The 70371-nt window shown below is 51.7% G+C and overlaps 1 protein-coding gene across 1 annotated transcript; it reads left to right on the forward strand.

The window, feature by feature from the left end:
• The first annotated feature begins 6547 nt into the window (after positions 1-6547).
• Positions 6548-58616, forward strand: PTP4A3 (protein tyrosine phosphatase 4A3). The gene is made up of 6 exons (XM_075415488.1): positions 6548-6645; positions 44609-45392; positions 47380-47472; positions 51798-51928; positions 52697-52771; positions 53759-58616. Exons 2-6 carry the CDS (start codon positions 45288-45290, stop codon positions 53874-53876), a joined length of 522 nt encoding a protein of 173 aa, XP_075271603.1. The 5' UTR covers positions 6548-6645; positions 44609-45287; the 3' UTR covers positions 53877-58616.
• Positions 58617-70371: the final 11755 nt, after the last annotated feature.

Consider the following 70371-nt stretch of genomic DNA (forward strand, 5'->3'; position numbering starts at 1 on the left):
CCAGAAACCACATGTTTTTTGGTCATATTTAGGGTGTTCCAGGAAACATATTGTCGACAGATCTCAATTTTTCAGTAGGAAAAGCAACTAGAAGAAAGACTCTCCAGCCCTCCCCTTCTTTCCTCCACATAAAGACAGCTTTCAGGACTTCCTTACTAATGAACAATGACCACAACTGTTGTAAATCCATTTTCTTCTCACTTCTGATCTCTACAGCCTGGCCAGCTGAAGAAGCTGTGATGCCCTCAGAGTGACATTCCAGAAAGGGTTAAGGTATCTAAAACCACAGCCTCAATAAGCAGCTAGCAGAAGTGTCCTCTCCCCAGGGTAGGATCAGTGTATGAGAATTTGCTCAGATCATGTAATGTTTGTAACTCGATTTCCTGCCGGAAAGCTTCAGTGGGTGGAGTTTCTGCTGAACCAGACAGAACTAGAAGTATTTCCTTCTCCAGAATGCTTGTGCATGTCCAGTCAAGCTCAACTGAATTAACAGCAACCAGCTTCTTTCCCCCCCACACCCCTTCCCATTAACCTCTTGCAGTGGAGATACGGGAAGTATGTGATAATCTTGCTGCCAGGGCAAGTGTCTCAGGAGGAGGAATGATCCCACAACCTTGGGCAAGTCCCATTCTTTCTCTGCACCTCTGGTCCACCTCTTGTTATATTCTGGAGAAAGAATGTCTAATGACCAGCGTCCTGCCCTACCAATTTCCTAGATGACCTTGGGAAAGCCACTTAACCTTTGCCTGCCTCCACTTTCCGTGAAATGGAGATGAATGGAGCAGCAGGCTCTCTCACCCTGCTGTCACCACCAGCATTAAACCAGGGCCCATGAGAACTGAAAGTAGGAACTTCTCCAATTTAAGCTTAAAGACCAGTCACTATTGTCTCCTGGAACAGTGCAGACCTGTGGTGGATCGCCATAAGCACTTCTGCAAGGGAAAAAAAAGCCCTGTTGCCTCCCACACTTCCAACTGCAAACTGCTTCATTCATCCTCTGCCTTTGACACCCCAAGAACCACCAGTTTACTTCACATCCATCCACCACATGCAACCAAACCTCCTTAGAAAGGCCAGATTCTGCTTCAGGTGCTTACTTTTTTATGAAAATTCTAGGTTTCATCAAAGTGGTCTAAGCCAACACCAGCAAGATGCTTTCATCTATACTAAGAGCATGCACACAGGGATGAATGCATGCCTAGCCAAGCGAGACCCTATGGATCTCACAGGAGAACAAATCAGAGCTGAGGCCAGAGATCTACCCTGCGTACAGCTTCAGGACTCTGCTGGCTTTGAATGATGCCAGGTCAAGTTATTTGAGGTTCAGCTGGTAATCCAGACACTTCATTATCAAAGCTGAAGGTGGGCAAGCTCCCTTCCCTCAGTCAATTTTCAGCATCACCTTTCGAAAATCCTTCCCAGGGTAAACAGCAAACTCACCCCAAACAAAAGAAATGAAGCACTGTGGGGTTTTTTTTCTCATGCAACCGAGCAGGAAACTCCTCTGAGGCACAGAGACATTTCTGAGTTCCATGTTTCTCACCCTTTTCCAATTGCTCTCTCCACACCAGCCTGTCAGTCGAAGTGCTTGTCTTTGCTGGATGCCTGGGGCACACCCTCTCCCCCTCACACCGATAGTATCATGTCCTTAGGATGTGTCTACACTCCCAGGTAGAGCTGGTTACACAGAGTAGTCCTTTCCTTAGGGCTGGCTGAGTCTGGAAACCTGGGTGTGAGATAGAAGGCAGGCACTGCTCCTTATCATACAACAAAGATTATGCAAGTATGTCCTTTAATGAGGAAAATGAAGGCTCTTTGAATAGGTATGTGAGGTTGGCTGCAGGTAACTTCTGGCAGCGAGCAGGGTTCTTGCAGCCTGTAGCAGCCCAGGTTTCCAGTGCCAGATGAAGTGGAGCAACCAGTCATCCTCCACCAACCGACCTCCTTAAACCGAATGAACAATTTACCTTCTTTCATAACAAAGGACAAAACTTGAGGACCATAGCATCACTGAAAGAACTGCCACTGGGACCTAAAACTCAAAATGTTTATCTATAACTGTTACTTCACCTCCTTTCTGATTGCTGTCTTGCAGGCGTGGGAATGCAATGTGTATGGTTTTGGTGTTTTAATTACAATCATTTTGCAGGCCACCTTCAGGCCTGTTAGGGACCACCAGTAGTGCAGGGACTGCATGTGAAGAAGCTCTGCCCTAGGAGATCCATCCTGCCTTCCCTGATGTGGTTAAAATGTTACTTGTTGCGGTGCCTGCAAGGATTTAACCACGTTCTCAGTCCAGACGAAAGCCCTGGACTGTGCCATGTGCCTGAGACAGCAAGACTGAGCTTCAGCTGTGTTGCAGGGCAGCTGCAAGAAGCCAGGCTATCTGCAGCACTTGGTAGTGATTCCTTTATAGCCTCCCCCATCTCTCTTACATGCAAATGCAACCTCTTGGTCTCCTGGCCCAGCTCTTTCTGTTCTGAAGTCTTCGTTGGCTATTAATACATGGGGAATCTGTGAAGTAGGCAAACAAGGTTTTGATGAGTGTGGGAAAAAGAAAGGCGTTACCACATACGAGTGAACTTCAGTTTCACTCGTGCTGAATTAGTCAGAGCCTTCAAGTGAATTCCAAGTGCTAGTCCAGCTATTAAATGACTCTTCTTGAAGATGTAAGTGCTCCGTTCTGAGCCTCTCTTGGAGGAAAAGCTAACTTACAAAAAAAAAGAAAAATGAAATCAGAACTTTTGCATAAGTTTTCTTTTTTTAACTTTGTCATGTTTCCCAGAAAGAAAAAGTATCCACTAGTCACTGCACAGCAGCTTCTGAGACCTCTGCCAGCTGGAGAAACCCAGGCTGCTTGTAGTGCAGGTGAACACGATGTTTGTATCACAAGTGGTGACTGGAAATCTCATCTAGATGTTGAAGTCAGCAGCCCTGAGAAGTGATGTCTGCAGGTGGCAAAAAGGAGAGTATTTTTTTCCATCAGTTCAGTGTTAATGGTGTCCTAGCCTGAAGAAAGCTGCATATGGCAGAAATGGAAATGACAGAAAGGGTAGGGAAGGACCATGGTAAAAAAGATTACAGAAACTCAGACAAAGCAGGTGTATGGATTGCATTTCCACACTTGCCACAAACATGGAGGCTGCGTGGGCTTGATCCAGAAAGTGTCCAAGGTGTAATACAAGCACTTTGACAAGTACACATTAAAACATGGCCAGGCTTTCTACTAACACTAAGGCAAATACAGCTCTCTGGGATTAGTATTTGCGCAGAAGTTACAGTCCTTCCACATTGCTTTTCAGTGCATTATGCTGAAAAACATGCTCAAGAATGCTAACATGGACAGGAGATTGACAATATTTGTGCTGAAAATCCATTCAAATTCAGGAATTTACAGCTAACATGAAGCCTATTTGATCCTCTTATGGCAGTGACCTGATTGTGGAAACATTTCTCTCTGCCTGTTTCTCTACAATACAGAGAAGTGAGGCAGGGCTTGACTGAAGATGGATTCAGGCTTGCCAGGAGACCTGAAGGTGTTCCTCAGTTCTGTTGCATATCAATTTTTAATGCCTCCATTCTCCCTCCAGCTTACAATTGACAAAAGTTCCCCAACCAAAGAGCAGCAGCAAAACTGGTATGAATTTACACCCTCGGCCAAGAAGCAATGGTCTCAGGCACAGCAAGCCTTCAGCCTCACCCATGCAACAGGGATCAAGCTGGGTTTGACAGCACTTCTGAGGCGATGTGGTGGAGGCTCACGCTGTTGCCCCTTTTTCTTTTGCCAGGGCTGTCAAGCTGAGATTGTGCTCAAGCACTAGAATCTGCCATGTGACATGTAAAATGGTAAGCAAGGAGCAGCCTGCCAACCACCACTCTCAGGTTCTCAGCTAAACAAAAACAGATTACTGGCATTTGCTGCATCTGAAAGAAAGGCAGGTCTATCATATTCACAAACAGTAAAGGATACAGAAAAACAAAAGTATTCCCTCAGAGCCAAACACAGTTCCTCATCATGCCTGGGAATCCCCATGGAAGGAAAAGGGGTCATGCTGTTTTAACAAGAAAGGATTTGACCAAAAATACCCAACCAACTAGAGCAGCTGCAAAGTTGTTTTTCTTTGTGCTGGATTTTTTGTTTGTTTGTTTCAGTTTTCAATTTTCTGCTTTTAAAGAAAGCATTCGCAGGCGGGTTTCTCAGTTGGTTCTACCATCCCCAGCAATAGCAGGAGGACTTCTGCCCTCCAGAGCTTTCGCTAAGCTTTGCTGGGCTGGTTCTAGCACCACCGAAAGTCACGCTCTCAGTAGTTCATTAAAAACTTTCATGTGAATAACAGATAATTTTCTCACTTAGAAAAAGTAGCAGGGAGTCAAACAGCAAAACATAAATGTCAATAGCAAGGGAAGTAACAGTTTTCTTTCTGTTTTCAGCAGATGTCTATTGCAAGGTGGGAATTTGCTGATGTCTAATCAACGTTAAGCTTATGCTATGCCTCTCCCTCGAGAGGGGAAGGGGAGAGCTAGGCGTGCTGATGAATATCCCTTTTATCTAGCTGTCTGTTTCCAAGCTTGCAGAAATTGAATGTCTCTAATATCCTTTGAAATTGGTCAACAGATTCCAAAACTTTAGCAAAGGATCCATTTATAGACATACACTGCAGCTACGTAAGATTCGCTGCATTAAGACACCTTGGTAAAACTGACTTATTTCCTTTGCTGATTTTCTTTGCACGATGCATTAAGAAATTCTGAACCTTTTCTTTCCTTTTTCTCTATTCTTTTTACTGTTGGAAACACTCTGTATGCCACATTAGCCTTTCTCATGTTCTGCTGGAGCACTTGCTGTAGGTTGTGACAGGTCAGCCCTTAACCAAAGAGGAGGCCTCCTGGACCTCTTAACAAAGCAGGTTGTCAGAAACATAAAGCACTATCAGGTGGTTTTGGTTTAGAGGGCACTACTTTAGCACCTTGCAGGAAAGAGGAAGAAACATCCTTGAAATGAAAGCACATCTTAGGATCTCCTGATATTCAGCTGCTGCCCCTTCATCTCCATGTATTTTTGTATGACTCCTGAGGAATCACCTCATCCCTCCATGCCTGTTTGTCACGCCAAAAAGCCCTATCCTACTATTCCTTTAATGTCTGCAAAGCCCTTGGCTGCCTCCATGGTGACTTCTGCTAAAAGTCCTCAACAGATCAGAAATAAACGAAAAGAGGCAACTTGCACTGATGTCAGGTGCTCTGTTGCTATTCCTCTGAATTTATGGTAGTTCTTTACGCCACAGATCTAGACAGAGATTTGTAGCCACAAGTTGGCAACCTGAGGCCCTTGGCCAGAAAGGCTGAGCGATGGCAGCTCCTGAATCACCCCAGGCCCTGGGGCAGCGACCCGCTGGGTGACACCGCTGCACCTCGCACATACCCAGCACCGCTAATGGCAAGATGTTAAATGCATCCTTTATAGCACTTCAGGAATGAGCGGCCTCCTCCCCTCGCCCGGCCTGGCCGGTGGGGACCCTCGTGGACCTCCGCCTGGCCTGTGCTGCCTGGGGGATGAGGAGGCACCCCTTGCACCAAGCCCAGGTCTGTGCTGCCCACCCCTGCCTTCAGGCCTCCCTCCTCGCCTTCCTCTTTGTTTTAGAATCATGGAATGGTTTGGGCTGGAAGGGACCTTACAGATCATCTGGGTCCAACCCCCCTGCCATGGGCAGGGACAGCTTCCACCAGACCAGGCTGCTCAGAGCTCCATCCAACCTGGCCTTGAACACTGCCAGGGAGGGGGCAGCCACAGCTTCTCTGGGCAACCTGTGCCAGGGCCTCACCACCCTCATGGTGAAGAATTTCTTCCCAATATCTAAACTAAATCTGCCCTCTTTTAGTTTAGAGCCGTTCCCCCTTGTCCTATCACTACACACCCTTGTGAAAAGCCCCTCTCCATCCTTCCTGTCGGCCCCTTCAGGTACTGGCAGGCTGTTATGAGGACACCCTGGAGCCTTCTCTTCTCCAGGCTGAACAGTCCCAACTCCCTCAGCCTGTCCTTGTAGGAGAGGTGCTCCAGCCCTCGGATCATCTTTGTGGCCCTCATCTGGCCCCGCTCCAACACATCCGTGTCCTGCTTCTGTTGGGGGCCCCAAAGCTGGACGCAGGACTCCAGGTGAGGTCTCACGAGAGTGGAGTCTTCTTCATCTTCCTCTTTGTCTTCCTCCTTGCCCTCCTCACCATTGTCTTCTTCTTCGCGCTCCTCTTTTTCCTCCTCCTCCCGCCGCACTCACCTCACTCCCCGCGCCTCAACGCGCCCCCTCACCTGGCCCTGCCCCTTCCCTGACCACACCCACCGCATAGCTCCTCCCCTAAAACCCCGCCCCTTCCCTAGCCCCGCCCTCTCACCCGCCCCCGTCGTCCGTTCTCTCCCTTCCCCATTGGCTCCCCGGCGCCACGTGACACTGCGGCCGCGCGCAGCCGGAGCGGGGGGGCGGGTCCCGGTGTGGGCGGGGCCGGGGCGGGTGTGAGGGGGGGCGCGCGGGCGGGCGGGCCGGCAGCGGCAGCGGCGGCGGCTGCATGTGCGGGCGCGGGGCGGCGAGCGGGGCCGGGCCGGCGGCGCGGAGCGGAACGGAGCGAGGCGGCGCGGCCGGAGCCGGCGAGCAGGTCAGTGCGCGGCGGCGTGGCGGGAGGAGGAGGAGGCAGCAGCACGTGGGGTCTCCCGCGCAACAATGCTGGGGGTGGGGGGGAACCGTGTGCTGCCTTGTGAGGGGGAGGCCGCGCACGGCGCCGCGCGTTGCGGGCCCGGCGGGGGTGGGAGCCGGGCCCGGAAGCGTTGGGTGGGGGGCGGGGGACACCGTGCGCGGGGCTGCGCGGTGCGGTGACCCCGGTAGCGTGCGAATCGGCGGGCCTGAGCGCTTCCAGGCTCCGAGGGGCCTCCCCACCCTCGCCAGGCCGGACGCTGGGATTCGTGTTGCAGGGGGCCCCGGGGGGAAGCGCACACTCCCGCGCTGTCCGGTTGTGCCGTCCCAATGGATGCTTCCCGCCTCTTCACGAGAAAACGGCGTCAAATGTGCGGGGCCGCGCTCGCTGCGGCGGCGGGTGCAGCGGTGACGGCCTCTCCTGGGCCATAATTGAGCACGTGTCCATTAATGAACCTTTCGCTGGCCTGGCCACGGCTTGGGGGATTTGAGATCTGAGCAGCCCGGTCTGGTGGAAGATGTCCCTGCTCATGGCAGGGGGGTTGGAATGAGATGGTCTTTAAGGTCCCTTCCAACCCAAACCATTCTGTGATCTGGGAGGCTGGTGGGCCCCTTTGCACAAGCAGGCGGGTCGCGTAGCAGGAGGACACCCCATGCAGCGCCTTTCTGTGCCGTAGGTAAGGTGTATTTTGCATGCGACTGGAATTACTAATCCAAGCAATTAGCTGGAATCTGGCAAGTTTGCGCTACTGCCAGTTTCCAGGTAATTTAGTTACAGCTGCATCTTTCTGCTTGGAGGAGCTGCAGCGTAACCGGGGTGACTTAGCGTCTGGAGCTGCTGGGCTGGTTTTGCGTGCATCCTGCTGACGAAAGGAGGATCAGTGAGAAAATAGAGCTTTAACGAAGTTGATAGCAGTGGGAAAAGAGTAGTGTGGCTAAATGGGGCTCGTGACTTGTTTGTATACTAAATGTCACGAATCTCCCTACCCTGTTGTGAGCAGAATTTAAATTCCACCCTTATAATGATTGCTATTTTTTTGGTCGTATTGTTGCTAATAGTGTATGTTGAAAATGCTGCACGTGGATTTAAAGCTGGGGACTTTGTACACCCACCAATATTCTGCACCAATATTCATATACATCCAGGAACTTAATAGTCTGTTGTCACTAGGCTTCAGAGTTAACCATCCAGGTGCTGGCTAGCGGGGGTTGTTGCAGCACAGTCCCCAACACAGCCACTTTTAGGGGACATCACATGCTAGTAGCGGCCGCCAAATATGGTACACGGGCAAGTGGAGGAAGAGACTTTTAACCTTTGGTAAATGCTCCAACCTGAAATTGATTCCTTTGGGAAAGTGATACTTCTGTTAACTTTCACGAGGCTGAAAATAGTTGCGTTACCGGAGCCCCACGAGCCTTCGCCCCATTGGCTCTGCTTACGGACAGCGTTGCTTGCAGGAGCAAGAAGCTCTCGTCACAGCTATTTCAGTTTTATTTTTAAGTGTGTCTTAATAGCTCAAAAATCACTTGCCGGCTTCCAGTCAAGGCGGTCCCCGATGAGAAGCATCTGCTGGGATCGACTTCCTAAGTGCATTTCTTTGATTTGATGGCAGAAGTGCCCGTAGAAATGTCAAAAAACCCTGGCATTTAGGCACGTTTCCAGCTTAATCATCCCCTGCAAGCGATGCAAATCGGTGGCTTGAAATCCAGCAGCACTTGATATTAAAATAGCAAACAGTAAACATTGGCTCCTATCAATAACTTTAATTATGGTTTGGGTTTTGTCTTAAATAGGCACAAGCTGCCATAGGGAAATGAAAGTGTAGTATCCAGACGTGCTCAGCGGGGTGGTAGCGTCTTTGGACATGGCGTAATGTGCTTTTATAGCATAAATTAAAATAAAATAGGGTTTTAGCAGCATAGCGTGCTGTTGTGTAAGACAATTACAAACTTTTGGGCTGAGACCGCATGGCTTCTGGGCACCGTGTGCCGTGGTGTGTTGGCGGACGCGTTCCCACGCGCCTTCGGACGGGGAGAGCAAGTTTTACCACTCCAGAGCTCAACGCCGCTGGTTGAAAAACCATAATACAAAGTGCAGAGGAGGCTTTGTGTGTGCCACTGATAGCCAAACCGAAAGCAAAAATAAACGCCCGTAAAAGCTTTTTTTATTTTTTCAGTCATTGACAGAAAAAGAAAGTGCTGGTCCAGGGGCGGGTGTGAAGTCTCGTGTTCGCTAGGCTCTGAACATGGAAAATATGAATCACAGCACATGGCAGGGGCAGGAATGGCTCCTCCACACGTTTTGCATCTTTTCTTTTTCCCCTCTGATTTTATCCAAAATTAAGGGAAGGAGGCAGCACCCATCGATCCATTAAATGTTCATTTTTGCCAAGTTATGCTACTTTGTGAACAGGAGACGGGACTGGATTCCTGTGGCAAGGAGCCCTTAAAATTTCAACAGCTCTACCTATAAATATAGTTGCCGTGAAAGGCAAGCTGGTTTTAAAAACAAAACAAAACAAAAAAACCAAAACACCACGCTCTTTTTTTAGTCCCACTGTATCTGCCTGACTTTAGTGCAATGCAATGCATCTCTGGCCGGGTGATGAAGACGAGGCAGCACGGAGCATTGAGTCTTTTAATTCCTCTTGCTAATTTATGTGAAGAGAGGGTGCAAGCAGAGGAAAACAATTCATTTTGTTGTCCCAAAGATTTTAGGGGGTGGGACGGTGAGGCTGGCTCTGTGCAGCCACGCGGCTTTTGTAGAGGGACCTTTGCTGATCGCTTGATCCCGGTGGGTCCCCAGGAGCTGCCACACCGCAGGGCAGTGCACGATGGGGAAGGAAGGAGCCTGAAGCATCCCTTGGGTGCGAAGCAGCATCCCAGGTGAAAATAAAAGCAAAAAAAAAAAATAAAATTTTTTTTAAATAAATAAAGAAGCCAGCTGCCACCTTGCCCTGGAGGTGTCTGGGCTCACCCGACTGCTCTCTGATGCAACCGCGGCCGCTTCGGGAGCTCGCGGGCTGATTGGGCATGCCCAGGGTTGCCCAGGGACAGGCTGGCCCCGGGAGAGGGTACAGCATGTTCCCTTGGGTACTCCTTCACGCTGATGGGACCCCCCACCAGCCCCACATGATGCAGTTGGGTGGTGACCACCATGTGGAGAAGACGCCGCTGCCCGCAGGGCAGGGATTTAGCTGGAAAACCTAAAAGGAAGGGGTGGTTTTGCAGCTTAGCGATGTGTTTCTGTGTGCTCTGCGCTTGCATGGCAGGAATCCACCTTTGTGGCCGGAATAGCTTCTAGCGTGAAGCCCTCGGTCACCTCGCAGTGCAAAAACCCGCTCGGGGTTTTGGGATGGGGCGCCGGCTGGCAAACGGGCGAGAGTGGGGCGGGAGATCTCGACACAACGAACTGCTGCGTGTGCAGTTCGGCGAAGTGCTGAGCCTGGGCTGCGCGGGAGCTGCAGACAGGCTCCTCACGTGACCGTCTGAATTTCAGATGATTGCTGGACCACTTTGCCAACAGCCTTTCGCGGCTCATCAGCTGCAATATCGCTTCTTTCCCCCACCCCCCCCTTTTTTTTTTTTTTTTTTATTCCTTTCCCCTTTTCTTCCCCACCCTGCCGGATTTCCAAACCGAAGCAGGAGGGATGAATACAGCACGGAGGGTGGCTGCAGCTGTGCAGGGTCTGTATCCAAATCGTTTCCTGGAAGGCAAGTTTTTTGGGTTTTTTTTGTCTTAAAAATATTTTTACTGTGAGTCTCTCGTATCTGGGCTGTTTGGCTGTCAGGTTTAGTTTCCCATGGCATCGAGCGATTAGGGGAGGGAGGGGAAAGGAGGGGCTGAGTGTATTTTTACGTGCAGATCTCTGCAGCGGTATCATAGCCGATCGATGGTAAATGTGTTCCCTCTCATCTCTGCGATAGTTCTCGGCGATTTCCTCTTTTACGTCACTGCAGTTAATGAGATGTTTAACTTGAGGGCTGGGGGCGATGTGGCGTGTTATCGTGTTGCAAGGAAGGGGGGGATGACGAGTTCCCGCACAGACTTGTGCTGGGGAAGATCGTATCGATGCAACCTTTCAGGCTGGGGAGATCAGCTGGGTTTGGAGCCAAACCGTTGTTTTTCACCCTTAATGAACCTGACCTGGCTGCATCTAATTTTTTCATTTTATTATAATAATGATTTTTTTTTTGTTGTTCTAATACTGAGAAGCAACTCAATCCTTTATATCTGCTGCATTGCTGGAGTCAAGGATGCACCCCTTGATTTTTTTTTTTATAAGCAGAGTGTACCTGCCTGGCTGGACTTTGAATTTTTTTTCCTTTTTTTTTTTTGTTTTTAGTCCCCTGAAGCATAGCACGAGACCACTTGATGGCTTTTTTTGTGGTGATGTTGGGGTGACAACACGGGTACAGTGCCTGCAGTGCCAAAGCCCTCTCCAGGAGGGTCGTTGACTGTGTGTTTTGAGTCCCGTGCACGTAGTCTGGTTGAGTATAGAGTTAACAAAGCGTCACCGTTGAACGCGCCTTGACTAGAAATAGCGTCTATCCCTGCCACGATTTGCAAGGCCAGCTTGTTGAGAGCGGGGAGTTGGTCAATAAACACTCCGAGTGGCACCCTTGGGAGTTTTGCACCGAAATGGAAACCCCTGTCTCCTTCAGCCCTTCCCTCCTTGCCAAGTTGTTTTCTTCCCCCCCCCCCAAACCTGCCACGCAAACCCTCTCCTTTCTGCTGTGCTTTTCCACAAGTGTCTTTCGAGCATGACAGCAGAGAGAAGAAAGCCGGTGAGGGGCCACAGGCGCTGCGACACAGGAGGCTGATGCCTATCAGCTCAACCCTTGCCTGTGGCTTTGGGGGCCCCCTGCACGCCAGGTGACTTCAGCTGCCGGCTGGCCGTGCAGCACAGGTGGGTTCGCATCCGGCAGCGGTTGGACATGGGGCTGCCTCTACCCACCACCAGACCCATCCCACCTGCCTGCACCTCTTCCAGGGCTACCACCTCATCTCTAAGGTTTGAGTCAGATAGCCCAGATGGGGCGACCAAGATGTCCCCACGTAGGTGTGGAATGGAGAAGGGCTCCATAACCCTCTCAGGGCAACAGGGGCGCACAGAAGTTTTGTAAGAGGAACAATCATAGCTCCGATGGTGGCATCTTCTGATCTTCAAGCAGGACCGATCACTCACAGTCCTGCCAGCAGTCAGCCACAGACTTCCATCGGTGATTTTGCTTGCCAACCCTTTCTTTTTTCGTAAGAACAAAATGCTTCTTAAAAAAAATGTGCCACCAGCAAGTTGGATGTAGCTTGGTTTTTTGGAGGGTCACAGCCTCCCAGCTCTGTTCTTGCTCTGGGGAAGAAGCAACGTGGCTGGGTACAATTTTCAGGCCTCATGGGAACAGGATCTTAAATAACCCCACCACATCCGAGCTAAGCAAGCTCACATCCTTGTTGCTGGATGCGGGAGTTAATTTTTCTTGCTTCTGCCATGCACAACAGCCCTCTCCGTGCTGCTCTTGCAAGCTGGGACAAGGGGGAATTTGGGTGCAACTCCAGGCGGTGCTGGCTCGGCGCATGTTCCCGGGCTGGGCGGCCACCCAGGGCCCCCTTCATGCGAACGGGGTCAGCAGCTGGGAAATTGCAGAGCAAAGTGCCTCCCTGGTAATTCCCAGCTGCCGTTAAAGCGGCTTTAAAATAAATTCCCTCAAAGAGCAATTCCAAGTATTTGAGGGTTTGAACTTTTCCGGAGAAGGGTTTGGGAGCTGCTGGCTACTGCGCTGCACCCTGGCACAGTGGGAAAAGGCGCCGGGGGAATTGCCTTGATTATCCCAACCTCTAGAAAACCCTTTTTTAATGTCTGTGTTATGTTTATTTACTAGCTGCGTGTGCAACACGATGGTCAGAAATGGAGCGCTGCTGGAAGCAAAGCTTGCGTTAAACTGGGAAGATGAGTTGCTGAGCAGTGCCCTGGGCTGCAGGCAATGTCCAGGCTGGGTGACCCTCACCGTGCCATCGTACCTGGCCACAAGTGCTTACCCAGAGGCACAGCCCAGCTGGGCGCCCCTCGCCTCGCATTCCTCGGCCGGCTCTGCTTGGTAACGTGGGCACAACAGAAAACAAACTTTGCAGCAAGCCTTGCTCTCCCAGAGCCCCTGAAGCTTGCTTTAAAAAAAAAAAAATACTTTGGAGCAATGTGGTCTTCTATTTTTTTCTTTTTTTTTTTTCTCATGCTCATGAAAATTCTCATTCCAAACCAGTAACCTCCACTGCCCCCAGTACATTACTTTTTAAGGTGGCGTTAGGGGGCATTGAAGGGGAGGCTTTTCCAGCCTGGCTTCCCAGCCTCTGCGTCCCCTCCTCTCCTGCACCCCGTCAGCACCAAGTTGCAACTTCATGTTTGCTTATGTGGTGGGCAGAAAAACAGGGATTTTGGTCAACAAACAGGAAAGCTTGTCTCATCCCCACTTCCCCACTCCGAAAGGCTTTGGATGTCCCTGCGCTGGTGCTCCCCAGGGTGATGGGGTGATGCATCCCTAGGGAGTGCAACCCGCTTGTCACGGGGATGTCCCCATGAGGCTGGGTACCCGGAGCTGGGGACAGAAAAGCCTTTCCTTGCAAGGACAGTGCTGGGCTCCTGCCAAAGTCCCCTCACCAGGGCCCTGCCACCAGTGCAAGCACAGCCAGGCTGAAGGCTGGTGGTTAAAGCCATGATCCAGGTCACCTCCTGCCCCTTTTGGCTCCCTGAACGCAGCATCCAGGCAAGGAGCTTGCACCTCTGCATGCACATTCAAAGGGGCTGGGTATGGACTGAGCCAGTGTAGGGTAAAACCACCCTGGAAACCCCACTGCAGCAAGGGTTTGCTCCCTGGGCGTTCTTCATTGCCGTGGCTCAGCTGCTCTCGGATCGAACCGATTTTGTTCATGGGCTGTCCTTTGCTGTGGTGACTTCTTAATTAACTTTCCATCATGTATGTAATTTTTGCAATATTTTTTTTCTACGTGGAGGTGGCAGAGCTATCTCCCAAGGTGGGAGAAAATGCATCTTGCCTCTGAAGGATGAGACAGGGCAACAGGATAGACCTGCCATGGTTTGTCATGAGACAGCAGTGGGTGCAGTCCCAGCCCAAAGTCACATCCACCAGACCACACACTTAGTTCGCTTCCCCCCCCCCCCCAAAAAAAAAAACCTAATCCCTCTACAGCCCCTTAGGCTTTTTTGTTGTTGTTGTTGCTTCTCTCTGAATTCCTTCTAATTTACAGGCTCGCTGCCAGCGTACAATGTGCTATAAAAAGGGGACTTGTTCTTCAAGCTTCCCTCCGGTACAGAGCGTTTGCACAAATAGCAACACGCTTGACAAGTAGGTCCGATTCCCCATGCTATTACTGAAATGCTCATGGGGTGCTTGGGGACTAGAGCCCCTGTCTTAAAGACAAACCGAGTCGAATTTCACGGAGGACCCCAAGCCCAAATCCCAGCCTGTGTTTCAGCTCCTGTCAGTTGGAAAAATGGAACCGTGCCTTTTTATTTTTCTCCCCGTGCAGCTTCCCTCTCACCAAGAGCAAACGGATGTGGTTTGCATACCTCCATACCCCACCGGCGCAGGTACACCTGCCCTGAGGGCTGTGGCAGAAGACCCGTGTCCTGCTGAAGCCAGCTCTAGGGCCACCACTGATTTTTGGCTGGTCCCCTCCCGCTGTTGCAGGCAGCAGTGATGCAAACCCCCTGCCAGCTTCCTTCTTAAAACTAATGAGCCGTTTGACCCTGGCAAGTCCTCCGGGAAAGCCGCTGCTGGAGCCTTGCTGCTCGCACAGATACAAACTGCTCTCATTTCCAGCTTAAATTTATTTGTGGATGACTTGTACCCAGTTGGCCTTGTTCTTCTTGTACTCGCACTGGCTTTTAGCTCGGATGGCTCTTTTCCCTGCTCTGGTATTTATCCTCTGGCGGGCTGTACCGAGCACCATGGGTCTGCCAACGTAAATAACCCCAGTGCTCCTGGTTGAGAACTGATGGAAGGGCATCTAGGCTTCCCCATCCCTGCGGTGGAGACAGCCCTAGCAACTCACATCTGCAGCTCATCCTCCCGTGGACGGAGAAAAATCCACTGTGCCACCTCTCGACATCCTCACCAGCGATGGTCCCAACCTGCAGAAGGACATCCCGACCATCCTCTCCAATTTAAAGCCATCATCTAATTTCATTAGCCTGCTCCTCTTTTGCAGTGCAAAAGCCATTTTGGCGGAGGGTGAGGTTTTCTGTTTCCTAACGCAGCCTTCAGTAACACCCTTCCCTCCCCTTTCAGTTAGCAACCTCGGGTAACGGCAAAACCACTCGTGCTCCCAGTCGTGCTAATGCCATACTAATCTCATGCCAATCTCAGCCCTGGTCTTCTGAAGCAGAAGCTTCCTATGCACGGCTGTGCCAGGCGCCTGGCTCAAAGGCTGAAGTGGATTTACAACACTGAAGCTCATCAGAGCAAAATATGCACGCAACTCCTTACCACTGGTGTCCTTTTGGGTGTGTTGGACCATCCGGGATGCAATACATTTTGATTAAAACCCTACTGAGGGGGGTTGAGGCTTCATGCACGAGACGCTGCAAAACTCTGCGCTCAGGGTGATGGCTTGGAGCCTGCTCAGATGTAGGAATTGCTGCGAGGTGTTTGCTTCCCCCACCCTGGCGTGGTAATTTCTCGCCTTGGAGTCTCATTTCCCCCGTCCGTTCTTTTCTCTGCCACATTCAACATCTTTGCTGTGGGTTTTCTTTGCACATCGGTGCCTTTTTGCGCTATCTTTGGAAGCGCTGTGCTTATTTTTGGTGATGCTGAGACACTGGTTTGCCTATCCGGATTTGGACTTCTGCCTTCTCCTTGGCAGGCAGAGCTCATCTGGTACCTTAGATGGAAAGAAGGATGCTCCACATGCTATTATTCACCAGCTCCTTACTTCCTCCAAGTTTTCCTGTAGTTGGGAACCTATTTTTGTTTATTTTTTTCCATCCTGTGTAATCTAAACTGCAGCAGAGCGTGTCCATTTGAGGCAGGATTTTATATTCCCCTGCAGTGTCCTTCTGTCATGCCACACCCTCATTAAACCACATGTAAATTGGCATCATCGAGGAGGAGCTGGGCTCTCCTGTAATTAGCAGGATTATTCTCATCTCTCACGGTTTCCAGCGAAGTTGCTCGGCTGGTGTAACGCAATTCCCCCTAATGCTCGTCTCTGCTGACGGGGAGAGCAATGCTAATCCTCCGCTGAGGACTGGCAGCCAGTTCCTGGGAGGAAGCTAGCAGACTCCATTGCACCTTTCCACGTTACGTGATTTTTGACCCCAAACTCCTCTTCTCCGGGCCATGGTTGTTTAGTATATCACATCAGGCATTAACTTTCCACCTCTTTTCTGAGCAGCCCATGGGCTCCTTTGCAGACGCTGCTCCAGCACAGGAGTGCATTGCATCCTGCACTCATCAGTGGTACTGCTGGTTTTGCCTTTTGCATCGTGTTTTCTTGCCACATAAATCAGCATCCATGGTTTCCAGCACTCATGGTGGATGCAGCTGGGCATCTTCTCCCTGCAGTCAGTCTTCCTTGTTGCTCTCTCCCCATTTATTTGATTTCTCACTATATTTAAAGCCAGGGGTGGTCAGTGCGTGTTTTGCAACCTTCTGCTCCTGTTACTCCTTTTTTAGAAATGAAGGGGAAAGAACCACAAGCAATAAAGAGCCTGAGGTTTGAGGACTGTCTGTTTATTTGTCAAAGCTAGAAATGCAGTGGCTGAAGAGGATGAGAGGAAATCGTCAGTGCAAACGTACCTCAATTAAATTCAGGCTGGCATAAGTCAAAACTAGGGGAGGGCATAGCTGTGGCAGCTGGAGGGGGGGATTTCCTCCTGCTGCAGTTTCAGATGGAGGTGTTAGCACTGCCTTTACTGCAAATAACATCGTAGTTTTGCCTTTTGCACCTCATTTTTGTGCCCCCCAGCCTAGCTTTCCTGCAGCATGCCCAGCTGGCGCTGGGGGAGTAGTGGTGCCCAGCTCGGGGCATCTTAGCACCCCTTGCAGTGGGATTGCTGGTGGCAAGTGGGTGGCTGTAAACCAGTCCCAGCGGTGCAAATGGTGGCCAGGAGGCTGAAGCCAGCCATTATCTGCTGGGGAGAGAGGAGGAGGAGCAGCAGGATGGCTCAGACACCAAAGCTGAAGATGCCCTGAAGCCCAGAAAAGACAAAAATGGGTGTCCGGATCCTATAAGAGGGTTGAGAACCACTTAAGATCTTCTCCCTCGGAAGCAGCAATTACCAGATGAAAGGAAACATCTTCGACCAGGCGTTTTAGTGCATCTGTTTTGAATTCCGCGCTTGCATTTGGGGAAGCAGGGAAGGCTGCTTGATGGGTTGATGGCTGGGCAAGGCAGAGGGTGTCCTTCAGGGGTTACGGCTGGTTGCTTACAAAATGCATTTTGACACCAGGAGCGATTTCCACATCTCTCCTCCTTTTTGGACTGCATTGTCAATAACTTTCCAAAGCGCTAATGCTGGGCACAAGCCGGGTTTCTGCTCGTGGGAGGGCAAGGGGCCGTCTCTGCACGAAGCAGCGAGCCGGGGGACACACACAAGGTTTTCTTTTTCCGTTTTGCCCCTCCTTGCTAACAGAGGAGACATTGGCATGTAATTACCACCAGCTTTAATCCCTCCAGACCAACTGTCTTTCTGGCAAACACAAATACAATGGGAGCCAAAGGTTATTGCACGCCCTAAATAAAACCATTACAGCCCCGGGGCCTCACGCAAGCTCAGTCTGCAAAGCATCCAGGACCAGCTTGGTTCAGTTTTCTTGAGCTCGGAAGATTCAGTTTGATGTCAATGACCCATAACTTTATTTTTTTTTCTTAGTTTTCCCCTGCAAAGCCACCTGCATGCTCGCGGCTGCTGTGGCACCTGCCAGGAGCAGCACATCTGGCCGGCGTTAGTGAGCCCACCACAGGATGCGCTTGGTTCAGGGTTTTCTTGCTAAAACTATTAGTGTCTTTATTTGAAACCAGAGGCAGGCGAAGGCACATCACGTCGATGCGCCTCGCCGGCAGGCATGTACACCTCAGCCCAACACAGGGCTATGACTGGCATCCTTGCGAACGGCTGCCAGTTGCAACCCAATGTCCTGCCTGTCGGTGGGATGGACAGAGATGTCAGGCACCACGCAAGGTCGCGCTTGGCCTGGAGGAGCCGCCCGGGAGCTAGGGCATCCCACCAGGCTTTTCTTCCAGCTACTGCTCTAAGCTGGGATTTACTCTGAAACATGGAGGATTTAACTTTTTATCCCTGAGCAAATACAGCCCGAAGTGATGCAAATGCATGACCTCACCCGAATCTCAAGAAGAGGTAAATATTGCATCACGCTGAGCGTGGTGTATCCTTTGCCCCAGTCTGAGAAGCTCTGCCTGAGTCCGCCCTGCTGCAGGGACAAGCCATGCCAGGGAGGAGGTGTATAGTGGGAAAGGCTTTCTGCTTGCCAACCAGTTTAATTATTGGTGTCTTGGTGTTTTAATGTGATGGACGCTTGTCCTGCCCCCGTGCAAGGCTGCGCTGGCCACTGGTGTCCCTGCAGAGCTGCTACCAGGGAGGAATGGGGTTTCACAACCCATCTTTCCAGGCTTCCACAAGATTACTGGAGGGAGAGGAATGTGCCAGAGAAAATACCCCGACTGCTGTTAAAAGGCACAGCTTTCTCTGCTCCTTTCCGGGATAGCCATTCCTCCAGCGCAGCAGAGGTCCAGCTGGCAGCACCCACTGGAGCCAGCCCCGTGTCACCTCCCCGTGTCGTCCTGGGGTGCCTTTGCCCTCCTGGACTCCCCTTCATGTGCAAATAATTGCATTTGTGATAAGCAGGCTCTTTTATGAAGAAACTCTTTGCTTTTCCCTTGCTGTTCTCCTGGGACAGAGCTCAGTCGCTTTATATCTGGACAATAAATCTCCAGGCTCTCCAGGACACACCCACCATGCAAGGCAGTAATGCCTCTTAAATAATGGACCTGCCAGATGCTTGTTCTGTCTGGGTGAAGAGCACGCCAGCCAGTTGCAGCATCTGTAAATCATTTTCCAGGAGAGCCCGGGCAGTCGGGGAGTCTCGGCTGAATCTCTTTTTGCCAACCCCTTCAAATCACAGTGAAGGTTTCTGGACTGCCCAGAGCGAAAACATCTGTCAGCTGCGGCAGCCACAGTCCTAGGGTGAAAGATGCATCCCACACGTCTCGGGAGGAAGGTGGAGAAATCTTCTTCCCTGGTCCTTCTGCTTCCACAAGGCAAGCAATCCTTGCCAGGCAAAGGCTAAGATCATCCATTTTCTTGACCCCCAATCTTTGCATCCACTGTTGTTTCAAAATGCTGGAGGCATGAGATGATGAGATGTGGTACTGGGCAATGGAGGGCTCTGGGTAAGCTTGAACTGGTTTGTTGTTAGGCCATCTCCTCCTGGGTGATGGGACATGGAAAAGGCTGAAAGTAGGAATGGCTTTCTCTGATGTGCCTTCTTTGTTGGGTCTTCTTTCGGGGCTCCACGACCCCAGTCCACGTGTTTTGCCTCCAGCAAGAAGAACTCCTACAAGTTCTCTGCAGAAGACCTCATTGCATGCGGGGTTGATGGCTGGGCCGTTGCGCTTGCCCCAGTTTCTCTCCTAGGCTAGTTACAAGCCTTTTGGACTCTTTTAGGCAGCTTTGGCAGGTGCTCTGCTTTTCTAGCCCCGGCCACAACCATATAAAGTCTTTCCCCAGCTATTAAAAAGTGGTTATGCTCCTTGCGTGTCTTTTCATTACAGGAAGCTGGTAAGTGGACGGGTCCTACACAAATAAACTTCTGAAGGGCAGGGAGTCAAAATATCCCTGGGCTTGTTTGCTGGAAAAAAAAGGTTAACCAGCATGAAGTCTATGAATTCCTGCTGACTTGACTTTGTTGACAAAATATGGTGTGATTAATTGGAGTTGCAGGCAAACCGCCTGGGAATATTTGGAAGGAGCTTGTCCATCACAAAGGCTGAAATCTTCTTGGGGGGAGAGCTGGCCGGACTCTTCGGAGATGCACCTAGGGTCTTGGCGATGGCTCTGGTTTGGGGTTTTGTTGCCGAGGATCAGGTGTGTAGGAATCTCGGTCTCCCACAGTGGAGCTGTGACAGACAATCATAGAATCATAGAATGGTTTGGGTTGGAAGGGACCGTATAGATCATCTAGTTGCAGCCCCCCTGCCATGGGCAGGGACACCTTCCACTAGACCAGGTTGCTCAAAGCCCCATCCAACTTGGCCTTGGACATTGCCAGGGAGGGGGCATCTATAACTTCTCTGGGAAGCCTGGTCCAGTGTCTTACCACCCACATCATAAAAAATTTATTTATTTCTCATATACAATCTAAATCTACCCTCTTTCAGTTAAAAATCATTGTCCCTTGTCCTGTCACTACAGGCCTTGGTAAATGTCTCTCTCCATCTTTCTAGTAAGCCCCCTTTCTATACCGAAAAGCTGCAACAAGGTCTCCCTGGATCCTTCTCTTCTCCAGGCTGAACAGGCCCAGCTCTCTCAGCCTTTCCTTATAGAAGAGATGCTCCAGCCCTCTGATCGTTTTTGTGGCCCTCCTCTGGACCTGCTCCAACAAGTCCAGGTCTTTCCTGTGCTGAGAGCTCCAGAGCTGGACGCAGGACTCCAGGTGGGGTCTCACTAGAGCAGAGTAGAAGAGCAGAATCTCCTCCCTCAACCTGCTGGCAATGCTGCTTTTGATGCAGCCCAGGATACGATTGGCCTTCTGGGCTGCGAGCACACATTGCTGGGTGATGTTGGGCTTCTCCTCAGAGCTGCTCTCAATCCATTCTCCGCTCAGCCTGTATCTGTGCTGGGGACTCTCCTGACCCAGGTGCAGGACCTTGCACTTGTTGAACTTCATGAGGTTCACCCTGGCCCACCTCTCAAGCCTGTCAGGGTCCCTCTGGATGGCATCCCTTCTCTCCACCATGTTGACTGCACCACACAGCTTGGTGTCGTTGGCAAACTTGGTGAGGGTGCACTCAATCCCACTGTCCGTGTTGCCAACAAAGATGTTAAACAGCACTGGTCCCAGTAGAGACATTGGGTCATTGACCGCACTCTTTGAGTGTAACCATCCAGCCATTTCCTTATCCACCGAGTGGTCCATCTGTCAAATCCGTATCAGTCCTATTCAGAGGCAAGGATGTCATGCGGGACAGTGTCAAATGCTTTGCACAAGTCCAGGTAGAAGGGCAGGAAGAGCCCATGAAGAAGCCAGGCACCAAGTGACTCCTTTAGAGTGAGCTGAAACGGTCTCTATTATCTAGTTGAAGATGTCCCTGCTCATTGCAGGAGGGATGGACTAGATGACCTTTAAAGATCCCTTCCAACCCAAACCATTCTATGATTCTGTGATGACTGTAATGAGACTCTTGGGTCCCTAAACTCAGGTTTCTGCTTTCAAGCTGAAAAGGCTGACCCATAGCGTCATTGCCTGGGCAGGAACAGCAGCTTCATGGTGAAGGTGAAGTTCAGGAGAGAGACCTGTGCTGCTCCCAGCATGGTCCTAAATCCCAGCAGCTGCTGACCCCTATATTGCCGTGGGAGATGTTTACGATCACCCTGCTGTTTCCCCAGCCCGGCAGCTTATTTTAGAGTGTGGCAGGGCAGTGGCTGGTACATGGCCCTGGGTGCCATCACAGCATTTCAACCAGAGAAGAGCCACCATCGTGCCAGCCGAGCCCAGCAAGCTCCGGAGCCAGCTGCTTCTATTGTGGCTGGCAAGTTCATTCACAGCCTCTCAAGGCAGCATGTGATGAACAGCTTGCTTCCCTCGGCCTGGAAGCAAGCAGAAAACCCATGCTGGCACTGGTCCAAGACAGAAGCTATGGGAATCCTCCTCGACAGCGTGACAGCAAACGCTTGTCTTGAGCGGGGCCGGTGCTGGGAGGCTCTTGCCCAACCAGCCCATGGCAAAACCCGTCCTGTTGCAGGAATAGCTTGCCTTGGGCTGCAAGGTTTCCTGCAGCTGCGTGACTAAGTGTGCTGGAAACCACCTCTGGTGCATGCCAGGGTGGTAGAAATTGGGCTGTCAGCAAACAAACGTGCCAGTGCGTGTCCCACTGTGCTTTGAGGAGGTGGGTAGCACCTAGTGGAGGCAAGAAAGGGGGCTGTGCCCTCTCCTCAGTTTCCCTAAAAGGCTGACAAATGTTTCCAAGGTAAGGTCAGCCACATTTAGGGAGAACCTCTTACGGGTGGAGGCTGCTTCTCAAGGGCTACCAGGTCCCTGCAGCCCCAATGCTGAAGCCCCCTCTCTTGGGATGCTCAGCCTTGCCTACTTCAAGCTGTGCCATGCAAACATGATCTAGGAGAGCCAAAAGGAGCAAGAGTCATATGCCTCTTGCGCAGCCTCTCAGCACCGTCTTGCCCGCGGTGAAGTGGCTGCAGGGGTGGAGCAGTCCATCAGGCTGGAGTTCGGAGCATCTTGACCGTTTTCTGCAGAGCAACCGTGGCAAGCAGCCCATGTTTCACAAGTGGGGTTTTCCCATCAGGCTTTCCAGCTGCTATAAATAACAGGAAATGTTTTGTCATTTTCTGCTTTAGGGAAGGTCAGGAGCTGGATTCTGTGGTCACTGGATCTTTAATGAGGTTGAAGATTTATGTGGTATACCCAGAAGTCCCCCAGGGCAGCCTGCCTAGGGCCATTTGGTTCCTTGGATGGAGAAGTCTTGAATGCCTGCCTTTACAAAGTTACATTAGCCACCCTTTATGAGATGTGAGGTCCTACTAAATCCTTCATGTGCTCTTCATCTCTGAGGCCAGACGTTAACTCTTCAATTGCTGCAGAACCTGCACACGAGAGGTTTGAACTGTCCTCTTTCTGTGGTAGGAAAAGCTTCTACCGTGGATCCCAGGATGGACACATGGACACCAGTTACTTGTCTCGTGAGCTTACTGGGAGGTCATCTTGCAGCTTCCCTGAGTTGTCAACACTTGGTATTCCACTCATGATGGGCAAGTTCTTAATATTTTCTTTTTGCCTGCTCCTTCAAGGAAGGCTGATCCTTCCTGAATCTCCCCCGGGACTGATGGACCAACTGTTTGACTCCTGGGTGGTTGGTCTCTGATGGCCAGACCGTTGCATTTACCAGTGTATTCCTGCCACGGGGGAGCAAAGAGTAACCAGCAAATGACAGAAGACTTTAAGCAGCCCTCGGTGCAAAACTGTTTTTCTAGCTTTTGTTCAAGTTAGAGTATTTGCCTTGCAGTATCCCACCAAACTAATACTCAGTCAAGCTTGAGGTGAAACTACCCATGCAGTGCTCCACCATCTCCATTATTGGGGTGTGCTCCTTATGCCTGTCTCCTTCAGCTGGTAGGATCCAACCAAAGTTCTGTTCCTTCAAGGTTGCTGTCCTCCATCTTCATGGCTAGGACTTTGGTTAACACCATGGGGCTAAGGGTGGTTGGAAAGGTCCTAAGCCATAAGAATTGTCTGAGCAGAAACAGATCAAAATAACCTATTTCCAGTACAATTCATGTATGCACACCAAGGCTGGGAGTTATTCTACCATACCTCTTAAATTAGGTAGGTAACTGCCGCATGCTTCTGCCATAGTTAGTATAAGGGATAAGGAGATATCTCCAGAGGTTAGTTTGCTCCACAGACGTAGCAACTGCCCTTTCTCTCTCTGTTAGTTAGAGAAGGAACAAAGTGCAAAGCCTGAAGGCTACTTGTCTGAGTCTAGCTGGTGTGGAAGAAAGTCACACACACCTTCTCTGGCTGGTGGCAGTGGTGGGTCTCCGTTGGGGTCATATTATTTCCCATTGGGCATCCCCAGCTCCTTTCCAGGTGGTTTGCCTGGGTTGTGCTTGTGGCAGGGTGGAAACCCAACAAATCAAGCAGGAAGATCTAGTCCCAGAAGTTTGCTCAGACATCTCAACAGCTTTCCTGGGAAATGGAGAGCCGCAAGCATCAGGTCCGTCCTGTTTGTCGCCCCAGCAGCTGCTCAGGGAGGAGGCAAATCCTCTGTCTGCCACCTCTCCCACTTCCCCAGCAGAATGCTTTGATGTCCACTCCGCTGGCCCCGAGCACCCAGCACCAGGATTAACCACCAGACAGACCCCTCCACCACCTCCAAATAAATCTCCTAAACTCAGGCAAGCCCCATGCAGAGGGGTCCGGGCATTCCCCGCTTGCAGAATAAGAGTTAAAAATAGTTTTTCCCTTGCACCTGCCCCTCCGAAGCCAAGACTCTGTTCTATTTTTACAGTCCAGGTTTCCTGGTGGCTGGCTTCTCTCCTGGGGCACAGAGGACAGGGAAAAACAGAAAACTACCCATCTCAATAGTGCAAAGAAGGTGGCAGCATGGAAAGTGCTCACACTACACATGGGTTGGATGGAACCCTTCCCACCCTAACCTCTCCCTCCTAAAACCTCACGCTTTGAAACCAAGGCAAAAATGGAAGCCCAGGGATAGTCCTTAGGAAAAACACCATCTTTTGATCCTTTTTTCATTTTTTTAGACAGGGAGGGTTGCAAAAATGGGAAATGGAATTGTGTGTTTGTGAGAGTGCTATATCTGTCTCTAAGGGGTTTTTTAAGTTAGCATCCCCTGCGCAGATCTCTGAAGCAACAGAGGAAGCCTGGTCTCAGCCCTCATTAAATGGTTTCAGTGAGGCTGAATTATATTTTGTAAAATCCTGTGTGTTTACATTTCATAAGCTTATTTTAAAATGCATGTGTATAAAAGAGCAGGCTTATTTATAAGGCGGAATAGCCAGCTGTGTCCTTACCTGACTTAAGTGTCAAGGAAGCAGCTTTTTTTTACTTTTTACAAGTACAACTTAAAATAAAATACTGGTTACTGTGCACCAGTGAATCTGCTCAAGATGAGGTCAGGGCAAGGTCTTGTTTTCTGACTGTAAAAAGCTATTTTGCTTGTTTACGGAGCTTCCTCTTGCCAGCCATCATTTTAGGTTAATCTGTTAATGACAGCTATAGGTAAAAAAACTTCAGTTCTATCCTCCAGGGTCCTGGCAAGCCTGCATTGCCAAAATCCCAAACTAGCCAGGCTTCACAGCGAACGGCGTTTGGGAACTTTCTATCGGTAAAGCAAGATTTGCTGGGTGACCCTTTTAGCCCAGATCTTGGCAAGGGTTCTGGCTTCAAGTCCCGCAGGGAAATGCATGAGAAAGCCTTTTTAGGGGGGTCTTGGCATTTTCTGCTTCTCCCGGGGGAAGGATTTTATTCTTTATTCTTGGTTTTAACCATATGAACCGGCAATGCACCAGCCTGGTGGCAAGAAGGTGAGGAGCATCTTAGGGTGATGAAGGAAGGCTGCAGGTGGATGTTGAAGTATAATGAGTAGTTAGATATGAACCTTAACAGCAGGACAGGGAGGGTGAGGAGAGCGCCAGGGAGCCACTAATTTACACGAAAGCAAAGTGAAACTTTGACTGTAGGACATACAATTCATCTTGCACAAGGGCCAAAAAGCCTGTATGTGTTTTTATGCCTATGCTCGGAGATATTTTCCTGCCTCTGGCAAGCTCCCATGAAGCCCATAGGCCTGGTAGGTATGAACATGAAGACCTAGGAGGTAGGGAGGTGAGCAGAGGCCATTTATACCCGGGAAAGAGCTGAAGCAGACGTGGTGTAAGGGGTCGTTTTTCATCCAGTTGAGCTGTAAACCAAAGCTCTGACCACTGGTGGTTATTTAAAGACTCCCACGGCGCTTCCTGCGATGGGAAGGTGCTTGGCCTACGTTCAGGCTGGGCGACTGCTCTCTGCAAAGCCAAATAAACAGCAGCCACTTGAACTTTCCACCTTGCAGACTCCGCCAGATGCCTCTTCCCCAAGCCATGACTGGGTGCCGCGCCTTGGACAGGCGTTATGGACAAGCCACTGTGGAGGATTCAGGGTGACAACCGCATTTTGGGGTTTTCCCATCACAGGAAAAATGCCAAGGGAAGAGTTTGGTGCTGCTTGGAGCTGAGAGGGGGCATCTGGGAAAGGAGGTTTGTGTCTTCAGGATGGGCTGGGGTGCCCTATGTGTGGGTCTGTGTCCTTCAATGACCTTGGGCAGGGCAAAGAGAGAGGAGATTATATACTTCAATGCTAGACATGTACTTTAGATGCTAAATTTCCCGAGAGGAGCACAATCCAAGTAGCTGGGACCAAGAATTTCCTCCGTCCGTCAAAGCTTGTCAGGGACTTGTAAGTGCAGTGGCCATCTCATCTGCAGGCTGTCCGTGAAGGTCCCAAGGCATCAATGATGAGATACCCATGGTGATACTTCATCAGTTGGGGAGGTTGGAGGTGGTCCCTTCCAACGTCAGCCCCTCTGTGACAGTTGATGTGAAATATCAGACACTCACCTGTATGTATTTTGGTGCTTGTATTGAGTTGTATTTAATGTGGTGCGTGTCTCTCCCTGCTTATGACCTTTCTCCGGTGCGATGTTTCAGCAACTCACATAAACTCTGCGATGGATGCTCCGTCCTCACATCCAGGGGCAGCCCCTCAGCCTGGGAACTTTTGCAAGACTTGGCAGCAGGGCTTTTGCAGGAGAATTTCACACAGGACCCAAAAATATTGCTGTCGGTGCAGCGTCGGTCAGCCTGAACGCAGGGTCAGGTCCCTAAGAAATCATACTGTTGACGAACAAGCTTGAGCGTATTCAAATGCTTCGTCTGATTTTCTTGGACTGCAAAGTTTCCAAGGGAGCCAAAAAGCTGGCTGCTCTTCTTGTTGACTTTGCAGACCAGAAATACAGCTGGGTTCAGTGAAATAAGGAAGCTCAAATTCTTATATTGGTGTAGCAGAGGGGAAAAAGCTCAATTCGGAAGAGCTGCAATGTCCACTTCAGAGATAAAAATACAAGTCCAAGGTGGTGTGCCTGGGCTCTGCTGCCTGCTCTCTGCCTGTGGTCAGCATTGAGGATGGTCGCTTGGGCACAGGACAGCCCACAATACGTAGCCCCATATGTAGCAAGTCCTTGCTTGCAATCCCTCTGAATTGCCAGCAAAGAAGCAAATCCAGAGGCATTTTGCTTGATCACGCAGGCATTGGGGAGGGCAGATACAAGCCATGCCAGTATGCGCTGGCGCTGAGCTGGGACAAGAGTGCAGGAGACATCAGGCAGGAGCAAAGCATCACTCCAAGCTGTGAATGAAATCTGAAATGACAGTGAACTTGAAGCAAGCCCGTGTTTTGAGTCAGGCTGGCCGTGAATCAGCTCTCGAAAATGAAAGACGAAACTTTCTGACTTCAGTTCAAGTTATGAACTTATAAACTCCCAATTATCTGGTTTAATGGACACAAGCCAGAGACAAACATTTTTCGAGGCGAGCATTCGGGACAGCTTCCTGAAAATGAACTCGTTGAAAAAGGCATGATTTGGAGACTAAAAGTTTGACTCAGAACGTGATATTTTAAACCTGGGTTAATTCCACATGGAGATCCCTTAGTGTGGATCCCAGAGCTGCTCTTGAGCATCCTCCATCCTTTTGCTGTTCTTTGCTAAAATGTAGGGGCATGATGAATTGCTTGCAGAAATGAAAGTTGAAAAAAATACCACATTTTAAGGCCTTCTGAATGATGGCGAATGTGCCAAAAGCTTTTGAACAGGACAGCCATGTAAGCTTACTCCTTTTCCCTGAGATAACAAGCCCTGGCTAGCAGTGAACCATGGACAAGTGGGGGCTAACAGGGCAGCCCTTGACCCGTCTTCGCTATTTCATGGCACAGCTTTGGGGTGGGAGTTAGCAGAGGGATGTCGCATGTGTGGGTGCAGTTTTTGTCAGCAGATCTTAGTACTGCAGGGTTTTTTGCAGATGCTGTTCCAGAATAAGGCTTTTTTCCCTCTGTTTCCCTTTACAATACTGATTTCTTTTCTCCATTACTTTAAAAATGTCTGCATATTCCCCAAAACTGTCTTCAGGCATTAGGAAAATCAGAATATATGCCTGAATCTCTGCTAGGGATAAAAACGCAGAAAAGGCATCATGCATGCAGCTGGGCAGCAGTTCCTTCCGTGAGCTGCTAAAACTGGCATCTGCTAAAGTTAGCGGAGATTTCATTGAGCTCTTGTTGTTTTATTGAAGTGGATGGGTCAAGGACCAGGGTTTTATCAGCACCCTGGCATCAAAGGGATGCACCCGTGATCCCAGCTGCTGGGAATCGTCCTCGTCCTTGGGGTTGTGGCCACAAGCTGAGAGGATGGCCAGGGTGTGCTGCTGGTGAGGAGCTGGTGATGCTGTCACCAGCTTTGGAGGCAGCAGTGCCCACGACGCTGCTCCTGCCCAGCTCCTGCCTGCGGTTGTGCCGGTGAAGTGGGTGAGCTCAGAGTTAATCCTTGGCGTTAACCAATATCTCCTATTCCTATCCCTATGCAAGACTTGTGTACTGCGCCGGTCTCCTGGGAGCAGATTTGGGGCTGGTCCCCCTCTGCGGTGGAGTTAGGTGAAGGGTTCATGAGTACATCCATCCAAATGCGGCTCACCGCAGTGATGCAGGCCAGTGGAGGCTCAGCCAGGGAATCTACGGGTCCAGCTTCATGGGAGAGGTCGGTCAGTGTTTCCAGACTCTGCAAGGAAGCCTCTTGGCGAGGTCCCCAAAGTCCTTCACATGCCACAGTTGGGTGGAGTGAATGCAGCACATGAGTAGAGCTCGAGGGAAGTCCATCTCCTGTGTTTCTACTAAATGCCTGCCCAGGACATGCTAATGATGGTGGAGAGGATGTGCTCCATCTGTTTGATGAGCGTCACTTACGGTAGATCTGGGAATGGGGCGGAGGTGTTTTATCGACCAGCTGATAAAAGCAAATGCTGGGAAAATTCCTGCCTGTTCCCTGTTCACACCATGCCTCAGCATTTAATTACAGTGCTCATTTAGCAGCTCTTGGCTGCCCATCCCTGTCCCCGTGCTGCCCATGGAACCGTGCCAGTACAGCTGTCTGCTTGCAGCGAGACGGGGTGGGAACAGATCAAGCTGAAAATAATAATATTAAAAAAAAATAATTAAAAAAATGTAATATCTTTTTTTCTTTTTTCCATAATTCCCCCAAGGTGCAATCAGCTCCCGGATGCCCTCATCGAGGCGGCCGTCAGCTCTCGTGCCAGTGAGGCTGTGTCAAGCCTGGGGGCAGCTGGCTTTGCACTGGAGCAGTTGTGCCCTGTGCCCTGTGGCTGGAGGGGTCATCTTCAGTGCCCCTTGTCTCTGCTCCCTCCGGCTGGACCGCAGTGGGGCAGCCCGTCTCTGGGCTGGTTTTGCTGTTGGTTGTCACGTATGATGCCAAATTTCAGTTATTTGTGACACAGCAAAACATCTCTTGTGTTGGCTGCTGCAAGTACTCTGTGTGCAGCTCCTGTAGGGTGCTGTAGTGTTTTTTTTTCTGCTAAGACAGTACAGATTTCAGCATGGAAACAGGTATATTAATAGGAATGCACTAATTTAGCTGCTTCTCCATACTGCAGGAGCTTATAATGGGGGAACTGATGGAGCCCTAAGCCAGCGATGGGTGTTTCTGCACTTCAGCAAGGTCTCCGTAGATTTTCCTCAGTGTTACGTTTTCTGTTCGCTGCAGCCTCGCTCTTCAGGAAGCAGCATGAAGAAGAGATGGAGAAAATCCCTCCCTGGCGCGTACCCATGACAGACAGAATTGGGAATGGCTGTCTGCCTCCCTACCCAGACTGAAACCATTTTATGTGCCCCTGGGAGTGGAGAGGCAGGGACCACTCTGGCCAGATCTCAAAGCAAGTATTTAACCCAGTAGGCTGAGCCACTCCTGACAACCTCTGTTTCTGGCAGACCAGGAACACCCAGGGTAGGTCCTGCAGCTCCCCTGTGGAGCCTATACGTGCGGGAGCACCCAGCACCACTGAGCAAGGAGTCCAGGGAAGGGATAGGTGGTGCCAAGCGCAGTGGGGCCAGAGACAAGGGGGGACGATGGTGGGGCAGCCTGGGTTTTAGACATGGTCCCATTTTTCTCATGGCACGCGCCGCCAGGGACATTGAAGGGATGCTGCCCTGCACTCTCACCGCTGTCTGTGATGCCCCATGGCGAGGCAGGGCTGGTCCCACTAGGTTTTCAGGGCCTGGCACAGCAGCTCAGTCTCCAGGAGCCTCTGGGGGGATGGTTGGAGCATCGCTGGGATGAGGCTTCCTGGGTTTGCCTCTCCCTTGGGTCTTGTATGAAGAGCCTTTCCCCTGCACAGCAGCTTTGGCTTTTTGCTTGTTATAGGGGTTGCTTTTTCATTCACCTCCTTTGCCTTTCCCCTCACCAAGAGGGAAAGCACATGCATGTGCACCCCTAGAAACATTTATTATCCTCAGTAGTTGGCTGCTGGCTTCATCCTAAATAATGAATTTGAGGTTGTGGCTTAATTTATCCAGGGAAACTCATGTACTTGCAGCTTGGTTAGAGCCTGCTCCAGTGCAGCAAGGGTGGCCGGGAAATGCCACCTGCGCTGGGGTGTCAGAATGCCTCTGAAACCATCCAGGAGCCGAGCAGAGCCGGAGTAGTTTGCGTGTCTCCAGGCCATTAAAGCTTACCCCTGGGGCTGGGGAGGATGTACAGAGCATGAATGAAACGCCGCCGCGTCCTGCCTGTCCCGTCCCTGCTGGATCCGGCCGTAGGAGCTGAGGAAGTTTTCCTGCTGAGCAGGGTGGGGAGGCTTCACATCTCAGCCTTTAGTTAATTTTGAGGTGGTAAAAGCGTTGCTTCGCTGCCCAGCACGTCTGAGCAGCTAGCACATTCAAACGCTTCCCTTTCTGCAGGGAATTTGCATTTCCCTGAAGGTGGCACCGGTTTTATGCAAATATCCTGATGAAAGAAAAATAAAAGCCAAAATGTGCTCATGAGTAAGCGTTCTTGGGCATTTCTCAAGAAGTCAGATGCTGTCTTGCAAACCTTTTGGCATTTCGGGGAGAGGCAGTGTGGCATTGCTGACTGCGGGCTCCTCCAGCCCAAAAAGTGCTGTGTGATGACCACTTCTTGTCCACCTTGTTCCAAGAGCTTCAGTCAGGAAAGATGCTTTGGGGTTGCAACATCCCGCTGTTGGATTTGCTTTTCCTGGGTGCACCGTTTCATAGGATGTGGCATCCCTGCTTGTTGCGGTGTGCACATGATGTTCCACAGCAGCACTGTAGGCTGGATTGGTTTCCTCCTCTTCCTGCCATTCCCCTGAGGATGTGGTCCTCCTGCAATGCTCTCCAGAATCACCTGGGCATGGTCGATGCCAGGTGGGCTGTGCTGCACGACCTTCTCCTTGCTTTCCCTGCTGGGATGGGGAGAAGAGCGAGTAGCAGCATCCCATGGCGGCTCTGACATCTCCTGTTTGGAGCAGCTTTTTGCTTGTGCAAATTACTGCAATTTCTCTTTCTGACATGCTAGGACGTTTTCTGGCTTTTATAAAGCCACTGCTGGAAGTCCTTCCTGTGAATGACAGGAATACAATTAGATGACTCTGTTCATCTTATGTATTGAAAGATGGTTCATTTAAGTGACAAGAAACACCAGGATCTCGATAGTTTGCTATCATTTCCTTTTTTAGCCAGTTTTGCTTCAAACAGTGGCTGGGAGCAGCCTTGGCATGCCAGAGCATCACTGCATTGCGAGTGAGGATGTGATTTAAAATGTGTTCGTCTGGAGTGCCGGTAGCTGCTTTCCGCTGCTGGTTCACAGCCTGGAGGGAGACTGACTTTATTGTAATAGGGGAGCCCAATTTTGCAGCCCAAGACCATGTCCTGAGCTGCAGTGTTGTAGGACTTCGGTCCCTTTGCAAAAGGGGTTTTCAGCACATTTTCCTAAAACTCAGAGTCCTGTTCCAGCAAGGATTTTTAATCCCTCGTCAAATCACAGAATCACAGAATGTTAGGGGTTGGAAGGGACCTCTGTGGGTCGTCTAGTCCAGCCCCCCTGCCGAAGCAAGGTCACCTACAGCAGGCTGCACAGGACCTTGTCCAGGTGGGTCTTGAATATCTCCAGAGAAGGAGACTCCACCATCTCCCTGGGCAGCCTGTTCCAGTGCTCCATCACCCTCAGAGGGAAGAAGTTCTTATGTTCAGCTGGAACTTCCTCTGCTTGTTTGTGTCCATTGCCCCTTGTCCTGTCACTGGACACCACTGAAAAGAGTTTGGCCCCATCCTCCTGACACCCTCGTGTAAGATATTTATAGACATAGACAAGGTCCCCTCTCGGCTTTCTCTTCTCCAAGCTAAACAAGCCCAGCTCCCTCAGCCTTTCCTGATAGGAGAGATGCTCCAGTCCCCTCATCATCCTCGTAGCCCTCCACTGGACTCTCTTCAGTGGGTCCTCATCTTACTTGAAGTGGGGAGCCCAGACACAGTACTCCGGATGGGGCCTCACTAGGGCAGTGTAGAGGGGGAGGAGAACCTCCCTGGACCTGCTGGACGCACTCTTCTCAATGCACCCCAGGATCCCATTGGCTTTCTTGGCAGCCAGGGCACACTGCTGACTCGTGGTCAACCTGTCATCACCAGGACACCCAGGTCCCTCTCCGCAGAGCTTCTTTCCAGCAGGTCAGCCCCGAGCCTGTACTGGTGCATGGGGTTGTTCCTCCCCAGGTGCAGGACCCTGCACTTGCCCTTTTTGAACTTCATGAAGTTCCTCTGCGCCCAGCTCTCCAGCCTGTCCAGGTCTCAATGAATGGCAGCACAACCTTCTGGTATATCCACCACTCTTCCCAGTTTTTGTGTCATCAGCAGACTTGATGAGGGTACACTCTATCTCTTATTCCAAGTCATGGATGAACCCACTCAATCAAGAGGTGAGCTGGGAGGATGCTGGCATGGAGAGCTTCAGGGAAGGGCCACGGTGCCACCTGGCGACCCTGGCCACTTGGCAGTAATAGAGTCAGAGAATGGTCTGGGATGGAAGGGACCATGGGCAGGGACACTTTCCACTATATCATGTTGCTCAAAGCCCTATGCAACCTGACCTTGAACACTTCCACAGATGGGACGTTCACAGCTTCCTTGGGCAACCTCTTCCAGTGTCTTATCACCTGCATCGTAAAGAATTTCTTCCTAACGTCCAATCTAGATTTACCCTCTTAGTTTAAAATCATTGCCCCTTGTCCTGTCACTGCAGGTCATGTTAAAAAGTCTTCTTCCTCCAAAGTAATGCTCAGCCCACCCTTCTCCTTCCAGTTTGTTCCCCCTTCTCCCACGTTCACGGGGTCTAAATTGCGCTGAGGACGAGGGGCAACGCTTTACATACCTGAGCTCAGCAACGGGCAGGCTCTGCACAGCAGTTGAGAACAGCTGCAACTTTTCGTCCCCTTTGATCTTTTATTTCAAAGAAGGCCACCTTTATTTGCTCTGCAAGCTCTCACGGGCAGGAGAATACCTCTCGACGCCTGCCGGCACAGTGTCCTGTGGCGCTGGGTTTTTGCACAAGAGCGGCAGCGGCTCAGACCAAAGGGCTTTGTCCCTGTTGCTGGCAGTAGCTGGGGGCACGGGGGGTAGGAGAAGTTATAGGATTGGGTTGTGCCCATAGCAGTGCGTCCACAACTGGCAGCTTGGAGGTACCAACTTTTATCCCCAGAGCTTTGCCAATGTGTTGCCTTCGCAGAGCAATGGTCCCACAGCGACCAGAGCGCTCTGCCATGACTTTTTGCTGGAGCTAAAGTGGTTTCTGGAAGGGGAAAAGAAGAAAACCTCCGCAGGATCTGGGCTCAGTGGGGTGAGCCAGGAGCTTGGCATGCTGGGGGTCTGCAGCACGCCTGGGCACCATCAGACCTTGCACCATCAGGAGCAGAGCATTTTCCCATCTACTTTTGTTTCCTCCACAGCTTGTAATTATCTTGGCTGACACCCATCATGTTTCCCCCAGCATCTTTCCATAGTGTTGGTAGCCCTGGAGGAGCACTTAATTACCTGCATGCAGCATCTCTGTCCCATGCTGCTGGAAAGGGGATAGCCCTGAAAGGGCTGTTTCAAGGAGTGGTTTCTGCAGGGTGGTGACAGTGGTCAGGTCTGGTAAGGACAAGAAGGAGCCATCCCAGGGTTTTTCATGCAACGTTGTCCTCATGGGCTGGTGGATGCCTTCACAACAACCCCATGCAATGCTAACAGACTTGGGGAAGAGTGGCTGGAAAGCTGCCCGATGGAAAAAGATCTTGGGGTGCTGGTGTACAGCCAGCTGAACATGAGCCAGCAGTGTGCCCGGGTGGCCAAGAAGGCCAAAGACATTGTGGCTTGGATCAGGAATGGTGTGGTCAGCAGGAGTAGGGAGGTGATTGTGCCCCTGTACTTGGTACTGGTGAGGCCACACCTGGAGTCCTGTGTTCAGTTTTGGGCGCCTCACTGCAAGAAGGACATTGAGTTGTTGGAGCGTGTCCAGAGAAGGGTAACAAGGCTGGTGAAGGGTCTGGAGAACAAGTCTTATGAGGAGCTGCTGAGGGAGCTGGGGCTGTTTAGTCTGGAGAAGAGGAGGCTGAGGGGGGACCTTACTGCTCTCTACAACTACCTGAAAGGAGGTTGGAGTGAGGCAGGTGTTGGTCTCTTCTCCCAGGGAACCAGCGATAGGACGAGAGGCAGTTGCCTCAAGTTGCATCAGGGGAGGTTTAGATTGGATATTAGGAAAAATTTCATTACTGAAAGAGTGGTCAGACATTGGAATAGGCTGTCCAGGGAAGTGGTTGAGTTGCCATCCCTGGAGGTGTTCAAAAAATGTATAGATGTGGCACTTCGGTATATGGTTTAGCAGGCGTGTTGGTGGTGGCTGGATGGTCAGACTTGATGATCTTAGAGGCCTTTTCCAACCTATGATTCTATGAAAAGTGCTTTGGTGCCCAATATGAGGGAGAGGGCCGGTGGTGTTGCCACTCCCCAGCAGCCTGTCACGATATGTGTGGCCCTGTCTCCATGGGGTGAAATGTGTGGACCCAATACTGGAGAGCAAGGTGAGGTGGTTTGCAAGGACAGCCCCTGAGAGCACAGGGTCTGGATGGTGGAGGAAGGTCCAAGTCCCACAAACCCCATCTCAACATGGTGCCATTAGCTTGGAAGAGCTGCCTTTCTCCAGAGCTTGTGTTCTGTGGTCAATGCTGGCTATAGCTTGATGCCACAAGAGACCTTTCCACGGAGCTCATCACAGGCAGAGCATATTTTCTTCTGTCCCATGTTGCCAGCCTCAGCATGTCGTGGAGCAGGGTGTACTTTCAACACTATCTGCAGGTTGAAATCCACCAGCTGGGTAGATCAAGTCCCCTGGAGCCCTCTTCTTTGTCAACAAACATCCATCAAAGCCACCGCAGCCGGCTGGCATTTGGTGTTGTGCAAGATGTGCTAATGACGCAGAGAAGGCTGCCAGTGCCCTTTGGTCAGGGCTGCTGTTGGCTTGACGAGGAGATAGAACCGTGCAACGTAGGGACATAGAATCATGGAATCATTAAGGTTGGAAAAGACCTCGAAGATCATCAAATTCAACTGTCACCTCATCACCACCGTGCCAACTAAACCATATCCCAAAGTGCCACATCTACACGTTTTTTGAACACCTCCCAGGATGGTGACTCGGTTCCCAGGGCAGCCTGTTCCAATGTCTGACCATTCTTTCAGGAAAGAAATTTTTCCTAATATCCAATCTAAACCTCCCCTGACGCAACTTGAGGCCATTGCCTCTCATCCTATCGCTGGTTACCTGGGAGAAGAGACCAACACCCACCTCACTATACCCTCCTTTCAGGTAGTTGTAGAGAGCAAGAAGGTCTCCCCTCAGCCTCCTCTTCTCCAAACTAAACAGCCCCAGTCGTGACCAGCTGCCAACTGGATTTAACTCTGTTCACCACCACTCTCTGGGCTCGGCCATTCAGCCATTTTTTTACCCAGCGAAGCATACACCCATCCATCTTCATCCCGATGTGACATCTTCACATCAGGATGCCACCACTGAGCAGGGACATGCAAAATAGCAAAGTTCAGGTCCAGTGGAAAACGAGGCCGTTGAAGACCAGGGGCGAAAACACCAGTGCTTGGGTAGGCAGCGGATAAACTAAAATCAGGCTGGACCTTTCTCAAAAATAGCCTCCCCAGCGTGGGCTCTAGCTGTGCTTGGAAAGGGAGGTCACGACAGTCCCCCCATGCCCTTCCCGGGGGGCTACTGCTGCTCATGGTCCTGGTGCTTGCCCCATAAGAGGCATTGCTCCCCCACATTTTGCCATTCAGACACCTGCAACAAGTATTGAATTCGCTCAAAATGCTGCGAGAAACCACAAGAAAAGATGAGCAGATGTTCAGCAACACCAGAGATTCGGGGAGGGAGAGGCATGTGCTGGTGACGGTTGTCAGGGGGGACCACTGGGGTCAGTTTGCCCTCCTCGCTGTGTTTTGGGGTGAGGATGCTGCTTTGGGATTTTTTTCTTTCCGAGGATGTTCTTGGGCAAGGCAGGAAGCCTGGAAATGGCCCATCAGATGCAGAATTGCTTTGTTTTCCTGACTCCTCTGGCCAGAAGAAATCCCTGAAGGCTGGGGGGGGGAGCTAGCCCCCAGTATTTAGGGTGCCTGACTTCCCTGTGCCTCGAGCACCGGAGCCTGGGGACCAGCTGTCCGTAAAAGACCGAGCCTTTCATCCCTCCAAAAAAACCCCTCCAGGGTGCACCCTCTGCAGATTTGGAAGGCAACCAGCCCAAAGCCTGCTATTACTGTTCTCTGTGGAGTTGGCTTTTCTTCCACTCCCCTCCTTTTTTTTTTTTTCTCCTCCTTCCCCTTCAAATCCAAGCCAGGAAAAGCCTCTCACGTCAGCACAGCGGCTGCGAGCTCCTCGTGGCTGCTGGTGGAAGGCAGCGGAGGTGATATCCCAGATCATAAAAGCAGGATCTCGTTGCGAGCGAGGCTGCTGCCGGCTGCCTGTGTGTCGTTTGCTGCCAGGGTTGGGATGGGTGGGGGACTGTGTTCAGCTGGGGGGGATCCTTTTTCCCCCGGTGCTGAACGTTAGTTCCTTTTTGTGTTTTTTTAATGAGCTTTTTCTGGTGGCTGCATGTCTTATGGTGCAAGAAGGAATTAGGTTAAAAAAAATATCATCCATGCACACCCCAGATTTGGGCCGCTCAGGGGGATTGCGCATGGGGGGTAAAACCTGAAATCACAGCTAAGAGGTTCTTCAGGGGATGCCTGGAGCATCTCGTATTACCTCTGGAGCATTGCCCTGTGAGAACTGGACAGGAGAGGCAGCCCCGGCACTGGTGACCATCACAGGCATCCTTGCATCAGCATGTGGTCCATGTCCCACTGGAGTGGAGGACGGGCTCCAAAGCAGGCGAGAGGGAAAAAGAACTCCCAAAGGGCCATTTTAGGCACTTTACAAACCATGCCTCAGCCTCTTTCAAAGAAAAAAAGGTGCAAATAAAAGATAAAAAGGGGTCGATAATGTTACTCCGGGGCATTCCCAGCTTGCACAGTGCTGGGAAGACTGTGCTCCTCTTTTTATCCGGCTGACTGTGGATGACAAGTTAACCATGAGCCAGCAGTGTGCCCTTGTTGCCAAGAAGGCCAGTGGGATCCTGGGGTGCATTAAGAAGAGTGTGGCCAGCAGGTCGAGGGAGGTTCTCCTCCCACTCTGCTCTGCCCTAGTGAGGCCCCATCTGGAGTACTGCATCCAGTTCTGGCCTCCCCAGTTCAAGAAAGATGAGGAATTACTGGAGAGAGTCCAGCGGAGGGCTACGAGGATGGTGAGGGGACTGGAGCATCTCTCCTGTGAGGAGAGGCTGAGGGAGCTGGGCTTGTTCAGCCTGAAGAAGAGAAGGCTGAGAGGGGACCTCATAAATGCCTATAAATATCTTAAGGGTGGGTGTCAAGAGGACGGGCCCAGACTCTTTTCAGTGGTGTCCAGCGACAGGACAAGGGGCAAAGGGCACAAATTGAAGCGTAGGAAGTTCCAGGTGAACATGAGGAAGAGCTTTTTCACTTTGAGGGTGATGGATCACTGGAACAGGCTGCCCAGGGAGGTTATGGATTCTCCTTCTCTGGAGATATTCAAGACCCGCCTGGACACGGTCCTGTGCAGCCTGCTGTAGGTGACCCTGCTTCGGCAGGGGGGTTGGACTAGATGACCCACAGAGGTCCCTTCCAACCCCTACTATTCTGTGATTCTGTGATTCTGTGAAAAGGATGTGGAGGAAGATGGATGAACTAGTTTGTCTTGTAGGGGTGTTTCAGTGGGCTGCTGAGAGCTCCCCGTTGGTCTCCCTCTGCGCCTGTGCAATCTTAATCCCCCTTCCTGCTACTTTTCTCAGAAAACATCCCCTGCGGCAAAACAAACAATAAAAAACTCCTCAGAGGAATAACCCCACAATGTTCCCCCAGCAGACGGTGCTGGGCGCTGCTCCGCTCCCAGCAGCAGATGCCCAGCAGGCACTGCCGTCTCCTCGCAGTGTCCGGCATGGCTTTTCTGGGACATCCTCATCTGGTCTTTCCGGCCCTGCACCTGGAGCAGGACGTGCTGGTGGCTGCTTACGCCTCTGCCCCCAGGAGATGCTGGCTCCTGCCGGGTATTTTGTTTCCGTCGCTCTCCTCCCGGATCTTTCCTGTTTCCTTCCACGCGGATGCAGGCAGAGGAAATGTCAGCCCACTGGCTTTCCTCTGTCCGGGTCCCAGCTGCAGTCATGGGCTGGGGACGGCACGGTGGCTGTCGGCATCCTGGGACCTCTCCTCACTGGTGGTGGTGCTGGTGGTGGCGCTGGTGGTGGTGGTTGCAGTGCTTGCGGTGGTGGTGGTTGAGTTGATGGCAGTGGTGGTGCTAATGGCGCTGCTAGAGCTGGTGGCGGTGGTGCTGCTGGTGGCAGTGGTGACAGTGGTGGTGCTACTGGTGCTGGTGGAAGTGGTGATGTTGCTTGGTGGCAGTGGTGGCAGTGGTGGTGCTACTGGAGCTGCTGATGGTAGGTCTCCTCATGTGTGTGACCAAGCCCCATAGAACTGCTTGCTGTGGTCACACTTGGCACTGGTAGACGCGTACAAAACTCCTACGTGGAAATCACAGAATGATAGAATGCTTTAGGTTGGAAGGGAACTTTAGAGGTCATCTAGTCCAACCCCTGCAGTGAGCAGGGACATCTTCAATTAGACCAGGTTGATCAGAGCCCCATCCAACCTTGCCTTGAATGCTTCTAGGGATGGGGCCTTCACTACCTCTCTGGGCAATCTGTTCCAGTGTTTCACCACGCTCGCTGTAAAAAATTTCTTCCTTATATCCAGTTGAAATCTACCCTCCCTTAGTTTAAAGCCTTTGCTCCTTATCCTCTCACAACAGGCCTTGCTAAAAAGAATGTCCCCATCTTTCCTACAGGCTCCCTTTAAGTACTGAAAGGCCACAAGAAGGTCTCCCTGGAGCCTTCTCTTCTGCAGGCTGGACAGCCCCAACTCTCTCAGCCTTTCCTCACAGGAGAGGTGCTCCAGCCCTCTGATCATTTTTGTGGCCTCCTCTGGCCCATCTCCAACAACTCCATATCCTTCTTGTGCTGAGGGCTCCAGAGCTGGATGCAGGACTCCAGGTGGGGTCTCACCAGAGTGGAGTAGAGGGGCGGAATCGCCTCCCTCAGCCTGCTGGCCACTCTTCTCTTGATGCAGCCCAGGATATGGTTGGCCTTTGGGGCTGTGAGTGCACATTGGTGGCTCATGTCCAGCTTTTCACCCACCAGTACCCCCAAGTCCTTCTCAGCAGGGCTGCTCTCAATCCCTTCATTCCCCAGCATGTATTGATACCGGGGGTCGATAACAGGGACTACTCAGAAACTTGCATGCAGTTTTCATCAGGGTGATGGACATGCTCATTGTGGAGTTGGGACTGGGAGCAGGGAGAGAAGGACTTGATCAGCCATAAGGGGAAAGGGCTGGTCAGTGTCTTGCTACATGGGCTGAAACCAGGAGAGAGGTTGAGCAAATGTAACACAGATGGGTGTTTATTAGAGTTTTCTGAAGGTGAACTTTGAACGTGAGATGTGCTCACTCGGGAGATAGCTATATTTATATACGGGAAAGATACATATTGTTTGGGTGAGTAAGGGCCTTTGTTCCAAGTCCCGCTGCTAAAGCCCACATGGAGCGACAGTTTGGCTCCGCAAAGCTTCCTTTCCCTTTGCTTGGGGAGTTGCTGTGCTTAGGAAAAACTGACTTCACCAGCTGCATCCCGCTAGCTCGAGTACCAACAGCATAGCTGTCAGGTCTGGCATCTGCTCAGTGGTCCAGCCAAACCCTGTCGCTAACTGCAGCGAAGAAGACCTGACCTTTATTTTGCATCGAGGTGCAGGCTGGAAGAGCAGCCCCATCCCCACCATTTCAGGGTCTGTTCCTGGACGGCTGGGATGAGACCAAGGTACGTGTAATAGAGCCACCATGCTGCAGAGGAATAATTAGGAAAGTCCCGTGATCTCCTCGGCTTTGGGGTGATGGCTCAGTGGTCCCTGTCTTCTGGAGCAGCATCCTCCATTGCCAAGCCGGAGTGCATTTGTTCTGGCTCTTCAGCGGGTTCTTGGCTGCAGAACCTCTTGTGGAAGAATCAGAAACTTCCACAGTTGTCGCAAAAAACATCGTTGTGGCTTGCATGCTATGTGTGTCTGTTGGGGACTTTGCAAGGAAGAAGCTCGCTGTGTCACATTGATACTTGTGGAAATTCAGAGGCAAATGTTGCCAGTGAAGCTTTGAGATGGGCTTGCAGATGTTGGGGTGGCAGTGACTGGCACATTGCGGGGAGGTGGCCCCCCATCCCTCCCCAGCCTTGGGCATGGCAGGGGTTGGTGGCAGCATGGTACGCAGCTCCTCTGGTTATCCATGCTGGATTTCTTTCTTTGGGCTTCACCTGATGGGTTTGGGCGTGAAAGGCCAGTGCTACACTGCTGAGCATCCTCATCCAGGGCTTCCTTACTGCGTCCTCATGTGCTTCATCCAGATCCCCCATAGTGCTCAAGTTAGAAGGATATTTATTCACTTGGCAGGTTATTAATATTAGCTGAAATACCCTTTTCCACATTGTTCTGCCCTACTTAATATGGTGATCAGCATCGCAGCCTGTAGAGCTGGGGATGATTTGCAGTTGAGTATCCATTAGGGATTTATTGGCTTCGGGGCTGAATTGCCAGAACTGCAACTGCCAAAATACTTGAAACACTTCCACTGGAGAGGAGACCTTGTGGGAAAAGAGCACTCGCTGTTCTCGTACGCAAGCAGTTCCCACTGAACCTCTGTTACTGGCAGCGAGCACGCCCAAGCCAATAAAAAATTATATGGTATCCAGAACGCCAATGAAGCATGAACCGTGTGTTGGACGACGATGGGGAGCAAGCTGCCGCTCCCAGCTTGCGATGCTGGTGTTGATGTTTGCAGTGGCTCCCAGTCTCATGGGGTTGCTCAGTGGGTGGGTTTAATCCAGGACATGATTAAACGTGGGCACGGTTTGTATTAACACGACCTTGCAGCCGGTTTAAATAGGGTGTGAGGCTGTTTTCAGGGGGAAAAGTTACTTTTTCGCTGCTTTTCCTTATGTACTGCAAGCACTTCTCATGCTAGCACATCGAGCCTGGAAGGGCAGAAGGCAAGATGTCATTAAATGAGGTGGAAGCTGAAAGAGCCAAGAGCTGAAGGCATTAAAAGGAAAGGCAGAAGATCCTCAGGTCCTTTGTTTCAGAGAAACTGGGTTTGCAAGGGAATGATTTGGGGCAATACTTGCTTTCCAGCAGCAATTCCCTTTGAGCAGGCATCTGTGGCTGCCCATCCCTCCCGCCTCCCATCCCTCTGGAGGGTTTTAACCTCTTTTTCCCTTGAGGCAAATGGAGAAGGAAGGGAGAAGCTTGCTGAGGGGATTGCTAGCAGGTTTTTCTGGGGAAGCAATCACTGGCTGGGTTGCTGGCTCTTTTTGTGGCCATGCTGGCCCATGGCTCAGCAGCTCGTCCTGTAGGAGCCACATAGCCAAAACCAGCCCAAAATTACCCTCCAGAAATACCATTTCTTACCTGGCCACGGTGAGCTCATCTCAGGAGGCAGCAGACCCTGCAAGCGAAGTCTTGGGTGGGAACATCACTGGAAAAGCACATTAAGCCCAAGGGGAGAGCAGGTTTCCTGTCCCATCTTGCAGGAGCATTGCAAGCTTTGAGCAAAGATCCCAGCTGCCATGGTCCACCTGGGGAGGGTGAGCTGCCCGGGGGAGGGATCAGCATTGCCTTGGGGCTGAGTGGCTCTGAATCAGACCTAAAATGCTGCTGGGAGGCAGTTCCCACCTCGCTCCCATCTCTCAGCCCAGCTTCCAGCCTCCATCAGCTGCTAAAATCTGGTTTTCTTAATGGGAACTGGAGAATCCCCCGCCGGGATGTCCTGCTTGCCACAATGGCCCAGGCTGGGTTTGAACTCTGCAGAGCATTCTTGCAGGGCGGATTATTATTTTTCTTCAGTATCCTCAGGGAAAAAAAACAACCAAATCCAGCACACCCCAACCAAAGGAGTCCACGGCTTGACACTGCTCAGCCATGGGTCACCACCACAAACCGCAGAGCTGACACCAGCCCTTCTCCTCCTGACTCTGGCATAGCGTTACCTGGCTTTTTCACGGGGGAAAAAATGATTCAGGAGTGATGTGAAGTGATGGACAAGGGGGTTCAGGGCGACTCTCTGCTGGAGAGCAGCTCTGTGGAGAGGGACCTGGGTGTCCTGGTGGATGACAGGTTGACCATGAAGCCAGCAGTGTGCCCTGGGTGCCAAGAAGGCCAATGGGATCCTGGGGTGCATGAGGAGGAGTGTGGGCAGCAGGTCGAGGGAGGTTCTCCTTCCCCTCTACTCTGCCCTGGTGAGGCCCCATCTGGAGTACTGCATCCAGTTCTGGGCTCCCCACTTCAAGAAAGGTGAGGAGCTACTGGAGAGAGTCCAGCGGAGGGCTACGAGGATGGTGAGGAGGCTGGAGCATCTCTCCTATGAGGAAAGGCTGAGGGAGCTGGGCTTGTTCAGCCTGGAGAAGAGAAGGCTGAGAGGGGGCCTAATAAATGTTTATAAATATGTGAAGGGTGGGTGTCAGGAGCATGGGGCCAAACTCTTTTTAGTGGTGCCCAGCGACAGGACAAGGGGCAACGGGCACAAATTGAAGCATAGGAAGTTCCGTCTGAACATGAGGAAGAACTTCTTCCCTCTGAGGGTGACGGAGCCCTGGCACAGGCTGCCCAGGGAGGCTGTGGAGTCTCCTTCTCTGGAGATATTCAAGACCCGCCTGGACAAGGTCCTGTGCAGCCTGCTGTAGGTGACCCTGCTTCAGCAGGAGGGTTGGACTAGATGACCTACAGAGGTCCCTTCCAACCCCAAACATTCTGTGATTCTGTGACTTCAGGGAGGACGGGGTCACATGAGGGTCTGCGGAGGAGCTGGGAAGGGCTTAGTGCTGAAATCCACCTTGAATTTTGGCCGTTTCCCAGCTCCTACCCCCCTGTAAGCTCCTTTCCAAAATGCCATCTGTGAACCCATGGGCGCGGGGATGCACTGTGCACCGGGGCAGCACCAGGGCTCGCACGTGCTGCCAATAATAAAGAATTATTTTCATACCTGGGGATCACTGGTGAAGCAGGAGCCAGTGAGCGGGTTGTAAATGATGCTCAGGCACGGAGGAGTCTGGCGACAGCACCCAGGCAGTGTGATGAGCTGGTCAGTTCTCAGCACACCTCCCTGCTCCCACCTTGTGTTGTTGCATAGAATCATAGAATCGTTAAGGTTGGAAAAGACCTCTCAGATCAACAAGTCCAACTGTCAGCCCAACACCACCATGCCTACTAAACTGTGTCCCAAAGTGCAATATCTACGTGTTTTTTGAACACCTCCAGGGATGGTGACCATTTCCTTGGGCAGGATTCCAGGTATTGGGATAAAACAACCCGGGGGGGGAAGTTTCTGGGTGCTGGGGCATCAGCAGGAGAGGCGAGGGGTTGCATACCAGCCCGGCTCGGGTGCTTATGTGCTTATGGTCTATTTTGAGGCTCTGGCCACGCGGCGCTAAGCGGCCGCTGACCTGGGGAAGGGACCAGCTTCAAAAGAAGAGTCTGGCAGGTAACAACCCAGGGAAGCACCAAATTTCTCTCGTCTCTGAGCGGGACTGGCAGCACCATGTCCTCCTCTCGGGCCCATCCTCTCTTAGATGTTGGCATTTCCATGGTGGGAATTGATTTTCTTTTTTGATTTTCCCCATCCCATTTTTGCCATCCTTGAAGGTAAAGATGCCCCAGGTTGCAAGGCCGGGGTGCTCTATAGGGAGTGATGCGCCAGCAGCGATGGGGATGCGGATGAGCGAGCAGGGGAACACGTCTACCACCAGCGCTGGGGAAACTGGTCGCCCATGACCCCCTCCTCTGCTCCCTGCCTCCCCAAGAAAGCTCATTTGTGGGCAGCTTAGCTGGCCTAAGAGCATTAGAGGTGCATTTGGTGGACGTTAGCCGATCGAGCAGCGCCGGGAGCGTGTAGCCGATTAGGGGCAGGAGCGGCTGGTTGCGACGGGGTGGAAATATTTGCCGTGCGTTTCAGGGACACAACGGTGAGGTCTGGGGGGGACAGGATGGGTGCTGGGGGGAGTCAGCTTGCATAGCTCGGGTATTTAAAAACACCATCTGGGTGCTGGTGTTCGGTGGGGTGAGAACAAGCCCCTTCCCTGCCATGTGCTTTTCACTGGGGGCGAGCATGTGTTGTCCCCCCGCCACTTTCCTGTGCTATTTCAGCTTTTCAGACAGTTTCAGGTTTTTCTTTAAATACTGCCTCACTTTCTAATCTGCTGTTTCCTGCGAAGATGAGTGTGATCATGGTTGCTCGTGTGGGATGTGGCGGGTGCTGGTGCATTTGGGGTTACTGTGAACCCCCTTGCACCGGCCAAGGGCTTCCTTGGAGCCAGCCTGGGGAGGAGAACACCCTCACCACCGTGTTTCCCTTTCCCTCCCCTGCAGCCTCGCTCTCCGCTGGGATTTATGGAGGTGCTGAGGAGCAGCTCTGAGCCCCGCAGCCCCCGGCAGCCCGCTCCGTGAAGCAGTGCCCGGCCGCTTCGCCTCGTCTCGCCCGGCATCCCGATCCTCCGACTCAACCATTCAAGGCTCCCGTGCATGGATCGCCCCAGCGAGGGACCGCTGCCGGACGCCGCCGACGCCGCCCCGTAGGCTCCCGGCCCCCCGTGCCACCCCTAAGTACTCCACATACCCCGATGGGGTAACGTGACGGGGGTCACCCTCCCGCCACCGCCACCCCCCCATATGCAGAGGCCTTTCTAGAGCGCCGGGGAGCGTGCAGCACCGGAGGCGGCAGCCGCTCGCCATCACACACACGCCGAGGACGCCGACACTACAGCAAAGGGATTTTTTTTTTGTTTAATTATTATTATTATTATCATTAATATTATTTTTTTGCCGCCTGGCTTTTTCCCCGCGGGGGCTTGCGGTGTGTCGAGGAAGCCGGCGCGCTCCCAGGAGCTGGGATTATTTGCACAACGTCTGTATATTGAGTTCTCGATCCTGTTTTTATTTTTTAAGCGCAGAGGGGTTGTTGGGGGTTTTTTGCCCCTCCACGCCACGCTTTTCTTGGTTTTTTTTGCCCACCATCATCGGCACCACCTCACCCTCCTTCTGTCCCACCATGGCCCGGATGAACCGCCCTGCGCCAGTGGAGGTCTGCTACAAAAACATGAGGTTCCTGATCACCCACAACCCCACCAACGCCACGCTCAGCACCTTCCTGGAGGTAAGGAGGGGAGGCTGGAAGGGGTGGACCAGGGCCCAGCTGCGCATTTTGAGGCTAAAAGCTGATGTAGAGATGCAGCAGGGATCCGTCCTCCGTAGGACAAGGCAGCAGCACATCCACTTTGGTACCCACAAAGTGGTATCCACTTTGTTATCTGCATGTCCACTTTGATTCCCTGCAGGGGTAATGGTTTTAAACTAAAAGAGGTAGATTTAGACTGGATATAAGGAAGAAATTTTTTACCATGAGGGTGGTTAGGCACTGGCACAGGTTGCCCAGAGAGGTGGTAGATGCCCCATCCCTGGAAACGTTTAAGGCCAGGTTGGATGGGGCTCTGAGCAACCTGACCTAGTTGAAGATGTCCGTGCTTGTTGTAGGTGGTTGGACTAGGTGACTTCTAAAGGTCCCTCCCAACCTAAACCATCCTATGGTTCTGTGATTCTACTGTGACCCTGGTGGCTTCCTGTCACAGCGAGTCTGATCACCGCTGGCTTTTTTTTGGCAGTACATTTTGGGGAACCCCAAGCGCAGTGTTTGGGTACAGCAGAAATGGAGCAGAGTTTCCCTGTTCCTGTTGTATCCCCTGCCAGCTGCACCAGCACATCACATCAAGGGGCTTTGCAGTGATGGACATGGATGCACAGAACCTCCCCTGCATCTCCCAGCACCTCGATAAGGACTTTTCATCCCAAATATTCCAGCGTCTTTCCAATGCCTGGAATGTGTTGGGTGGTGTACGAGGAGCTGGAGTGCTTGGTATTGCATGAACCAGCGCCAAAGCCCTGCCTGGGAGTGCTGCCTCCAGCACTGGCAGCAGCCAGGAGTTAAGGGAGGATTAATAGGTGCGTGTCTGCAGTCCAGAGTGAAAGGCTTTGACTTACTCTTTTTGTCAGTGCCTGGGGGAAAGGCAATGTTCTGCAGGTACGGTCGAGCTCGCACAAGCAGCTTCTGCTTACAAGGAGGCGTTTTTGGATGTTGCTGCGTTCGTGGAGGGACCTGGGGCTGCGCATGAGCCTGGCGAAGGGTTTTTCCCTTAAACCACGTTGAGGTCTGATGTGCTGGCACCAGAGGCATCCTCTGAGCTCAAGGAAACCCTCCCAGTGCATACCCCAAAAAACAAGCGGGAGTACCACCAGCTCGGAGAGTCTCAGGAAGGCCGTTGGGATTTGGGGATGGCCACCCCATGCTGCACACAAGGCGATGGGAACGGCACCAGTGGGAAGGGGGAAAATTCCCCTTTCCTCCAGCTTCTTAGATTTTTGGCTGAGCTGCCACGTGTGCAGGGGTTTGCTGTGGTCTGGCAAGCACACATGGGGAAGGGAGGAGATGGATCCTTGAAGGGGACGATCTGACGTGGTGCCCATCAGGGCCGGCACGCCGACACGTAATCCAGGGGCAATCCGTGCAACAGGCGATAAGCCGTGCTGGAAACAGCCCAAGTCCCATGCCCAAGCCTGCAGCGCGCTGGAGTCGTGACAGCACACAGTAACGAGGTCAAGAAGGAGCCCCTGAGCAAACTGCAAGATGCTGAGCACGGTTGGCGGGGTGCGCTGCGACCCCCCCCCCCCCCCCCCCCCAGCCACTTCTGTGCGTTTCTGCAGTGGGAGTTGTGACCTCGTCAGGCACAAATAATTTCTCCTTCAGGGAATTTGCACCCATGTCTGAGATGTTTCTTTGGGGTGTAAAGTCCCTGCTGGTGCGGCCGTCAGAGTTTAAAAATAAACAGCACCGTTGGCACTCATGACTTCAAAGAAGGTGCTAGGTAAAATCCTATGGTGGCCACACAGCTTTTGTGCCCTGGGATTTTCTTGTGCTTCCCAGGTTGGATGGACCACAGAGGAGTTTGACCAGGGTCCAGAGGTGGGGCACAGCACTGCTTTAGGGTCTGTAGGGGGTCTGTGTGGTCATAGCAGGGCTTGGATGTGTTGGGGTTAGCTGGAGTGCGACTGGCAGAGTTTTTTCAGACACCTTCTCCTTCCCTCCCCAGGACCTGAAGAAGTACGGTGCCACCACAGTTGTGCGAGTGTGCGAAGTGACCTATGACAAGACCCCCCTGGAGAAGGACGGCATCACCGTCATGGTAGGTGGGCGGCGGGATGGGTGCCGGGGAGGGCTGCCCACGCCGCTGCTGAAACATCCCCATCCCTGGGGTCTGCTTGAAACATCCCCATCCCTGGGGTCTGCTAAACGCTCCGTTTCGGATAGACCAGATTGGCATCACGCTTGCCCAGGAGCAGGGTTTGAAGCCCAGCTCCATCCCTGCGGTGAGGCGGGCGAGCCCCCTGCTCCCCGACCTGACATAAGGCTGGTGCTGTAAAAAAAGAAAGCGCTGCCCACGCACCCGAAACTGTGACTCATGCGGCTGAGTCGGCAGCTGCCTTCCCTGCCCGCCGCTCAGCCTTGAAAGCATCCAGGGGATGAGAGCGCCTGATCCCACGTGGAAGATGTGCGTGGTTCCCGTTACCCTAGACGTTATCTTATCGAGGAGGGGGGAGTGCAGGGTTTTTTTGCTCTTCCAGCAGCCGGCCAGTGCAGCTCTGGGGGATGAAAGGGAGCAGGCAGCAAGTAGGAAAAGGCAGGGAGGCAGAGCAGGCAGCTGCCTGGGCTGCATCTTGGCTGATAACTAATTGGAGATGATGTCAGGCGTGATTGCCCTGCCAGGGAGTTCAGCTCCAGCTGGAAAGTGAGGCTCTGCTCACTATTTAGGAAAGCGTTTGGAAGCGCTTTGTGTCTCCTGGGGTGGTCCTCTGGGTGTAGATCCTCTCTGTATAGCTCTTTCTATATAACATATATCCTATAGAGTCAGATAGCTATATCCTAAATCCTCTGGGATATAGGTAAATAATAGATCCTACATCTCTCTAGATACAGACCCTCCAGATGCAGATCTCTCTAGATGTAGATGCTGTGTCTCTATAGGGTGTAGCTTACAGAGAAAGATAGCTATATCCTGCATATAGGATCTGTATGTAGGAGGTCATCTCTGCTCTCTGGCAGACCAGATTCTGCCTTTTACCTAGTTTCTGACTGGAGTCCTTCAGTCTGTTTTTCTGTATCTGAGATATCCATACCTCTCTACATGCCTTATATAGAAGGAGATCTGTGTCTAGGATATGTTGTATACAGGGAGATATCTATATCCTACATATAGAAACTATGCAAGGCACTACACGGAAACTATATAGTTTCTCTATGTAAGACACAGGTTTCTATAACTATATAGAAAATGTATAAGATATATAGAGCAATATCTATATCCTGTGTATCTACGGATAGATGTATCTATGCAGATACAGACATCTCTCTATATATCGCTGTATATATATGTAAAATATATAAAAATGAATTGTAGAATCATAGAATGCTTTGGGTTGGAAAGGACCTTTAAAGATCATCTAGCCCAACCCCCCTGCAGTGAGCAGGCCCATCTTCAACTAGACCAGGTTGCTCAGAGCCCCATCCAACCTGAGCTCAAATGTTTCTAGAGATGTGGAATCTACAACCTCTCTAGGTAACCTGTTCCAGTGTTTCACCACCCTCACTGCAAAAAATTTCTTCCTTGTATCTAGTCTGAATGTCTGTGTGTAGAAACTATATCCGATCCCTTTCTTTGGGGAAAGGGCACAAGTTGGTCAAGGCCTATCTCTGGGGCGGTGTGCCTGGGAGCTGGCATCTGCAGCTGCGATGCCCATGGTGGTCTTGTCCTGGATGTGCTCCTTGGGGCGTTTTGGTGGCACAGGAGATCCCGAGCAATCTCTAAAATTGATGACGGTTATTGAGTCATGCCAGATGCAGGTGTCCCGTGCCACGGACATCTGCTTGGAGGCTACATGCATTGGTGGCTCCTCAACTGATGATGCTCCTCCCAGCCACGATGCCAGGGCAGCGCTAGGTGCTTCGGCAGTTCTGCCAGCAGGTCGGAGATGGGGCAGAAATGCTGCCGGACAACTGGCACAGTGTGGGTTTTGCTGTAGGAAGGTTTGTGGTGCAAGATGGATATACTCTGTTGGATATACCAATACTGTTTAATGTCTTCATCAATGACATGGACAGTGGGGTTGTGTGCACCCTCAGCGAGTTTAAGAATGACACCAAGATGAACGGTTGCATTCGACACGCTGGAGGGAAGGGATGCCATCCAGATGGACCTTGACATGCTTGAGGAGTGGGCCTGTGCAAACCTCGTGAAGTTCAACAAGGCCAAGTGCAAGGTCCTGCACATGGGTTAGGGCGATCACAAGCACAAATACAGGCTGGGTGGAGGATGGGTTGAGAGCAGCCCTGAAGAGAAGGACTTGGGAATACTGGGGGATGAAGAATGGGACATGACCCAGCAGTATGTGCTCGCAGCCCAGAAAGCCAGCTATATGCTGGGCTGCATCAAAAGCAGTGTGGCCAGCAGGGCAAGGGACAGGCTTCTGCCCTTCTGCTCTTTCCTGGTGAGACCTCACCTGGAGTCCTGCGTCCAGCTCTGGAGCCCTCAGCACAGGAAAGACATGGAGCTGTTGGAGTGGGACCAGAGGAGGACCACAAAAATGATCCAAGGGCTGGAACACCTCTCCTGTGAGGAAAAACAAAGAGTTTGGGCTGTTCAGCCTGGAGAAGAGATGTCTGCGGGGGGACCTTATTGCAGCTTTTCAGTATAGAAAGGGGCCTTACAAGAAAGATGGAGAGAGACATTTACCAAGGCCTGTAGTGATAGAACAAGGGACCAAGATTTTTAACTGAAAGAGGGAGATTTAGACTGTATATGAGGAAGAAATTTTTTATGATGATTTTTAACTGAAAGAGGGAGATTTAGACTGTATATGAGGAAGAAATTTTTTATGATGAGGGTGGTGAGGAGGACCAGGTTGCCCAGAGAAGTTGTGGATGCCTCCTCCATGGAAGTGTTCGAGGTCAGGCTGATCAGGACTTTGAGCAACCAGATCTAGTGAAAGATGTCCCTGTCCATGGCAGGGGGATTGGAACTGTAAGGTCCCTTCCAACCCAAACCCTTCTATAATTCGACAATTTTGTGATAGGAAGTGTTGTCCCCAGTGCAAGCCGGTGACCTGCCCTCATGGCTGAAGCAGTGCTTTTCAGGCGCCACGGGGAGATGATGATCTCGTAGGACAGGCACAGGCCGTGCAGGGTGGGCTGGCTGAAGTATTGGGGTACCCTGACGCCCAGCACACTCCTTTCCTAGCAAAACCACGCTGAAATCCCATTATAGGATCAAAGACTGAAGTGAAGCTCAGCAGCTTCTTTTGTCATCTTACACCAACGATGACCAGCACAACAGCTTAGTGACTCACTCCTCAAACACGAGGATTATGGCCCCATGCTTCCTACTCACCACAGATCGCTGTGCCATGTCCCATCCAAGCAATGCTCCCCTGCCTGTCCCCCTCTCCCACTGCTGCGTAGCCAGTGGCCACACTTCTCCTGCCAAATATATTTTGGGAGAGAGTTCACCATTTTGTGAGAGACACAGCCTCGACTGGCTACCAGTGCCCATGAGGAAAGACCGTCCCTTCCTCAAAATGCTGCAACAGTTGCAGACAAGGAGGGGGACACTTTTTCCCCCATAGCGGAGCCCAGGGCCAGGGGGTGCTTAATGCAGCACCCATTTTACCCACTTCGTCACCGAGCCCCGACGTTGAGTCCATGCAGCTTAAGGATGAAGCTCAGAAGATGAATGCTTCTTTTTTTGTCCCTTAAGAGTCTTTCCTGAAGGATGCTATTTAAATGGCCCCATTTGGAGGGGACTTTGTCTGGAAGGACAGAGGACAGAGCCCTGCACCTCTCTCTGTGGCTGCATTGGGCATTCCCTGGAGCATGCTTTCAGGGCGTGTGTGTTCACCTTCGCCTCCATGTGTTGCAGCAAGCAGGATTTTGGCACTGCATCAGGTTGTGAGATTTCAGCTATCTCCAAGCCACCTAGCCATCTCCAAGCCACCTTTGCTCAAACTTCCTACAAAGTGGCTTTGCGCTCCCAAGCGCTGGATTTAGGCAGGAGCTGGTGGGAAGGATGGAAGTTGCATCGCAAGCTCAGTGTGGTCGTCCACGCTGGGGGGAGGCAGGTGATGGCCACCCTGCTCTGCAGAGGCAAGAGGACGTGGGGACCATATTGCAGATCCTGTAGGTGCTCCTGAAGGCTGAACCTGTCCATAGGAGATGGCAGGACCCCAAACCTAGACCCGTATGGTTGCAAACCCTGAGCCGAAGCGGCCAGGCGATTCCTGCATGCCGGACAGTGCCACAAAAACCTGCTACATCCCCGCAGAGCTGACCTGCAAGCCCAGTTCCTGGCACACACAAGGTCCAAAACACCATCGCCCTGAATAAAAAGCAATCCCCTGAGTTTCTCCCCACGGTCTAAGAGTGTTTCTCTCTTCTCCTGACCTTGCCCCCGCCTTGCAGGATTGGCCGTTCGATGATGGAGCGCCTCCTCCAAGCAAGATAGTGGAAGATTGGCTCAACTTGCTGAAAACCAAGTTCTGTGAAGACCCTGGCTGCTGTGTGGCCGTGCACTGCGTGGCTGGCCTCGGGCGGTAAGTCAGAGCCCTGCACCCCAGCTGCCACCCCACCCATGAAAAACCATGCCCTCTCTCCTCCTTCCATTCCCTAATCCCCCAGTGAGCAGGGATTTTGCAACCTTAGTGGGAATATGGGGGGGGGGGGGGGGGATGTGTGCTGCCTTAGCTTCCCCTTGCACATCTTAGAGCCAAATCCTGGGCACCGAGGGACACCTGGGGTGCTCAGTGCTGTCCTGCTGGTGCCCTGCAACTGTTGTGCTTTTGCTAAGAGCTCATCGTGGAAATACTGCAAAATGCCTCCCGCTACAACTGGGAGCTGATGATTTTTGAGAGCTGCTGCATTTTGCTACTCCCCCTGCCACAGGTCAGGTTTTGCATATGTATTTACATCCCCTTTCCAATAGATTTCCCACCAAAGTCTTTGTGCTCGTTGCTCTGAGCAACCTGATCCAGCTGAGTATGTCCCTACGCATTGCAGGGAGGTTGGACTAGATGGCCTTTAAAGGTCCCTTCCAACCCAAACTATTCTATGATTCTACACTGCTATGATTAGAAGAGCAGCAAACAGCTGCCAGCCCCATCCTAGGGGTTTTACCCCAAAATGCTTGTTGGGGCAGCACTTGCAGCCAAATGGCAAAGAAATTACAAACTAAAAGCCAGCACTGGCGATTGCCCATAAGTGCCACCATAACAGCCCAGCAGCGTGTCCCCTCACCCCAGGATGGGATGTCAGCCTCTGGGCCATGTGGCTGGCGAGTGACCGCCACTGCCATTGCCTTTCAGCGCTCCCGTCCTCGTCGCGCTGGCCTTGATCGAGAGCGGGATGAAGTACGAAGACGCCATCCAGTTCATCCGACAGTAAGTCGAGCAGCGTTTCAGTGTTGGCAGAGAAGGCAGCCCCTCTCTGAGGGAACAGAGAGATGTGGTGTGTCCCAGGGTTTTTCAGGACACCGGGGCTACTTTTCTCTGCTTCGGAGGAGGAAAAGAGAGGTGTTGGCATCGAGCACCCTGTGCCTTTGTGTCAGGGCTGGGCAGCAGTTGAGAGCTCCCTGGGGGGCTTTGGGCAGGTGCCCTGCTTCTGACAGCTGCCCCATGCATTTGCTTCCTAGCTCTCCATGTCCTGTGACTCACAGGGTGGATGAGCAAGAAAAGCAGCTGGGGTCGGTGCACTTCTCCATCCAAGGAGGACCCCTGGGCCTGCAGTCTGGTGAGGCCACACCTCAAATACTGAATTCAGTTTTGGGCCCCTCACTACAAGAAGGACATTGAGGTGCTGGAGCATGTCCAGAGAAGGGCAGTGAGGCTGGTGAGGGGTCTGGAGAACAAGTCTTACGAGGAGCAGCTGAGGGAGCTGGGGCTGTTTAGTCTGGAGAAGAGGAGGCTGAGGGGGGACGTTATTGCTCTCTACAGCTACCTGAAAGGAGGGTGTAGTGAGGCAGGTGTTGGTCTCTTCTCCCAAGAAGCAAGGGATAGGACAAGAGGAAATGGCCTCAAGTTGTGTCAGGGGAGGTTTAGACTGGATATTAGGAAAAATTTCTTTCCTGAAAAAGTGGTCAGACATTGGAACAGGCTGCCCAAGGAGGTGGTGGAATCCCCATCTCTGGAGGTGTTAAAAAAATGTGTAGATGTGGCAATTCAGGACATGGTTTAGTAGGCCTGGTGGTGTTGGGTTGATGGTTGGACTTGATGATCTTAGAGGTCTTTCCAACCTTAAGGATTCTATGATTCTCCAAAATCCCTTCCTGCACCAGGTAGGGGGAGCTCAACACTTGGACAGGGATGGGTTCGGGGTGGGAGGTCTTCTGCCACACCACTGACCATGCCGGCCCTTCTCTGTCCCTGCAGGAAGCGCAGAGGAGCCATCAACAGCAAGCAGCTGACATACTTGGAAAAATACCGACCAAAGCAAAGACTCCGATTTAAGGACCCTCATAACCACAAGAACAAATGCTGCATCATGTAACCTCAATGACCTCTTGCCAAAATCCGTGCACACAGACACCCGGGCACTCGCACACATCCCACCCCGTCACCTCCTCGCCCAGCCCTGTGCACCCCACGCGCCGCCCCGCTGCCACGGCTGGGGTGGGGGGACACGGAGCACCACCGACGCGTTCCGTGCCGGACCCCTGAAAAAGGCTGCTCTCTCCAGCTACAGCCCCGAGGAGGGAAGGCAGCGCTGCCCTTTGACTCTTGGCATTAGCAGGCAATGAGCTCACGTGATGGTTCTTCATCACCTTCCTCCTCCTCCCTTTCCCCTCCTGTTGCACTGAGAGGGGTGGGCGAAGGGTGCTTGTTTTGGGGTGATGCAGACAGGGCTGTGCCAGCTGAGAAGGGATGGGGAGCAGGAGGGCCAGAGCACCCCCAGAAAAACCCTTTCCCACCTCTTTCCTGTAAATAAGGGCTGCAGCAGCAGGGACGGAGCTGGAGGTGGCATGGTGGCCTCGGAGGGGAAGCTGGTGATGGCACGGAGAGGTGACAGGGGCTCGTGATTTGGTGCTGGCCTTGTGGCCACGGGAAGGGCTGAGCAAATTCCCCCCCAGCACCGTTCCCTTTCTCCTGGCTCCTCTTTCACTCCACCGTCTCCCCGTTGCCTTGATGCCGGCTGGGCTGCTGCAGACGGGGCTCCTTGGGGACTCGCTGCAGCAAAGGCAGGGTCACTGGGAAACTTGGGGACCGTGACAGGGCTTTGAGGCATGCAGCTTTGCCAGGCTGCAGCATCAGCACTGGGTCCTCCGAAATGCGGAGTGCTCTTATTTATAGCTTCCAAATTCAGTGCGCAGGGTGGTGGGTTCGCTCCCGTCGTGTCTCCATCACCGAGCTGGCGCAAACCCCAGTTCTGGCTGCGATGCTCCAGGGACGCAATGTGCATCTTGGGGCACGTCCCTGTCCTCCACCGCTGTGTTTGCTGGCTGAGGGGCTGGGCCGCAGCTTTCCTGGGGGTGGTTTGGCTGCTCCTGGCAAGAGCACGTCACCAAATTTTGCACCTGCCTTTCCCACATCTGTAATGCGGCACCAGGCACCCTGAAACCCCCCAGCGCATGCCCTGGTGGGGTGGACTCAGAGCCGCCCCTGAACCAGGACATTAAACATCACTCAACTTTCTGCCTTTGAACGCTTGCAGTAGCTGGAGCGGTGGGCACACAGGGGGCATGGGAGTGTTTTTTTCTTTTGATGAGGATAAGAAGAAATTTGCTAATTAAAGGAAAAAAAAACTTAAAAAAAAAAAAAAAACCTGTTTGTCTTCCGCATGTCCTCTGGCCTTTCTTTCTCCCATCACTGCCCAGTGGAACCCAGGAGGTGACCCATGGCCCCCCCAGCCCTATCACTGGCACCGGGTCACAGCTGGCTGCCATCCACTGTCACCAGGGCATACGTGTGGCCCAAGGGATGCCCCGGGTGTCCTTTGGACTCGCTGCTGCTCACTGCCTCGGCTGCAGAGGATCTCAGTTGTTGGGGCAAGGAGAACTAGTCGTCCGGCGTCTTGTGGTTTTAGGCTCCCCAACTTGAGATGCCTTCAGTGCCCTGTGTTGGGTATCTCCAAAGGTCTGTGTGCCTTCCAAAACATAGACTATCCAGAGACACTTGCTTCAGAGGGTTCATCTCTTGGGAGAAGTGGTGAGGAAGGCTGGTTAGACACTTTTGGTACCTGCAGAAGGGTAGGGGATGGCTTCGTGCCACCACACATGGACAGAGGAAGAGCTTGGAGCCGTTTCCTGCACCACTCCTCCTCTCCTGGTGGGAACCAGCCCCACTGCATGGAAGGGATGGCCATCCCGTGGGATGGGCTGTGGTGCCGAGTGAGGTGGGGACCCTCCATGCATGGCCCTGGAGTTGTCATACTGCATACCTGGGACCTGTCCAAGCCTCCACATTGTGGTCTGCCTTCAGTCCACTGAGTTTCTCCTGCCCCACTCCAGGCTGTTGATTCCTGTGTCTCATGGGGAAGGCGGCAATGGTCGAAGGGTCTGCATTGGTTGGGAAGGGTGAGAGATTGGGCTGATAAAAAGGCCTGATCCTGTATTACAGCAGTCCCACTGGGTGGGTCACCATACTCTTCCTGGCCAAGTGTGTCCTGCTGCTAAAACGAGTGCTGCTTCATCCCCTGGGGCAGAAGGAGGTGGCTTAGCATTGCAACAGGGACAGCCCCAGTCCCTCTTTGCCTGGAGACCTCATGGTCCCATGTGCTCCCCAGCCACAACAGGCTGTGCCACGACTTGCAAAGAGTTTGGGATGAAGTGGTGGGAACCGTTGCTTTGCAGACTTAAGATGTTTCTGCCCTGGCAAAAGGAAGAGAAATTTTTTCATCACCCTTGCTCATGTGAACATCACATGCCCAGGGAAATTGGTCCGGGTGTCATCCACGATGCTTTGGAGTTGGGGTTGGGATTGGGACAGAGGGGCTCATTCAGCCACAGGAGGTCTTCACCTCCTTCATGCAGGGATTGATGGTGGAAGTGCTCAGCTCTGAGGAGAGTACACTCAATTCTCAGCTTGGTGGGCTTGTTTGGGGGAAACACAAGGGAGGACAGGATTGCAGTGCTCCTTTGCTTTATGTAGCATCAACCCAACCACCTTAAAAATAGAGTGCTTCTGGTGTAAGAGCAGTCCTTGACTTGGTATAGTCCATGTGGCCAAATCCTGAACGCCTCTGGCTGGCAGAGCAGCATCTTGACACTCCTCAGTTTTGTAAGTCACTGTAAAAAAAACCCAAACTCATGCTGCTGTAATTGTCCCATTTTTTTTTCTTTCTTCTTTTTTTTTTTAATGGGTGCCTCCCCCTTGTCCTGGAACTCACTGTCACCTCCCATGTGCTACTCCATGGACAGGACACCTCGGCAGCCCAGGAGCTGCCACCCTTGCATGGAGGGCTTGAACCCACTCCAAGGTTTCTCTGGGTTGGACTGCCAAATATTTGGTGGATTTTTGATAGGGACCTGGGGCTTCTGCCCCTGAGGCACTAGCTCCTCGATGTTACAGCCTAGAGAGGGTTACAGAAACATAACAGGCTGGGGAAATGGAGGGGTCTTCCAACCATGTTTTGGGTTAGAAATCACAAAACAAGAGCCCAGTTCCCTCACAAAAATCTTGGGACAGTTGGGGAAGAGGGAAAATTGGAGTTCAGTAGATTTATAGCACCAGAGCGAGGCCTAAGCGGCCAAGGGTTCATGGTTTGAGCTGGTTTTGTGGTCTCTCCTTGTACGCTAATCCTCGTTTCACCTCAGATGCCAAGATGTTGAAAGGAGAGCCTTAAAAATCTGACATACTTGCTGATTCTGTTATTGCTCCAGTTGTCTCCATTGTGTCTTGGTAGATGTCGTAGGGAACAGAGACCTCCATGGCTTTGGCTACAAAACAACCACCTTACCCTGCCCTTATCTGCAGAAGCAAAGGCACAGACTGGGTTTTACAGCTCCTGACCCCTATCCACCTCCCTTGCCCCCCTTCCCACCGCCATGGAACCCCGCTATCGTTCCATAGTTTGCAGGGACAAAGGCTCCAAACTGGTAGCAAGAGCTTGGGAGACCCAAGGGATGGCAAAGCAGAGATGCCCTAACCATCAAACCAAGAGCTTGTAGGCTTTGCCCTGAAATCAATCATGGCTGAACCTCGCATGGGGGAATAAACCTGAGCAGGAATTCATATTGTGTCTTCTCACCGGTGGCACACATGTACCCTTATCTGCATTTCAGTTGAGGGGCTTGTGTGTCCCTTCTGCTCTCCATGTTTGCCAGTTGGATGGAGCGCGTGGTGGGGGCAGCGGTGGGAAGGAAGGCGACGCAGCCGTTGCAAACAGTCAGCTATTTATTTAAGAAAGGTCTGGTGACACATATTTAAAGACTTTGCATTTGTAAATTCATATTATGAGTCTTGCAGTAAGGCTGACACTGTGGTGCTTGGGCTGAGAGCTTCAGATGAGGAGGTTTATGAGTAACAGATTTCCCGAGGAAGCAAAGAGTCTTGTTATATCTACAACAGAACGAGTAATTTTCTTTTTTTTTTTTTCGTTGGGTTTGTTTGTTTTTTATTAGTCCCAGTGGGAAAGCACACAGGGAGATTCGTGACTTCCATGCATTTTCCAGGGTCTTATAACTCATCTGCTTCCAGTGGGTTGGGTAGGTGCCATTCGGCGGGTGGATTTGGATGGGATTCTGTCTGGTGGGAGAAAAATGTGGCTGGTTTCTTTGCGCAACGGGGGGTCACCGGCCGGCTGCGGTCCTGCTTGCAGGCTTCAGCAGACATTCCTGGGGAGGGGGTTGTTTCGCCGTGCTCGGCTTCCCTTTAGACCACGATCTCCCAATGAACTCTCGACTTCCCCGCTGTTTCTTTCTGTGCAACAAAGAACTGCATATTTTCCTTTTTAACTCCATGGGCAATTGTAGTAGTATGTAGATTAAGGCCAGATGACTTTGTGTTTTTTGTTTTTTGTCTTTTGTTTTTTTTTTGTCTGAGCCATAGCTAAATTATTATACCCAATGCTTTTTGTATCAGACATCATCACTTTGAATATGCAGATGAGGTATAGGATCTTGACACTTTATAACCTTTTTAAAAAGAAACTTGTCTGTTTACTTACGTCTTGTGTGAAAAGGAAAGAATTGTATGCCTTTTAATAATCACTTTTTTTTTTTTTTTTTAGTTTTATGAAATTACAGTGGTTTCACTCCAGCAGCGAAATAAAAAGCATTCACTGTTTTGTACATCCCTGTGTGCTGCTGTGCTGCTAATGGAGGAGTTAGCAAGATGGAGGAGGCAAAGGCAGAACCCAGCTCTGGCCAAGGGACGGTGCAGGGGTGCATGGGGGGACTGTCCGGGCCCTGCTGCTTCCCCGCATCTGGAGACCTCAGCCCACTCCTGTCCCATCCCAAATGGGTCCCAGCTATATTCCCCACCCATTTCCCAGGTGATTTTCCTCCTTTCATCCCATTCCCCTTTCTTGGGAGCTCCAGGACAGACAACAGAGGTGGCTGGGAAAAGGCTGGACCTATGCAGTTAGATGATGGTCCGCAGCCAGATTAGATAAAGTAGAGCCTAGGGCAGAGAGAAGTGATTTGCCCAGTGCCAAGGCAGGGGCTGGGGATGCATCCAGGGCTCCAGGCATTCACATAAAGCCCTGTTCCCCCATGGGCTGCTCTCTGTCCCATCCAGCATAGTCACTGCATGGTCCATCTCCACCCCTTTGCAAAATGTCAGGCATATCTTCAGTGGCTATTGCCAGGCCAGGCAGCCCCCACCTGCAGCTTCCCCCCAGCGTAGCCACCATAATCACAGCAGGGTCAGGAGCCAGCACCTTGCCAGAATCATAGAATCATAGAACCATAGAAAGTTTTGGGTCGGAAGGGACCCCTAGAGATCATCTAGTCCAACTCCCCTGCAGCGAGCAGGGACACCACTAACTAGATCAGGTTGCTCAGAGCCCTGTCCAACCTGGTCTTGAATGTTTCCAGGGATGGGGCCTCCACTACCTCTCTGGGCAACCCGTTCCAGTGTTTCACAACCCTCATTGTAAAGAATTTCTTCCTTATATCCAGCCTAAACCTACCCTGTTTTAGTTTAAAACCATTACCCCTCGTCCTGTCACTGTTGTCTCTAGTAAAAAGATTGTCCCCATCTTTCCTGTAGGCTCCCTTTAAGTACTGAAAGGCTGCAATCAGGTCTCCCCGCAGCCTTCTCTTCTCCAGGCTGAACAAGCCCAACTCTCTCAGCCTGTCTTCACAGGAGAGCCCTCGGATCATTTTTGTAGCCCTCCTTTGGACCCGCTCCAACAGTTCCATGTCCTTCTTGTGCTGAGGGCTCCAGAGCTGAACGCAGTACTCCAGGTGAGGTCTCACCAGAGCAGAGTAGAGGGGAAGAATCACCTCTCTCGACCTGCTGGCCACGCTTCTCCTGATGCAGCCCAGGACACGGTTGGCCCTCTGGGCTGCCAGCGCACATTGCCGGCTCATGTCCAGCCTTTCGTCTATCAGTACCCCCAAGTCCCTCTCAGCAGGGCTGCTCTCGATCCTTTCACCCCCAGCCTATATTGATACCAGGGATTACCCCGACCCAGGTGTAGGAGCTTGCACTTGGCCTTGTTGAACCTCATGAGGTTCACACAGGCCCACCTCTCCAGCTTATCCAGGTCCCTCTGGATGGCATCCTGTCCTTCTGCTGTATCAACCGTACCACTCAGCTTGGTGTCATCTGCAAACTTGCTGAGGGTACACTCAATGTCGCTGTCCATGTCATTCATAAATATATTGAACAGCACGTTCAACCATCACAGCATTTACTTCCAGTCCAAGCGAGGTCTTCTCCAGACGAGGGTCTGAACACAGGGAGACCCCAGAGCTGATCTGCAGCAGCAAACTTACCTTGGCTGAGCTACCTAATTGTGTTGCTCACTTATCAAAGTGTGTCGTGGTTTTTAAGTACCCACTTCATCATCTAATAATTGGCACAAGCAGAGCCCACACACACCCTGATCCTGTGATCCTGTGTCCAGCATGTCACAACAGATGCAGTTAGATAAAAGATGTTGTAAGGCTCAGCGATTCTTTTTATCCCGTGTGGAAAAGGCTGACCCCATAGAAAGGCTGTAGGGTGCTCTTGGACAAAATGCCCAAGTACTGCAGCTGGGCCTCCAAGGGTCCGTGGCTAATAAACCACAGCGTACAAGAGCCTCTCAGTCTTGACGTCACCTATGCAGTAGGCAGCCCTTGTACCAGAAACACACCAAATACCTGGATAGACTGTGACCAGCCTCTCTGGCATGAAGCAGCAATGGGAGGAACCGACTCCTAAATGTGCATCATCCACTGGCACAAATCTGCCAGGGACCTCTGAGTTAGGAAGACCTCGCAGATGGACATCCAGTGGCTGCTTCTCCCTCCCTTGCTGCTTCTCCTATTATAGACCAGTTTAACAGCCAGATCTACTGGGTGGAGAACAGCTGCTCAGTGGCTGAGGTCTTGGGGCAGCATCTCCCAGTTGAGCAACATGAGACATGTTGACCTCAGTCCACCCAGTAAAGTAGACTGGGTGGACTGGTCAACGCATCAGCAAAGAGGAGCTGGGTTGAATATTAGGGTAGACTTTCTGCTGGCAAAATGGACTTTTTGAGGGAGGATGTGGTGTTCAGGTCCTTGGAGAACTTCTAAGAACATCACAGAGATTTTGTCCCATCCAAGGTCAAGATGGGAGGACAACCTCTGTAATGCGATTTTTATCCCTAACCCCACTAATGCTTTGTGGTCAGCTGTGGTCCAGCCTAGCTCCTTTTCAGGCTCAGAACCAACTGAGCAAGTTAACACTAAGGAGGCATCTGAGTTGGGCAGGACATGGGACACTTGGAGACATGGCAGATATCTCAGTCATATCTGCCATCTCAGATATCTGCAGGGCATATGTTATCTATGGGAAAATATCTTCCCTTGCCTCGGAGATGGGGAAGGCTGAAATGACCTGGACTCAATGTTTTCTGCAGGAAGGGCCTGCTGGGAAAAGAGATCTGATTTGAAAGACGTGAGATGAGTTTTTCTTACCCACTCTCACCATCCAGTTCCAACTCCAGATCCCTCAGTCCTGCCCCATATCTGGGACTCCTGGAGGAACCAGGCACTATAAGGTACCAGCCAGACTGGTGAAGAGGTGGGCCCCTGGGAACCACCACAGCTCAGCAGATCTGGGGGAGCTTTTGACCCTCTCCAGTGAGCATTGTCCACAGCAAATCTCTTCCAGGGGAAAACTGTCAACAAGCCCTAGGTTAGGGCAGGGCGGCCTGGAACAGCGGGTTGCTGCATGGGAAGCTGCTACAAGGCTGCTGCAGGGTGGGCACTGACATTAGAATTTCAAATTCAGGAGTATGATCAGGTTTCCTTACACTTCCACTGCTGGACTGATGGTTCAGTATTAGTCTTGATGATTAAACTATTTGCAACAGGGCAAGTAAGGCCCATTTGTCCATCTCTCTACTCCAAGAATTTGAATCCAATGACAGATTTAACCCCGCAGAGCACAAGAGCTCCCAAAGACACCACATTCCTACAAGATCAATGAAAACAGCAGATAAAGGAAATACCTAAGTGATATGTCCAGTAGAGCTTTGCTCAACCTTGGTTAGACACCCAAGAGTCCATCCAGAGGAGACATTACACACACTCCACCCATTGGAGATCTGCTCAGTGCTTCACCACTGGCAGAGACCACCCATAGGGCACTCATGAAACCAGCTGGGGTTTTGACTCTGCCCTCCAAGACAAAGGCAGGAAGGCAAAGACCAGAGGCTCCATGGAGGCTGAGGAGCAGCAGCTTGCATGAACAGGCTGGTGAGCAAGGAAAGCTGACACTAATTGTGTGAGCTCCCAAGTAATTACTAGGGGTTGGGTGAGGTAAGTGGGGAAGCGGGGAGGAAACTCCCCTCATGCTGCTGTAAGCTCGGGAAGGCTTTTCAGCAAAATGCCAGCTTGGAAGCGGGGAGGGCTGCAGCGGGGTGGCGTGGCCAGAGCTGTCCTTGGATTGCTCCAGTGCTCCCCGAGTGCTTTGCAAAGCAGATGCTTATCTCCTCGCAGGCTTTGAACCACAAAGCTGCAAGGGGCACTGCCTCCATGGTTGTGCAATAAGAAACTGGGCCTTCAATCACCCTAATTGCTGCCTCGCCTCCCAGCCAGGAGGGCCAGGGGGACTTCTGAACGCGGGCGCGTGTGCTGGAGAAACACCCGCCCGTGCTCCTGCCCGTACATGCTGTCTCCTACCTGCCTGCATTCCTCCTCGCCCTCCGTCACTGAAAAATGTGCACCCCTTTGCAGGCCAGACCCCGACTCTCTGTGTGAGGCTGTTGCCACTCCATGCACAGGTTTCTGTCCTCCCCAAGAGGAGCACTGTGAAAACCCATCAAATTGGGATTGTCTGGACAGGTCTAAATTGGCCACTCACAGGTCTTGAGATTTCTTCCCAACTCATGCCACGGTCTGCAGTGCCTTAGCCCCCTCTCAGCAGAGGAGGTGGGTACCTACAGGCTCCATCACAGCCATGTATTTCAGTGCCTTCAGTCTTGCCAACACCAAAATTAGTGAGATCCACCCAGCTCAAGGTGGGTGTCCACAACGTGGTCTCATCTCTGCCTCCCTTTCCAGTCAACAGGGATCAAGCCAAGAGTCAATACTGGAGATTCAGGAAGGATCAATCTCGTACTGGCATGAGCAATTCTTTCAGAGCTCCACCACTGCAGAGGGTCCTCAAACGCCCAGCTCACCCAGAGAAACCCATGCTGGAGACACCCAAAACCTTGAGCGATGACCCGTGGCTTAGAGCTCACCCTGTCAATGTTACTAGCCCACCTTGGGAAGTCAGCTCTCTGCAGAGCTGTGGAGGCAAATTTTGGAGGGTCTTCAGTATAGTCTAGACCAGCCATGGTCCAGGCTCACGAGACTGGATAAAAAAATGCTCTGTGAGGGCCTACTTGCTCCCTGTTTGCTGTGCACCGAGCCATGATGAAACCTTTCCTTGCCAGTTCTGAATTGCTGCTGGCTGTCACAGCCAACATTGGCTCTTCTTGGGCACAGCGCAGCTCTCATCACCGCTCCTGTCAACCTGCTTGGGACTGGCTCTTCTGCAACATCTCCACCTGAGGACATCATGCTGTCTGAACGGGGTCCTCCAGCTTCCCCCTGTGCCGAGGGAGACATGCACCATCAGGGAGAGGCTGTGCAACGATGGGAGGCTGCAGGGGTGAAGGTCTCACCTCCACTCAGGATCTGGGGGACCCCGTGGGTCTGGGTGCGAGGCACAGGAGGGTGGGACATGCTGCCCTGCTTGTGCTGTGGCATCTGGAAACTCCCATGCTTGTAGGTATGAAAATGTAGGGCAGAGTTTGGGTTGGGAAGAAAATTAAAATGTTCACAACAAATGTAGCTGAAAAGTCAAGTGGGGAATTAGGCACCGCTTGGCAAAGGTACAGTAACGCGGATCACCAGGGGTGGGTTTTGCCCTGGGAGCTTTCACTGAAAACAGAGCAAGGATGGGAAGGAGAAGCTCTTTGCCCAGACTTACATGACCACCCCCACAGTTCAGAAATGGAGTTCTGCAAATCGCTGCTCCGTGCTGTGACCACAGCAAGGAGCTCTGCTGCTCTGCCTGAGCTGCTTACAGGGCAGGACCTCGGGGCAGAATTTGCGTTAACCGTGGGAGAGAGCAAATATTTGAGTGGCAGGAGGGAAAGAGGCTTTCACAGAGCCTGGAAAGGGCTGAGTCACTCGCTGTCGGCATCAGCAGCAGAGGAGAAAGTGCGGCTGCCAAACAGCTACCTGGAACCTTGTCAGTGCATATTTAAATTAAAAAAAAAAAAAGAAAAAGATAAAAAAACTCAACTGACAGCCTCTCCCGCATCCCACCGGAGAGCTACGTGTGCTGCACACAGCCAGGGAGTTCCCTGCAAAAGCAGTGGCTGTGGAAAATGCCCGTCCCTGGCTGCAGGTGCTGGTATCTGTTGCAACATCTCCCTTGGGGCTCGCAGGGCAGAGGAGGCTGCGCAGCTCTCCCACAGCAACCGGGCAGCCTCCAGGGACGTGTCACGGCCAAACCAGGGCTCAGTCCAAGGACCGGGGGCGGGAGATGATTAGAGACCTGGCGGCTGGGTGCTGGGAGAAGCACGACGCAAGCGCTGCCTCCGCCTCGCAGAGATAACTGTGAGGCTGGCAGCGCTGCTGACTTCAGCCGGGGATTGACTCATGTATGCCAGGGCATCTTGTCTGGATATCAGGTGGAGACAGGGAGAAGCAATGCATTTAAATGAGCTTTGATCTTTAAGGCAAACAACACCAACTTGTTTTGCAGCACTCAGGCAGCTGTGGGTGACAAAGGAGGATGGCCAGACAGGTTTCGGGGTGCTTGGTGAAAGGCACTCTTTTTCGGTAGATGGATGTTCAACGCTCCAAACCAGGGCTGTTATAAAGGGTTAACATAAAAGCTTACCAGGTTCTCCCAAAACCTGTGGCCAGAGGTCTTGAGGCGCTTCCTGGGCTGCAAATCTGCTAGGCTGAGGGAGACAAGACAGCTTGGTAGTGCAGAGAGACATGCATCTATAACCACCCCAGCTGCAACCAAGTGACCGAAGTGGGAAGTGGAGTCCTTCTGGTTGCAGCACCTCAACCTGTTACATTTGCAGTCTCCATCTGTCAGAATTTAACCTGGTAGCTGGCAGCTAAGCACTAGACAGCCGCTCGCTCACCCTTCCCCTTCCCCCCCAGCAGGATGGGGAGGAGAAATGGACAGAAGGTGAAACTCGTGGGTTGAGATAAAGACAGTTTAAGAAGACAACAAAAGAAATACTAATGCTACTACTACTAATAATAATGATAATAATGAATATGCAGAACAAACTATATACAATACAATTTTTCTCACCACCTGATGACCGATGGTCAGCCAGTCCCAGAGCAGCGATCATGGAACTGGGGAAACATGAATTTCTTGAAATTTCCAAAAGATTTCAAACTCCCAGACAAGAGAGGATTCAGACTCACAGAAACAACAAAGTGCAGAAGATCCCTGCACCCCGGCCAACCCCCATTCATAAACTGAGCATGATGTCTATGGTAAGGAATATTTCCATTGGCCAGCTTGGGCTAGCTGTCTGACTGTGATCCCTCCCAGATTCTGCATACCTGCTTATTAGCTGAATGTGAGAAACTGGACAAAGTCCTTGATTTCATAGCAAGAAATAAAAGCATCAGTGTTACCAACATTCTTATTGTACTAAATCCAAAACACAGCAGCTACTGGGAGGAAAATTAACTATCCCAGGCGAAACCAAGACACCATTATGGAAGGGTTTCAGGATAAAGCCGTCAGCAACAGGGCTGATGCCATAGCTGACCCTGCTTTGAGCAGGAGACCTCCTGAGGTCCCTTTCTGCTTGGATTGTCCTGTGGTCCTATGATGATCCCAGCAGAGAAAAGAATATCTTATAGCTTGTAGAGTGCAAAACTGGGTGACTGAAAGAGACTCTAGAGAGTTACTCCTCTTGGGGCATGCACCTTCTCCAAGCACTGCAACTGTCTCCTCCAGCTCCTTGACCCGAACATGGTCAAGGTGTCCATAGCTGTAGAGGGAATTGTGTCCAGACTGCATGCTCCCCACATAGACAACTCAGTATCCTCTCTAAAGTGTGGACACCAGAACTATATGTTGTACTCAATGTCAGACTCCATCTAAAGGACTCTAATTGCTCAAGGAGTAATGGCTTTAAACTAAGGGAGCGTAAATTTAGACTGGATAGAAGGAAGCAATTTTTTACCGTGAGGGTGGTGCAACACTGGAACAGGTTGTCCAGAGGTGGTAGATGGCCCATCACTGGAGACATTCAAGGTCTGGTTGGACGGGGCTCTGAGCAACCTGGTCTGGTTGAAGATGTCCCTGCTTATTGCAGGGGGGTTGGGCTAGATGGCCTCTGAAGGTCCCTTCCAACCCGAAGCATTCTATGATAATTCTATGATTCTATGATAAAGCAGTTAAGTCACTTACCTGCACACAACCCTTCTTCAATCTATCATCTGTTTCTTATTGAGAGTGTTTCTATTATGGGATGCAGATTCACCAAACGCAAAGCCCTGCAAGGGATGTCTCTGGCTTCATCAGCTGTCACCATGCAATGCGTCACGCCTTGAAGAGGTAGAGTGCAGCCCATCGCACTTTGATCCCTCAGGTCACCACTGGGTCGGTTTCCCCAGGGATACAAGTTTTCCAGCTGGCTGGGCTATACTCTGCATGGAAACACTTTCTTACCAAGCAGGGCTGACCAAGACTGTCCCTTTGCCTATCTCTACTCATCCACTTTATTCCACTGATTTTTCTCCCTTCTCAGGTTCTTCAGGAGTAATTTTGCCTTTATTTCCAGCTCACTGGTGGAGAAGGCTACCTGGCTTTGGGCCTAGGATTTTCCTTCAGAGAAACAGATCCAGTCCCTAGTGATATCCCATTGATCACCACTTTCTGAGATCTGTCAGTTAGCCAACTCTTAGCTCATTTAACATGTGCTCTACTGATGTGTGGTGCTTTTTCCCCCCACTGGAATGCCATGCTGTACAAATCTAGTATTTTACAAGCACACTGCATATGCAGTTATGTTTATGAACCAACCTTATGATCTAAAAGAATAAGATCAGGTTGGTAGAACAAGACCCCTTTTCCATAAAACCACATTGACTGGCATTTATGATATTTCTGTTCTTTATGCTTTCATGAATCAGATTCTAGATCAGACTGTTATTATTAGCAATCAGCCTGTTATTATTAGCCTGACATCACTCCTAGGCATGTCTGGCCCACAAAGGCAGTTGAGCTGCTCAGCAGGCTCCTGAGGCTTAGCACCACATTAGTGTGGGTACTGGAGACCCAGAGAAGATATTTGCCCATGTATCACAGCCTTGGCATCTTCCAAGGAACCAAGCTCAACTCTTGCTTGTGTTGAGCCTGAAACGGCTGCTCTACATCCACGAACCTGTTTCCTTATTGCATCCTGAAGTTTTTAGGAAAACTCAGGGAGAAGATAGATATAATGGAAGCATCTAAGCTCACAGGGGCTCACAGCATCTCCCTGCGGCCTTGCACAGCAGCCAAGGAGAGGAGGTGGTTGCATGGAGTCTGGCAGGATACCCCAGGTGAGAGCTTAACTCACCTCTCCAAGCTGTTGGAGATGCACAGCCGCTGTGATCCTGCAAACCTTTTCTGTGTGAGAGCAGTGTGTTGTGCTTTTTGACCCTCAGGCTATGGGACAGCAGGGATCAGGCTGGGTGCGATGCACAGCTGCAGGAAGCTGTCCCTGCCATGAGAAGTTTAGGAAGCAACAGCACCATTTCTAAAACCTCAAATCCTACCCAAAAACAAGATGTGAAGCAGCTGACCCGCTGAGACCACTGGACCACGCCGGTGAACCCCACATAACTATTTCCATAAGGACCTTCCTGTTGCTTCATCTCAGGCGCTGCTTGGGGCTGGCTGGCAAAAAACTGCCCTCATTTTACTCCATATGTACATCTTCCTCCAAAATATGTGTCTTCCTCTACAAATTCCTGATCTACCGGGTCCCCTGGTACCTCCCAAAACCTCAGTGCTAAAGAGAAGATGCCTCATGTTTTGCACCCGGGGTGAAGCCAGGTCCTCATGCCCAGTTTTACCACCATCTCACCCTGAGCTCACACCCACCCCAGCCTTCTCCTCTCGCAGCCTGTGCTCGAGCAGAATCCTTTGTGCACTAAAAAACCTGCCAGCACAAACAGCCAGCCGCCCACCCATGCTGTCAGTCTGCCACCGGGGTAGAGAATCCCCGTCCTTAAGGATGCATCCTTGAACAAAAGCCAGGGAAAGAAAAAAACAAAACAAGCTCCTCTGTAGCCTGACCTTTTATTGTCTGTAAGGGGCTGCCAAACCAAACTGCGCTGCGGGTCCTTCCCGTTCCTTGCATCTCGTCCGAGATTCCTCCCCACCCTGCCTCAGCTCACGCGGTCATGGCCCCAGCTGTGTCATCGGGTCTCCCCAGGAGTGAGGAATACAATGGAGGGGATCCTCGGGGCAACGTGGGTGGCTTCCTCTGCCTCCATCCAGGGAGGGGGTTCCGGGGCGGGAGGAAGGCTCAGTGGAGGGTGGGATCTGCAGTCGCTGGCAGATGGAACAGTGAGCAAAGGCGGAAGAGCATCTGCAGCCTTTTGGGGTTGACCACATTGGGAGGACCAGGGGGGACACAGCAGGTTTAAATAATCTTCTCCCCTCCAGGGCCCATTCGGGCAACTTCAGAAGGGGAAAAAAAGATTAAAAAAAAATAATCCCCCTACAAATGTCTGGTGCCAGCTGGCAGAAGAAAAGCTTGGCTCTGGACTGCTTAACCCAGTAGACTCTGCTTCGCTCTTGCTGCCATTCACATTCCCCCACCACCCCGCCCTGGCTCAGCTCCTGAGCTCCTGAGGACACAAGCTGAGCTCCAGTGTCTGAGAGCCCTTTGCCTGCAAGCATGCAGCTGAGGCTTGTCCACATTAGACAAAGCCGGCTGCCTCTAATTAGCAGCAGGTGATAAATCCAGGGGGGAGATAACAACCCAGCAGGATGAATCCAAGCATCCTTCCCTTTCAGTTCTCTTCCTCCCATCGCACGTGGCCAGGCTTGCCTGGTCCTATCACCTCCTGTGGCAATAAGCCAACCCCACCCCACCCCCTCCCCGGATGGGGAATGAACTCGATGTCTGTGTGTGCAGCCCCATCTGATGGACTAATCAAAAGGGGGATTTGCTTTGTGCCCTCCCGTTGGAAAGCAGAGGCCATCCCAGTCTCCCTGTCCCACTGGTGGTGAAAGGAGATACCATGAGGTCTCACCTGTTAGACCATGGGGGGGCTCAGCCAAGCTGGCCTGGGACCCTATACTGAACACCTCCTTAGTTTGATAGAGAGCTTGGGTGAAGAACCTTCTGGTCTCATGGCCTCCTTCGTAGTCTGTGTCTCCTCCTGCATAACAAGCTGTTGCAACTGCAACAAGGACTTGCAGAAATTGGCATTCTGCTGTGGACAGTCAAGTGAGGTGGTTCCCAACTTGCACCCCTCCATTAGCCTTGGACAGGAGACCTGGGGGGGTGCCTTAAAAGACAGTGTGACATACATGGGGCTGAGAGAAAATCCCAGCACCAGGAGTTGGGAAAACTGTCACTGCAAGCCGTGGCACCAGCACGACACACAGGAGCCTGGGAAGGGGTCAGATATGCTGAGAGGTGAGGGACAAAGCCAAGCAGGTTGGGAGCAGGACAATAGCAATACGGGGTTGTAGGAGGTTTCTGCCAGCCCCCTCCTTCACGGCAGGAGGGTACAGCCCATGCCCGCAAACCGATGCATCAGCTAGGTGGCATCTCATCCCCAAAGCTATGGTCCCACCTTGCCACCTGTTCCTGCTCCCAGCCCACCTCACTATCTCCTGCTCACTGTACATACATGCCACTGCCACTGGTCCCCACTCTTCCCAACCAGGGCAGGGCCCTGCTGACCCCAAATGCTGCCTCTACACATTCCCAGCTGGGAGAGCTGCCAGTGTGGCACAGGCTTCACATAACATCTTTTGCACCTGAAGATGCCAGAGTGGCCAGGTAGAGGTGGGCACAAAAGGTGAAGGGGCTCCCGTGGATGGAGGGGCACAGGTCAGCCCGTTTTTTCATCCATGGTTTCAGCGAGGCTCTGCCCTGGATCCTGCCAAACACAGGGAGGGCCCCCTCAGTGCCATGCTTCTCGGGGGTAGTGACTGCTTTTCCCCTGAAAATCTGGAGGGAACATAATCTCCTTGAGGGCTCTTCTGCTCAACATCGTTTGGGTTGAAACTGCCCAAGATGATTCACATCAATCTTGCTTCTTTAAGAAAACAAGGGAAAAAAGCTGGGGTGTGGTGTAAAAGCAGCTTGCTGTGCCAAGAGCATCCCTGCTGGAGTTGGAAAGCCTGCTCTGGTGGCT

This window comes from Opisthocomus hoazin, chromosome 3 (genome assembly GCF_030867145.1).
Source record: "Opisthocomus hoazin isolate bOpiHoa1 chromosome 3, bOpiHoa1.hap1, whole genome shotgun sequence".
Taxonomy (NCBI): Eukaryota; Metazoa; Chordata; class Aves; order Opisthocomiformes; family Opisthocomidae; genus Opisthocomus; species Opisthocomus hoazin.

Excerpts from the sequence above, each read along its gene's own strand:
- PTP4A3 (XM_075415488.1), top strand. The coding sequence starts at position 45,288 with ATGGCCCGGATGAACCGCCCTGCGCCAGTGGAGGTCTGCTACAAAAAC. Across the intron at positions 51,929-52,696 it reads TGCGTGGCTGGCCTCGGGCG|CGCTCCCGTCCTCGTCGCGC; the intron begins GTAAGTCAGAGC and ends ATTGCCTTTCAG. Across the intron at positions 52,772-53,758 it reads GCCATCCAGTTCATCCGACA|GAAGCGCAGAGGAGCCATCA; the intron begins GTAAGTCGAGCA and ends CTGTCCCTGCAG.